Here is a 72089-nt window from a genome sequence, read left to right as displayed (position 1 = left end):
AAATGACTTGTAAGTATTTTCTCTGATTTTATAGGTAGTCTTTTCTCTTTCTTTATAATTGTCTCAGGGTTTCCATGCTGTGAAGAGATACCATGGCTACTGCACCTCTTATAAAGGAAAACATTGCACTGGGGATGGCTTACAGTTCTCAGTAGTTTAGTCCATTATTGTCATGGCAGGTAATACGGTGGCGTATAGGCTGACATGATGCTGGAGAAAGAGCTGATGGTTTTACATCTCCACCCACAGACAAAAGAAGGAGACTGTCCCACTAGGCTCAGCTTGAGTATATGGGATCTCAAAGCCCACCAACATAGCAGACACACTTCCTCTATCAAGGCCATACCTACTCCAACAAGGTAAACCTCCTAATAGTGCCACTCCCCGTGGGTCAAGCATTCAAACAGTTCCCATTCAAGCCACCACCATAGTGATCTTTGATGCAAACCCTTTACATTCAATGAAATACCCTTTCCTATTTATTTCCTTTTCTCTTAGCTACTTGAAATATTTTCATAAATATTTTGATTGATGATAGTCATTACAAGTATCTTCTTTAGTGAGATGACATCATTCAGTCTTTTGCACAGTATTTTCAATGGGTGACAGTGCTGACTTTTTGTCATATTTATCAATAATTCAGTTTGTGTTTTACATTTAATTTTTAGATGCTTACCTCATTAAAGGATAGAAAAGACATTGATATTTTTAGGTTAGTGTTGAGTTCCGATTTTGGATTTGGACCTTTTACTTGGTTGATCCCCTCTTGCTGTGTCTGGGCCTGGGCCATATTGGGTGCTACCAATCAAGCAGTTATCTCGGTCAGCTTTCCAGTGCTGTGAAGAGACGCCATGACCATGGCAATTCTCATAGAGGGAAAGCACTTAATTGGGGGATTTGCTTACATTTTCACACGTTTACTCCATTGTCATTCTGGTGAGAAGCTTGGGGGCACACAGGCAAGCAGACATGCTGGGGAAGCAGCTGAGAGTTCTACCTCTGGATCCACAGGCAGCAGGAAGAGGAAGACACCGGGCCTGGCTTGAGCTTTAGAGACCACAAAACCCCACCTTCCAAGAAGGCTACAGCTGTTCCAATAAGGAATAGCTAATGTTTCTAAAGTGGTGCCACTCCCTAATGACCAAATATTCAAATATGTGAGTCTACGGGGGGCATTCCTATCCAAACCACCATAACAGGCCTTTGCATCTGCTGGTCCTCTAAGGATATCCTTTCTGGCTTCTGCTTTTCCAGAAAGGATCACTAACTGACCATCTATATCCTCAGTGCAGGCTTGCTGGCATTCATCAGAATCCTGCTAAACCTTCTTCTCTTTCCCCAGGATAAATACAGGCTTTCCTACATTTTATTTTCAACAGAACTTCATTGGGAAGCTGGAAGGTAAGGAATTGGGCCTCTATTGGCCCATCTCAAAGACTTTCTTGAGTCCTTGGCCAGTTGTGTGGTCTAGAATGAAGGCAACTTAATGGTTGAGTGATGGCAACATCCTTGGATGAGTGAGAGACCACCACAATGCCTACCTACAGGAGTAGTCTTTAAAAATTCTCCTATATTATGTTGTTTTATCAATATACATATCTAGCCATAGTTAAAAGAAAACAAGCCATCACATCTGATGTTATAGGGGGAAGGCAAATGGGAAGTCCATCATGTGGATGAGAAAGGATAAAATGGGTCTTTGGTCCCTGTGACAATGGTAACAGGTGGGGAAAGGCTAACACCTGGCTTTATGTGTTTCTGTCAGTGGGGCAAGTTCTGCTCTGCATGACTCTGTGTAGATGTGGAATTGTAAAACTATTGTCATTCTTGGAAAATCTCCCCAGACATGGGAAGATGACCACAGAATATGCAACTATGTGGAGGGTTTTGATTCACCATCAATCCCGTTTCTACTCTAGGAATGTTTGGGGCATCAGTGGGTCCCAGTGCTCCCATCTAGATCTCTAGGTGCTGGTGTTTTCCGCTGTTAAATCAGTCTTAAGGGTATACCTTGCAATCGAAACTTTCCTACACACAGGTTCCCATGAATTTACTACTGAACAGCAAATCCTTTCAACTTCACTCATGCCAGTGGCCTCTATGACTGGAGAAGAAAGAGTATCAAATCAGGTTCAACAGCAGCAGCCTTGCATGACTCCCTGAGCCCTGTTTACATGGCGCCCATGCTCAGTTTGCTGAGAATCCATATCTTGTCCTGATTTTCATGCCATGTAAGCAGCAAGCTCTCTTTATGTCAGTGGCTGGGAAGCAAGAGTAAAACCCGTCTTATAGGTTTCCTGCCCTATGCTTCATTTTTTAAAACTTTGTAGCTCTCAAAGTATTTTCTTACACCTAGGCGAGGTAGACAGAGCAGGTGTTATTATCCATACTTTTTAGATTAAAAAAAAATCTACAGCTTAGCTAAGATTAGGGGATGTCAGATATAGTTCACTACACTACATTCAATAAGATTTTTAAGTGTTATTTTATGTTATCTATTTTTTGATTTCTAATATAGTATGGTTTAATCTTTGAACACCTCCGGTCAAACATTTCAAGATACAGACTTGTCCTTTGAACTGCTGGATACTACACCGAAGCGAGTAAACATTTTTAAAGTGATAAGAATGTGCTTGTCCAATTCCCTTTATGTTTTAGAACAGATACAGCCATGAGACATTGAGGAAGGCATGGCCGTTCCTTAATGCACAAGAAAGAACCAACCATACTCAAGGAGGCATGAGGGAGTGTCTGGTTTCTTAGGAGTGATCTGTGGAGACAGGTGACCTGTGCAAGCAGTGGTGTGTTGACAATGCTGATATCATTAGAAAGACTGTCATTTGGGCTTTTAGTTTTCAAAGATTTTATTTTATCTGGTTAGGGTGTGTGTGTGTGTGTGTGTGTGTGTGTGTGTGTGTGTGTGTGTGTGTTTATGTGTGTGTGTGTGTGTGTGTGCGTGTATGTGTGCATGTGTCCATGGGTAGCCAAGGAGAGAAGAATAGAGTGTCAGATCCCTAGGAGCTGGAGTTGCAGGTTGTAAATGCTGGGACCCACCCTTGGGTCCTCTGAAGAGCAGCAAGTGCTGTTTACCATGGGGCCATAACTCCTTCCTTTGTTTGACTTGTTTTCTTTTTCACTTTTTTTTTTTACTTACGCACTTTACATCCTGCTCATTGCACCTCCTTCCTGGCTACCATCTCCTACAATCCTTCCTCATCCCCCTCTCCTCATCCTCTGAGAGGCTGGGGGCTCCGCTGGGTATCCCTCCACCTGGCACATGACGTCTCTGTGAAGTTAGATGCATCCTCTCCCACTGAAGCCAGACTAGGCAGCCCAGCTAGAAGAACATATCCCATGGACAGGCAGCAGCTTTAGGAGCAGCACCAGCTCCAGTTTCTGAAGGATCAATATGAAGAGGCTGCACATCTACTACATATGTGCTGGAGGCGCAGGTCCAGCCCAGGTATGCTCTGGTTAATGGTTCAGTCTCTAAGACCCGTAAGGGTCCAGGTTAGTTGACTCTGCTGGTCTTCCTGTGGAGTTCCTATCCCCTTTGGCCCTGCAATCCTTCCCCCTACTCTTCTATAAGAGTCCCCAAGCTCCATCCATTCTTTGGCTGTAGGTGTCTGCATGTTTCTAAGTCACCTGCTGGGTGGAGCCTCTCAGACGACAGCCAAGGCTAGGCTCCTGTCTGCAAGTGTAACAGTATCATTAATAATGTCAGGGGTTGGTGCTTGTTCGTGAGACGGGGAGAGAAGACAGGGAGGGATTCAGGATCAGGTGTGGGGAGGGGCAGGAGAGATGGCCAGATGGCCATGAGAATGAATGGACATCTGCAACTGACAGGGGTAGGGAGGTAAGGGGACATCTCTAGGAAGTGACATAGACGTGGGATAAGGGGGGCACCCAAGAACCAATAGGGGTGGCCTTAGCTGTGACTCTCCTCACTGGGGATATAGAACCTGAAGAGGCCACCTCCTGTAGCCAGGCCAGAACCCCAGTGGATTGATAAGGAAACCAACCCACCTACAAAACCTTGCAACCCCAAATCTATCTTTTCTACAAGAAATGCAGGGATAGGGGATGGAGCAGAGTTTGACTATGTTTCAAGGATCTGTCTAGGACTTTTCTGTCTCCACATCAGAGTGGGTGTGGAGGACCCAAAAATATTTGTGGGCTCTGTTGGGAAAATGCAGCTAATAGACTGGGCTGGTACATATTTTCAGACAATTGAAACTGTCACTAATTCAGGGACCTGAGCAGTGGGAGCTAGAGAGCTACTATTGTAGCGTTACTGTCATATCCCATTGACCGTATACAGTTTTGCAGGTTGCTGTGAGGTGGACTGAGCTATGATTTTGTGTTCACTTGGGATAAAAAAAAAAGTGGGGCAGTGGGGCAGGGGTGAGCCGTTTAGCCAGAAATAGGTAATCCTGTTCGCGGAGATCCGTCACCATCTCAGCGTGGTGCAACCCACTGCAGCAGCAGCAAGCCCCACTCAGGAGCTTCTCAAAGATGTGACAGGGGATGTCACAAGTAAGACTTGACACTGTGTATCTTTTTCCAAATGAGACCTTAAAAATCTATCTAAACTTTGCTTTCAGTTATCCGCATTTCTCCCGCATTTGTTCAGTTACTGGGGGAGATAAAAATGTTCACTAGGGTAGTTTAGGTTCACGGAAGTAAATAGTTGGCTTTCAGGTGTCAGGATCTCAGCATGTAGGATGCCACTTGCTGCAGGAGGGGAGGGCATGTCTATTGTGTGGATGGACGGCAGGGCTGAAGAACTAGGCTAAGAGGTCAGAGTGCAGGACAGTCCCGCAACAACAGAAGAACAGCCTTTTCCTTCCTTGTGTTTGCTTTTGCTCTTGCTTGCCTAAGAATTTGGTTTTTAATATAATGGACGTCATCAGCAGAAGTGCCTTCCTCCAGGAGGCTGTCCTAAGCTCACAGTACAGGCCTCCAGGGACCCCTTGGTTTCTTGATTTAATTACCGCAAGACCTTTCGTAGTTGCCCATGGTGTTCCCAGGCTTTCTAGAAGTGGTGCTATTAATCTCCCACCACCCAAAACCTCTGTATACCCCTCAGCCAGAATAATTGGGAAGAAAATTATGTTCATGTTATTTCAGTTGGAGATCGTGCTAATAATTCAGGGACCTGTGCAGTGGGACTTAGAAATCTATTACTTTTAGGGTGAGTGCCACATCCCATTGACCTTGGGCAATTCCCCGAGTCACCGTGAAATGGATTGGGCCGTATGATTTTAAACGCTGCCCTGTAGATTTGTTTGATTTGCCTGTTCAGCTAAAACACAGGTGTCAAGTGCCTAATGCACGCTCTCCTCCTGCTGCTATGTGATGCTGCTATTATGTGGATAGAGAAATTGAGAGACAGTATCAGACTGAAGGCATGTTCCCTCCGAAACCACAGTAGAGACACCTGTCCCTTTCTGAGACCAGGCAGCTTGGCATGGTTGCATTTTTTTCACTTCTTAAATAGTACCAACAAGTTCCGAAACCAGCCTGGTGGCCAGAGCTCAGAACAGTAGGGAAGCAAAGGCCCCATGCAAACAAAGCTACTAAAAAGGGTCTTCATAATTGGGACAAAAATAAAAATAAGGTAACCAGCATCTTAGCATCCTAAATGAGTCCAGGTGAGCATCCTGGACCTTACATTAATTTCATTTCTGTTGGCTTTGAACTTTGGACTGTTTTCCACAAGAGATGCTTGCCTTCCTTGTCTAGGCACATTGCTATTACTTAGGACAATGTATCACAAGAGTCCTTCAAATGAGCAGAAATGAAGAGAGAATTCCAGGGCTGGGAGCTTTGGGTGAAGAAACGATGTCCCCAGAGATAAGCAGAATGCTAGTGATTTTATGCCTTAATTGTATACGTAAGGGCATTTTATACCCATTGCTCTGATGGATGTAAACATCGCTCTGAGGTAGTGAGATTCTCTAAATGAGAAACCACATCTGCCGAGCTTCAGTAGACTCAGTGTAAGGAGAATCGTAGCATTTCATGCTATTTCATGAGGAACTTAGAACTAGAAACAAACCCAATGTCTAACCATACAGTGTGTTTGTAAATCTGGTCTGCTATGCATATTTACATATTGCCTGGATTGCCACATTTTACTGCCGTGCCTGTCTGAAGATACCTCTGTTTCAGAGGCACACAGTCAGATGATTGCTGGAGGAGGAGGAGGAGCACACTCTTGTCTGTGAGTGTGCATATGCACGTGTGACCCACATACACACAAATACGCACACACAGGCATACATGCACACACACACATGTATGTATGCATACACACTGGAAGCCCAGACCCCAAACTCCTCAGTATTCTGACCATCCTTTTTCAGAATCTGCAATATAATAACTTCTCAAAGTAGAGCATACACATCTAAATATCATGAATACCTCGTGTGTGAGAGAGCAGCCCCTGAACCTCAAATGCTACATTTTCCAGTAGTGTCGTTAGGTTTTGTTTGTTTGTTTGTTTTCTTCTTCTCTCTCTCTTTTTTCCGGTAGAGGGGTCAGCATTTACATATGATGATTTGGATGGAGAAAGAGCAGTGTCTTTATTTACTTCCTGCAGTTGATGCTTCTCTGCTTTTGAGCTCTGTATCTGAAAATGGTAAAACTTGGGTTTGTAAAGACAATCGATTTCATATTTGCTGTAAATACTCAGTTGAAGTTCAAATCCCATCGGTGTTGCTTTACCTGTCCTGAAGGATCTTGTCTCATTTCTGAGATGGGCTCATCTGGAGTGGAAGGCCTTTGGCAGGGAGAGACTTTGTACCCCTTCTCTTAGGGGGTTATCTAGAACCCTTTGGGGCGCTGGTCATAGGCGTTTGAGTGAGACTTGCCCTGCATAGCCTTTCTGTGGGTTGCCCATGGGTGCGCATGGATGTCTCTACCATATGGGGCTTCCTGGCCAAGTCTTAAGGGTTCCCACATGGCCTCGGCAAACATTCAGCCAAGCACCAAGCTCTTCCGAGCACAGTTCGGTTGAATCCGTGTTCTAGAGTTGTTCCAGGGCTCCATGTTGGCAAAGCATGCTGGAAGTCCTCAGGATTCCAGGCATGGAGAAAAGCTGCATGTGACCAAGTAGATTTTCCCGCAAGATTCTCACCACACAGCTGAAACTGAGAAGGAGTATTGTCGTTGTCACCGGCTTTGTCCCCGGTTCTGGCTTGTTAGCCTTGTTAATGGTTGCTTCATCTCCCTATCTCAAAACCAGGCCTCTGTAATTTCCTTTCTCTTTCTGCAAAGGTCAGCATCCTCCTGTTTAGGTGCCTGCCGCCTCCATGTATGGTAACAAAAGCATTTTAAAGCTGCTTTATAGGAAAGTTTCCCACTTTTGCGTTCCAGTTGGAGAGGGCTGCTTCTTTTGTGTGCTACTAACCCTTTCATGTTAACAGTGAGACCGCCTCCCTCTACAGCCACAGCCATATCCCGTCCCCAGCGCTTACCACGGTGTCTCAAAGCATTAAGCTTTACTATTTCACTCTGGCTTTGTGCTCTTTCTTCAGAGCCGAGTGTGAGGCATTTCTTTGGGGTTGGAAATAATGATTTATTTGATGAAGGCCATTACGCTAAAGACAGTTTATGAAATATTCAGAATGCAAGTGAATGTTGATAGGTGGCCCTCAGCTTGCTTAAAAAAACAAAACAAAACACTTGTGATCTAAATCTACTATAACATATACAGTTTAGATTAGAAGCTAGAAGAATATTGTTATATTCTCCTTCTAGCGTCTTCTAACACACAATATAAAAGCTGAAAATGGAATTTAAGCATCTTGTTAGAAGACTGGCTTGCAAACCACATAGTTTGTTGCCTCTAAAAGCAGCTTGAGGGCTACTCACAAATTCCATTTGTCTAAGCTAGCAGTATGTTTCTAAAGGTCTAACATCCAGTGCTGAGGCTTTAGACTCAGGAGAAAAGGAATGGTTGCCTAACCGGACATCTTTCTTGTTCAGTGTGCATCTGCAAAGCCATGAAGCTCACCACGCCAGCTCTCACACCTGCACTGACACCCAAAGCACGGGATAAGTTATCCATCTACCCATCCCGTTTACCAGCAGACACAGACTCGACAGAGCTGGCTGGTTGTCACATCTCTGAGGGCCAACATGTTTCAGCCAATAGATGGATGTAGCTGAAGGAAGGCTGCGGCAAGAGTAGGGTTTGCAGATCTCAAAGTCTCTCATCAGAGTGCTGCATTGAAAGCATGGATGCGGATTTCCATATTCCCTCCCCCACACCCTGTGTCTCTGTTCTCTTTTCATCCAAGGGAATCCCTAGCACATTTGGCACACACTGCTCCGGTGTCCACACTTACTCACAATGCCCCTTAAACCTGAGCCTTTCTTAACTCTCTCCTGTTTCAGAAGGTTGCTTAGGATCTGGTCCTGTCAACACTCCACTGTGGATAGGACTGCTTACCCTCACATCTCTCGTATTCTTTTCTAACTTATCTCATGACCAGCTCCATCCTCATTTCCCTCAAACGACGTACAATTCTACTATGCTTATACTAAAATATCTTTCCACAGTGCCCTACATTCAGAGAATAAAATATACGCCCTGCATGCAGGCCGTGCACAGCTAGACCCTCTCGGCTTTTGCAGTCTGCTCTCTACTGTTTGATTTCAATACATGTGCTCCTCCCAAGTTTAGAAATTGGAATTTAATTCCCCAAGGTGGCAGTTTTAAGATGTCTGGCCCTTTAGGAACCAACAAGGCTGTAAGAGATGTTTGCACCTTCGTGAATGGCACCAGGAAATTGTTCATCCTGTCAGTCAGATGACAGCCTGGTTTGACCCCTCATTGGTTCTTTCTTACAAAAGACTACATTGAATACTGAGACAGGGTGCTGGAGGGAGGGGGGACTAACTTCGTTCACACAGTGTATCAATCAGAGTGGTATATACACTGGGAACTGAATAAATGTTAGCTGTTTAAAACTGGTCACAGGCATCATGGTCCTCAGAAAACTGTTTAACTTCCTTTGAAATAACATCAGTCAGATAATGGAGTGTGTTTGTGCATGTGTGTGTGCGCACACATAAACACAGACATATACATGAGTGCATGTGAAGAAACACTCATGCACACGAGTGTTCATATGCATTTGTGATTAAGGACATGAGATAAAAAGTGTTGGGGAAATTTGAGCCTGCCTTGTTCAAGTCTTGTTTACTAGTTCGAGTTAGGTGGTGCCAGGGCAGTGAGGGCACTGACCACAGCTACTCTCCTAGTTTCTACAGAGACGATGAAATAAGCCATCTCAGTACATATCATACTTATCCCTGGGTAGGACAAAAAAGAAGCATTCCCATACACTGTGGGAATACCCACAGAGGGCAGCACTGGTGATGGTCAGTGAAGGCTTCAGTTAAGCTCCTGGTGAGTGCAGCACCTGGGGAAAGAATGAGTTTGGCTCCTTTGAGTTCAGCGTACCTAGCCTGTGGGGTGTGGGCAGTAAAACCTAACTTCTTCAGTGTGAGTCAATATAAAATGTAAAATGTGGATCTTTCAAATGGGAGAAAATGGTCCCCTTTGTGTGTGTGTGTGTGTGTGTGTGTGTGTGTGTGTGTGTGTGTGCGCGCACGTGAATGTTTTTCCAGTTTCTTATCATAGCCTATTTCTTAAATTTTTTTTTAATGGTGTACTTCCCAGGACACAGACATGTACTTTGGAGACAATTGGTGTCCCTCATGGTGTTAGATGTTTTGTTCTGTAAAGTGGCCCACACAAGCTGTTCTTGTTTCCATTTGCTGCTGTGACAAGACATTCTGATCAACAGCATCTTGGGAGAGGAAAGGGTTTATTTCAATTTACAGGTCCTGGCCTACTATTGAGAGAAGTCAAGGTAGGAACTCAAGCAGGAGCCCAAAGTAGAAACCATAAACCATGGAGGAATGTTGCTTGTTGACTCACTGGCAGACCCATACTTAGAAACCCTTTTTAAAATTAATTAATTGATTAATTAATTGTTTTTCTTTACATCCTGATTGGAGCTTCCCTTTCCTTCTCTTCTCCCAGTCTCTCCCGCTCACCTCCCTTACCTATGCCCTCTCCCTTTTTCTTCAGAGAAGGGGAGACCTCCTATGCAGTCCTGTACTACCTGCCTAGGGATGGTGCCACCCACAGTGGGCTGAACCTCATACATCATTTGGTAATCAAGACAGTCCTCCACAGACATGCCCATAGGCCAATATGATCTGAGCAATCCCTTGAGACTTCCTTTTCAGGCAACCCTAGGCTGTGTTGAGTTGACCACTAGGGATAACTAGGACTCAGGCCCAATCTCAAACTTCTCTGCCCTAACTCAAGGCCCTGTTGTAGGGAGAAGGCGGTGCTGACCCTGAATGGTGACTCAGCAGAGTAGGTGAGTCTTCCTGGGAAGGCACGAGGCAGTACAAGCGTAGAGATGAATATCTAATGCTCTGGCGCATGCTTCATTGTCTGGTTAGCCTTTGTTTATAAACATATATTCAAGAATAAAATCGTGAAGAACGTCATGCTGGTGGTCTTCTGACTTTACTATTGGCATGTTATTCTTCTCTTATATGAATAAAGTATAGATATAGTCACAATATGGAGAGTGCCAAATCAGTGGGTCATTTTAGTCTCTTCGGGGAGTTGGTTGGTTCCTTTCTTTCCTTCTCTCCTTCACAATCAAAAAAGTTACACAAGGAAGAGGTGACTGCAAATACACGGGGGAGAAAGATTTGCAAGAACTGACATTTCTTCTGAATGGATGCACGAATGTGTAAGTTAGTGCTTTTTATTTACTCGTGCTTTCAAGTGGTTCTAAAACAGATTCATTTTATTATAAGAAAAGTATATTACAGTGATTTTTATTAAAAAATCCCTCTTTTCTCTGGTATTGTTCAGACAGAGGAAGACTCCTTAATCTGTGTTTCTAACAAGAATGGGTGTGATAACCATTCATACCTTTCTAGATAAATTCAACTTAGCTGTATGGTTTTAAGAACCTGGGCCTAGTTGGACTTGGTTTCCATGATGATTAATTTAATGTGTCAGCTTGACTGGGCCACAAGATGCCCATATTGCTGATTAAACATTATTTCTTGGTGTATCTGTGAGGATGTTTCTGGAAGAAATTAGCATTTGAACCGGTAGACTGAATAGAGCAGATGGTTCTTTTCAATGTAGAGGAATCATCCAAGCTGTGTCCCAAATAGGACCAAAAAAAAAAAAAAAAAAAAAAAAAAAGAAAAAAAAAGAAAGAAAAAGAAAAAAAAGAAAAAGAAAAAGAAAAGAAAAAAGTAGAAGGTTGAATTAGTTCCTTGCTAAACTGCTTGAGGTAAGATACTGATCTTTCCCGCCTTTAGCTCTCCTGTCTTAGTCCTTCAGACCCCTTCCCAGGAAGCTCCTTGGCTCTTAGTCCTCAGAATGACTGACTCTCCCAGTGATCCCAGGTCTCCAACTTACACACAACAGATGTATGCAAGTTTCCAGCATAGCTCATTCATATATATGCATACATACATAGAGCAAGAACTGGAAGAGAATGGAACGAAACAAGAATATGCCTCAACTCCCTAGATGATATCATTCTGTTTTTCTACTAAATCCTTTATGCTTGGGAAAGTGGGCTTCAGAAATCTCACTATGAAAGGCTGAAGGTCCAAAGCAGGCTCTGGCTTCTTGATTTCTATTAAAGATATCCTGGACTAAACCACTACCCAAAGACTATGCATGGACTGACCCATGGCTCCAGCTGTATATGTAGCAGAGGATGGCCTTGCTGGGCACCAACGGAAGGAGAAGCCCTTGGTCCTGCCAAGGCTGGATTCCCCTAGTGTAGGGGAAGGTCTGGAGTTGGGGAGAGGAAGGGGTCAGATGGGGAGGGGAACACCTCTATAGAAGAAGGGGAGGGAGAGGGGATAGGGTCTTATCTCTGGGAAATCGGAAAAGGGAATAACATTTGAAATGTAAATAAAACAATATCCAATGAGAGAGAGAGAGAGAGAGAGAGAGAGAGAGAGAGAGAGAGAGAGAGAGAGAGAGAGAGAGAGAATATCCTGGGCATTCTAGCCTTATGATGGCTGTGCTCTACGAGTTGAGATTTTGGTTCTCCAGAAGTCACCTGAAATTGGATTACACACTTCTTAAGCACTTGCTTCTAGTGTTCTGTAGAAACTTCTGGCTTTGTTACCCATGAGTAGACTCGAAACTAATAACTTTATACCCTTTGTGGTCACAGCTCTATTTAGTTATTGTATAACTAGGCAATTTTTGATGAGCTATAATTTCTAGGCATTTAATTTGCATAAAATTTCAGATTTGTTAACATGTTTTCTTTTCAAACTATTTCTGCCCAGTTTTCATCTCCAATATTTGACTGTACCCTCGCCAACATCGCCTGCTGAGAAGCTGCAGCTTTATATAGACATTTCATGGGGCCATCTTTTCTTTCTGCTAATTCTTTCTGATTGTATCTTTTTGTCTTCTATCTAGTTTATTCCTGCATTTCTCTTTTCTAAGTCCTTTGGATTGATGATGAGGAGGAGGATGAAGAGGAAGAAGAAGAAGAAGGAGAAGAAGAAGAAGAAGAAGAAGAAGAAGAAGAAGAAGAAGAAGAAGAAGAAGAAGAAGAAGAAGAAGCAGCAGCAGCAGCAGCAGCCTTTTCAGCCTTGTTACTTTCTAATAAAGTATTATACATTTGTTTCCAACTGCATTCATAACATTTGATAATTCAAGGCTAAGCATCTTCTAACTTCCATTCTTACTTAGTTTTGAAATCTAAATGCATGCGACTTTTGAAAGTTATTACTTGCCATTGATTATTCTTAAAATCAAGCTTATTGAAATATAATTTACATATGGTAGAATTTACCTATTGAAGTGTATGGTTTGATGAGTTTTGACAAGTCTATACAGTTATGACTCTACTAGCAAATTCAAATACATTTTCATCACCCTGGAAAAATTTCCTCATGCCCTTTTGAGATCAATCTCTGAATCTGCCCCCAGCCTCCAGCAACAACTCATTGGATTTCTGTCCCTTAGGTGTGGTCTTGTTGTTGATTTTAATTTAATTGCACAGTGGACAGGGACTGTGAACTTTATAATTATGACTTTTTTGGTATTTGATGATATTTGCTTTTGACTTATTGTGTGGCTAAGAAGACAAAGCATCTTTGATCCTGGATGGCTATACACACAATGTATATAATGTAAAATGATCCTTAATGAGCCATATTCTTCTAAGAATTAATTTTGCCAAAAACTCATATGTTCTCTACTCTCCTTTCTCTACTGTCTGGTCAGTTTATGGAAGAGATGTTGAAACTCTTACTGCTGTGGGGAACTGACCCTGGCAGTTTCAAGAGCTTTACTCATGTAGGTATGATGCTCATGAGTTTGAAGTGGACGACTCTTATCTTGCCTTTTGTTTTAAATATCCCCAAGTCTTTGGGGTTTCTGTGATAATTTTGGTAAAGACCTATAACTTTATTTTTCAGTCTCTTTTAATCATTTCTACCTTTAAACAAGACATTTCAGACCAATTGTTTTTGTTTCTGGAGCTTTCTACATTTTTCTTTCTGTTTCAAATGTTATTTTCTCTGTTTATCTTTGATCATTTGAGTATTTTGGTGCATTCATATCATTGCACACATACCCTGACCCTTTTATTTTGGAAATTCAAACACTATTATTATTCTGTGTGGTAATCCAAAATTGTAACATACCATTTAATTCAATGAAGTTTGAATTTAATACCAAGATCTCCGTTTTGGATCGTGAAAGTGACTTTAATTCTTCAAGCATGACTACACTTCTCTTGAATTAACTGTTACTTTTATCCAAGTCTTAAGTTTTAGCTTATTTTTAGGCCCTGTGTACTGTTTTATGTGCCTGGGTCACTGCACACATTTACTAGACAGTATTATATCTTCCTGTGTGTTTGTACTTATCTTAAAGTTTTTTCACTTTATGAATCAAGTGCTCATAAAATGACCGGTAATAGAATACTCGTTACAGCACACTGTCATAGCAATATCAGCATTGATAGTTTTGTCTGCTGAGTCCATTACTATAAAATAAGGATTATTTTGACATAAACTTTGCTTTCTTGAAGTAGCCAATCTCATGATCAAAATGGCCACAGCATACCTAATGACGGCTTAGAGTGTGAGGATATTTGACAGTGAGGTGGTTTAGTTCCCGGCTGGGGGCAGAGTGACAGGACTGGAGATTCCACCCTTTCATCAGAATACTGCATAATTTAACTAGAACTATGTATGTCTGGGATTCTCCACTTAATGTTTTTGAGCTGCTTCTTCAATGGATGCATGATGCAGTGCAGAGCAAAACCGTCAATGAAGATGCTGTTGCACACGGTTATAGGATATGATTAACGTCCTTGGGTGGACAACGCTATCAAATCACCACCTTTCAACTTCCGTGATAGCCATTAAGCCTCAGGATTTATTTTGCTACAAAATACAGCTCCATTTCCTTTCTTGCTGGGCTCCTCTAGAAGTCCAAATCAATAGAGAGCAGCCCACCTCACTTTACTTCTCTGTCTCTTAAATTTTCCTCCACAATTCCCATCTGTTTGTATTAACTATGGGGCAGTTTCCTTAGGGTTTTCTTTCGAATCGTGCCTAGCACTTTAACTTTGGAGCGCTTCAAATACCCAGACTTTATGATTGCGAGAGTTTTAGTTCACAGTTTGAAAGCCCATTCTTTAGGTGCTGTGCCCATAGGCTTGCAAAAACAACAAATTATAAGCTTAGGGGGAAAAAAGGGGAAGCCAGGCCTCATATTGGGCTACTGTTTTGGGTTTTTAGTTGTCCCCCATATTCCCCCTGACCCCATGTATAAAATATAATTATATAAAAATACAAAATTGTTTCAGCTATCCATCTTAAAATGGATTTGTTGTATTTGATAATTTCACTCAAAAGACTTTTTTTTTAAAAGTACATCTTTGTATCACGTTGCTATAATTAAGACTCAGACTTTATTCTAAACATGGGTCTCCTTTATATCAGGCTAGATTTTAATAATTATATGTGCTAGTTTCCTGTATCTCTGGTTTATATGCAAGGAATTCTATGACTGTTACCTGCTATTCACTCTTTAAGCTTTATTGTTTGTGAAAATCTTTTTTAAAATGTATTCATTTAAATTTTTCATACGATAAATTTTAATCATATTCTTTGCCACACTCCAACTCCTCCCACATACTTCCCTTCCTACTGACCCAACTTACGTTTTCTTCCTCTTTCTTGAAAAAAAGCAAAATAAAAATGCACAGGGATGTGTACACACACACACACACACACACACACACACACACACACACACACACACACACAGGGGAACAATTTACTTTGCATTGGCCAACTACTCCTGGGCATGAGGCCTGCCCTGCATTGTGGTTGATATATTCAATGCCACTCCACTGGAAGCAGATTTTCCTTCTCCCAACAACTATCAACTGCAAATGTTTCTTACTATAAGTTTTGATTTTTTGAACTTATCATATAATTATGTAATAGTGTCCTTTCAGCCTCTCCCATGTATTCCACACCTTCTCTTTCAAACTCATAGCCTCTTTCTCTTTAATTGTTGCTACACATATCATTAATATTATTATATGTGCTATATACTATCCAGTATTATTGTATTAATATATAAGGAATATAAGAATATTTCTAAATATTAAAATTTAACTGGTTGGTCCATATAGTCCTCGTATGTCTGTTTGCAGATCTGACCATTTGCATTGAACCACCAGTGGTGTGCTACTCCTTCAGGAAGACAGTTTCCATCATGCTCAGCATTCTTTATTTACTTAGAGTTCATTGTGAAGGGTTGAGGCCTCCTGAGCGCTTTCTTCCATTTTTACGAACTCTCTGTTGGTGACACCATTGTTCAGTCATGTTTAGACAGGCATGTTGGTGAAACTTCCTGAGGGAAGTTTCTCTGATATTTCAACAAGCTTACTGTTTCTCTGGCTTTTACAATTCTCCCAGCCTCTCTTCCACAAATTCCTATGCCTTAGGTGCAGGAGTTGTGTTGTAAATGTACCAGTTACACAACTTTGTGAAAATAACTTCTTCATTAGGAATTTGACTTTGAGCTTACTTCTCCCTTTCTATGCTGGGATTTTACATGGCTTGAACGTGTGTGGGTCTTATGTGTGCTGTCACTGTCTCTGTAAGTTCACATGCGCATAGGTCATGTTAAAACCAGGAACTGCTGTTTCCTTGGAGTTGTTCACTACCTTTGACTCTTACAGTCTTTCTGTTTTCTCATCTGCATTGCTCCCTGATCTTTAAAGGGAAGAGTATAGCAAAGGCTTCCCAGTAAGGGCCAAGTGTTCCAAAGTCCCTCAGATTGTCCTGGGTATGTGTTAATTATCATCGATTGCAGGAAGCTCCCTTGAAGAGGACTTAGGGAGGCAATAACGTATAGGTATAAAAATACATTCTGGGAGTCAATCTGTTGCTATGTTCATTCAGCAGAATAATAGTAGGTTTTCTCCTTAGTACTAGTGTCCACGGTCTCATTTAGAGTATTAGATACTGGTTCTGTCCCAAGAGAGTCACCCTTAAATCCAATCTTAAAGTTCTTTTGAACCACATTACTTCTTAGTTATTCATTTAAAGATTTCTCTAATTGTAGCCTGTACTAACTAGTTCACTGTGGTTTTTATATATCAGGTTGAGGACACTGAATCAGGGAAAGTTATTGTGGTGGCTTGAATATGTTTTGCTTAGGGGATGGCACTTGTGTGGCCTTGTTGGAGTAGGAAATGTATCACTGTGAGGGTGGGCTTTGAAACCCTTCTACCAGCTTCCTGAAAGCCAGTCTTCTCCTAGCTGCCTTTGGGACAAGTGGTAGAACTCCTAGATCCTCCACTGACATGCTTGCCTGGATGCTGCCATGCTTCCTGCTATGATGATACTGGACTGAACCTCTAAATCTTTAAGACAGCCTCAGTTGAATATTGTCCCTTATAAGAGTTGCCTTGGTCATGGTAACTTTTCTCAACAATGGAAACCCTAACTAAGACAGAAGTTGGTACCAGGGACTGGGATGTCACTGTGATAGGCCTGAACATGTTTTTGTTTGGAGGAATGTAGCTTTTTTAGGATTTTGGATTTGGAAAGCCATGGTTGCTTTAAGTGGGACTTAATGGGCCATACTAGTAGGAATATGGAAAACATTGGTGCTAAGGGTGATTTAAACTCTGGAGAACATTCTTATGATGTTTTGAAGAAGAAAGTTACTGCTTTTTGCTCTTGTCCAAAGAGTCTGCACGAGGCTAAGGTAAACTGATTTAGATTAATTGCTTTGACAAAGGAAGTCTCGAAATATCCTGGTATAAATTATGTTGTGTGGTTATTAAAGTTCACTCTTAAGAAGAATGTTTTGATGAAAAAGAGCAAGCTTAGAAAGGAAAATTACAAAATGTATGATCCAAAGAATAAAGGGGCACAAGGAAGTAGAATGGAGCTGAATCCTGTGTTCAAGGAGAAAAACAGATTAAGGAAATGAAGATCTCTAAGTTTGTTTTTTGTTTGTTTGTTTTGTTTTGTTTTGTTTTTTTAGTTTTTCAAATTTTTAAAAAAAATTTATTAGATTTATTTCTTTACTTACATTTCAAGTGTTATCCACTTCCTGGTTTCCTGTCCATAAGCCCCCTCCTCTCACCTCCCCCTCCCCCATACCGGTATTCCTCCTATACATCCCCCTTACTGCCCACCCCCAATATTTCCCTGCACTGGGGGTCCAACCTTGGCAGGATCAAGGGCTTCCTCTTCCACTGGTGCCCTAACAAGGCTATTCTCTGCTACATATGAAGTTGGAGCCCTGGGTCAGTCCATGTATAGTCTTTCGGTAGTGGTTTAGTCCTTGGAAGCTCTGGTTGGTTGGCATTGTTTTTCTTATGGGGTTGAAAGTTCCTTCAACTCTTTCAATCCTTCTTGTAATTCCCCCAAAAGGGATCCTGTTCTCAGTTCAGTGGTTTGCTGCTAGCATTGACCTCTGTATTGGACATGCTCCGGATGTGTCTCTCAGGAGAGATCTATATCTGGTCCATTTCAGCATGCAATTTTTAGCTTCATCAATCTTATCTAATTTTGATGGCTGTATATATACAGGCCAAATGTGGGGCAGGCTCTAAATGGCCATTCCTTGAGTTCCTGCTCTAAACTTTGCTTCCATAAAGAAGGAGTGGGAGCGTCTGCATTTTGTCATCCTTCTTCTTGAGCTTCCTGTGGTCTGTGGATTGCATCTTGGGTAATTTGAGCTTTTTGGTTAATATCCACTTATCAATGAGTGCAAACCAAGTGTGATTCAGTTACCTCACTCAGGATGATATTTTCTAGTTCTTTCCATTTGCCTATGAATTTCATGAGTCATTGTTTTTGATTGCAGAGTAGTACTCCATTGTGTAGATGTACCACATTCTTTGAATCCATTCCTCTGTTGAAGGGCATCTGGGTTCTTTCCAGCTTCTGGCTATTATAAATAAGGCTGCTATGAACATAGTGGAGCATGTGTCTTTGTTGTATGTTGGAACATCTTTTGGGTATATGCCCAAGAGAGGTATAGCTGGGTCCTCAGGTAGTTCAATATCCAATTCTCTGAGGAACCTCCAGACTGATTTCCAGAGTGGTTGTACCAGTTTGCAATCCCACCAACAGTGTTCCTCTTTCTCCACATCCTCGCCAGCATCTGCTGTCACCTGAGTTTTTGATCTTAGCCATTCTCACTGGTGTGAGGTGGAATATGACTAAGGATGTTGAACATTTGCTTGGAAAGTTGTTTTCCAGTCATTGATCCAGAATAAAGGGGCACCAGGAAGTAGAATGGAGCTGAATCCTGTGTTCAAGGAGATGAACAGATTAAGGGAATGATGACCTCTAAGTTTATTGTTTATGGTTTTTCAGTTGAAGGAGTGATTTGGTTATTATTTTGATTTGGACTTTTAATCTGAAATGAACTACGGTTCAGAAATGGAGAGCAAAACTGTGATCCAAATCTTGAGGCTGGAAGACACAGACCTTTAATCTGGACCTTGAGTAGTAGTGGCCATGAAAAGCTTAGGCCCAGGCATGGTGGTACAAACCTTTGATCCCAGGAGATGAGGACTAGCAGATCTCTGCATTCATGGTCAGTCTGATAAAGAGCAATTTCCAAGCAGAGAAAAGCTTAGGTTCAGGTACGGTGGTGTACACCTTTAATCACAGCTTTTAGGAGTCAGAGCCATGCAGATCTTTGAATTCAAGGTTAATCTACAGTGGAAATTCCAGGACAGCCAAGTTTAGGCAGTGAAGACTTTGGAAAACAGAAAGGTGATGTAATAATGTAATAGAACAAGGGGCTATGTTCCAGCTCCAGTAAGTGGCAGAACTTGGCAGCTTCAGCCATGCGTCTCTGACTTTGGAATCAAGAGTAGAAGGAGACCACTGGGACAATTAATGATGCTGGTTAGCTGGAGCTAAGAAATTAGCAGTGATTAAGAAGAGACCAGCATCACTGAGGCAAAATCTTTTGGGAAGTGTTTTCTGAGAGCACAAAGAAGCTGTGTTTCAGAGATAGCCAAGGTTGTATCTTGTGCTGCAGCTGAATTTGGTAATGTGTAAGAATCACCCAGGTGGTAAGGGTTTCTAAGGCATGTAGGGGCCATGAAGAGCAGCTGAAGCTGGACACTGTGAGAGGTCAGTGAAGGTCATTGGTGAAGGTGCAGCCTGTGTTGCAGTTTATGACCCAGAACTGAAGAGGTCATGTAAAGAATTTGAGGCTTGGCACCATACAGGAAGCCTATTAGAGGCTACTGGTGAAGCCTAGTTGCAATGAGAAACAGCATCATGTTAGAGATGCCAGGAACATGGATGGGATGCAAGCAAGAACAGCAGCAGCAGTGGAGTGGAGTCAACCAGACCCTGGAGTGGTACAGAGGGTAGAGCTAGAGATGTGACCCAAGCCCTTCGGAGGAGCCCAGACGGTCATATGTGGATCTTAGACATTGAAACAAGAAGCTGTGAAGTTGAAGTTGCCTTGGAGACCCTAAGATGATAGAGATGCCAGAGACATGGGATACCTGCTGAGGAGAGCTGCTAACAGGAAGTAGAACCAGCTCAAGAGAAAGAATTGTGCTGTAGTTAACAAAGCTGAAAGGAGTTGGAGATCTGAAGACTGCTTAGACATCAGCCATGGAGATGCAGAGTTTAATGTTTACCCAGCTGGGTTTTGGTCTTGCTTTTGTCCAGGATTTCATTACTATGTTGATTTGGAATGGGAATGTATTTCCTGAGATGTTGAAGGTATATGATTTTTGATTTTGATTTTGTAGGGGATTACAGTTAAGTGATCATATAAATCTCAGAGACTGTGATAGACTATGGGGACTTTGTAAGTTGGATTAAATATATTTTTATTGTGCTATGGCTAGGTATGGCCCCCATAGGCTCACATGTTTAAACAAGCCTATGGAGGCCAGGGAGTGGAATGTGGTGGTTTTTAATATGCTTGGCTCAGGGAGTAGCACTATTAGGAGGTGTGGCCTTGTTGGAGTAGTGTGGCCTTATTGGAGGAAGTGTGTCATTCTAGGGGTGGGCTTTGAGACCTTCCTCCTAGTTTCCTGGAAGTCATTCTCCTAGCTGCCTTTGGAACCAGTGGCAGAACTCCTAGGTCCTCCAGTGCCAAGCCTGCCTGAACACTGCCATGCTTCCTGCCATGATGATAATGAACTGAACCTCTGAACCTGCAAGTCAGCTCCAATGAAATGTCCCTTATAAGAATTGTCTTGGCCATGGTGTCTCTTCACAGCAATGCGAACCCTAACTAAGACACGTGTGCACTCACGACTGTCTTTCCAGCTGATGGGAATTCATACTCATTGTGACTCTAGATTACAAGTAGCAATGCCATGATGTTTGTGAATGTTTCCTTTTCAAATAGGGGAGTATATTTTTGTAGGGATTAAACCCCAGCACATAAGAAATAGGGTGTAGGACTCAGAAAGTAAGGCTCATAGAGGAGCAGCATTTGGGGAGGATAAGGGAACTGGGAAAGGGTGAGAAAACAGGCTGCGTCTGGTCTCTCTGTGTGGATGCCTCCTTTCAGGTAATATTCTATGTCCTTTATTCTTAAATATTTTTGGTCTGTTTTCACTAAGTTTAGCTCACTTTAGATAGTGTATTAACCACCTACTGATAATAGGCTTCTTTCCTGCCAATGTCCCCTCATTAGCAATATGGATTTATAATTATTATAACATCTGCTTTTATAAGACTTAACCTACATTGCAAGCTCCTAAAACATTGTATTTTCTTGTATCTTTCATAATTTGCATAGCACTGCTATGGAGAGCGTTCAATATATAACTTTTGAGTAACGAATGAACACTTTTTTTTTCAGTACATCTCAAGCGATCTATCATAGAAATTCATACCTCCAGAATATTTTGAAAGTGAATTTTATATACCTAAATGAAACTGTCTTAGCCCTAATGGCCTATCATTTCAAAGAGTTTTAGTACTTAGCAACCATTTAATTTATGGATTATTGACCCAGTCACTCATATCACAGATGCTCTGAGCTGTCCAAGCCTGCCAACAGAAGTCTGTTTTACAGACATCAGGATAAATGGCTTAGTAGTCATTAATGGTTGCTGTTATAGATGGCAGTGCCCTTAACTGATAGCTCAGCAGATTAACAGCTCACTGGATGGATTATTTCACTCCTCCGTGCATTTTGGAGAATGACCATATTTCTAAAATAGTTCAAGTCATACAGTATATTAGCTACTTTTCTCATTGTGAGAAAATAACTGAAAAGAGGTAACTAAAGGGAATATGGGTTTTGCCCCATGGTTTGAGAGTCTAGTTCATTCTGGTAGGGAGGCATGGTGATGGGAACGGTTTGATATGTAGCATAAGGAACAACAGGACTTTGCTTGCTTACATCTGGGGAGGGGGTGGTTCAGGAAACAGAGAAAGCAGACTGTCATTGCTCAGCTGGCTTAATCTTTCTTCCCTTTAGTTGAGTCTGAGAATCCTACCCCTCAGCATAAGTAATGTGGAAATGCCTTTCAAGATACACCCAAAGTTATGCTTCACTAGTGCCTAGGCATTTCTTAATCCTATAGGCTTGATGTACAGGCACTTGGTTGGTTGTTCTATAAAGGTCTGTTACTACATCTCAGATGTGGTGGCACCAACTTGAAATCTCAAGACTTGGAGGATTGTCACAAGTCTGATGGAAGCCTATACACAGTGAGTTCAAGACCAGCCTATGCATTAAAGTAAAACGGGAGTGTAAAAAACAATATTAGCAATGGGGGATTAGCATGGCCATTGTTAAAAAAAATAACCAAACAAAGAAAGTTTGTCAGATATTGTTCCCTGTATGTATACTGCCTGTCTAGTAATGCCAAGTCTAGTCCAAGTTTATCTTGGGAGAGAAGAGCCCCATCAACCATGGAAGTGTGCTGTGATGGCCGAGAATGTTTGTTATCAAGCACACTATATTTTGCATCAACGGAATTTCAGATATTGCCAGTGAGATGCAGGGTTAGGGAGTGAGTCTCCCGCAGTTATGTTCCTTATCAAAACAGTAAAATATATGCTTTGCCACAGTGTTATCTTATGGGTGACTCCATCTGTCTGGCATACAGCTGACACACACACCCAAAGTATAATAATGGTCAGTAAATAGCAGTATTATTCTCATTATATTTTTATTTGTCTGTCTGGCATGACTGTGAAAAACTAACAGCATTTGCTATTGGAAAGAAAACGTATAAAGTAAGGAAATATTTCTAAAAGTCAGTGTGAACTCTGCAGACTAAGTGGACTTGGGGATTTGGATTGAGAAAATAGAAAAGTTGTCTGTGGATAAGTCGGTGAAAATAGGAAATATGGATTCAACATGGGAACTTCGGAAAGAGGACTATTGTTGTGGTCCCATTTGAGCTAAGGATGTGGATTCTAGTTTAAGAGAGAAAACTCTTGCCAAAAAGCACAGAGCAGTTTGGTCTGGTGCAGTGAAGCTGAGAAGGAGAATAGATATGTCATATCTAAAAGCAACCCTTGGGAATGCTATGTCGGCCCTTAATATGACCATGTGACTCCTGTCCTCTTTGTATTTACATGGATAAAGTTTTCCCCTTCCCAATGAAGTTACTTTTCTGATTCCTTGGCCTTCCTGACTGTTACTGCTACTTACTGCAAGGTCAGAGGTCACCAAAGTTGACGAAGGTGAGGCAAAGAAAGCCTGTATTTTCTCACTGAAGCACTTTACTGACAGGAAATGAAAATGCTTGATAGATTTTAGTAACTCTTGAAGGAGAGATGACAGTGACAAAGCCAAGTGCTCTTCTGCTTGGTAGGGCTCCTTCTGAGTCACCAGAAGAGCCAGTCAGACTGTGGGACCTCTCTTAGCTGAGTCGGAGCTGGTCTAAGATTTTAAATCCAGTCCCCAGCTCAGCTCACATTCTGCATTTGACAGGCTGTCTTGTGATTCATTGCCAGTAGCAATGGAGGCATGGCTAATAAGGTTTGAAGTTTCATTTACATTTTCTTTTCCAAATGCTTTTCTTTCCGTGAAGATGAAAAGTTAAGGATTTCCCGATAAAGCTTAGCGGGAGCGCATTCCACTTCTCTGGTTCCAGAACAGCAGAAGCGAGGTGGGTGGAAATAGAGGGACGGACTTAACCATTGGACTGAACCAGCTCCCTGCTGGGCTGTTTCCTGGGCAGCTACCAATTTGCCTCAGGCATTTAGAGGACTGATTTCTTCAGGTGGGCTGGCCCATTATCTCCTCAGGGCACAAGTCTGCCCTCCATTAGTGCTAATGTGAAGGGCGTATTCACATGCAGAGGTGTGTGAAAGGCAGAGCTAGGGTAGGAGGAACTCTCTCCTAGAGTGACAGCAGACTTATTCCTGGGAGAAGTACAGACTTCCCGACATTTCTGTTCCTCTCCTTAGAAGTAGATAAAGGGGAGGGACTACAGAAAGAGTATGTCTTCGCCTGACACCCCCACTCCCCCAGGCATGGGTAGGGTTATGGAACATGCTTTACCACGACACTCGTTCCAGGGTTTCCAATACCATCTTTGGACCTGTGTGAACTCCTGCAAACACAGAGCACACATACCTATGCTCAGGCACACATACTCATAAATAAATTAATATTGAACAGAGGACCTTTATAAACAATCACAGCTGGAAATCACTGCTTTTGGTAATAACAATCTTCAATTCTATGTGGACGTTTGTACAGGAAATTTTTTTCCTCATAAATATGTGTGTGAAGTAAGTATATAGTAGCAACGAGCCTCAATTCACGTGATCGTCACAGAAGATGGAGCTACAAACCTTGGGCTGTCCCAGGAATCCAAACTGAAATTACAAATATTTTATATGTACAACAACATCAATAATAATAGCTACGATGATGATGATGATGATGATGGTAACAGAGCCCCTCCGAATTTGAAGCCTTTAAAGTTCACATGAATAGATTAATCACCTTTAACAATTCCTTATTTTTCCAAAAACTTTACATGCATACTACATTTACATAATTTTCCCCTTTCCCTATCCTCCCTCCAAGTCCTCCTGGGTGTCCCCCATTTTTGTCAAATTCATGACCTCTTTTTATTTAATTATTACTAACACACATGCGTATGTAGATACATACAATCAAATACATATATAAAGGCTACCTGCTGAGTTCATTTATTGTTGCTTATAAATAGATGTTTTTATGCCTTGTTTCTGAGACAGACTAAGTCCCCCTCTCTCCATAGTCACTGCTTGCCTGTAGCTCTTCATCTAGTGGTGAGGACCCATGAGATCTGTGCCCTCCACATCGACATGGTTGTGGCAGCTGATGATGTCATTACTCAGGTCTTGCTTTTGCAACCACGTTGCTGAAAGTTCATGGATGCAGAGACCCTGATGCATATCTCACAGCAGGTACACATCTGGCTTTCAAAATCTTTCTGTCCCCGCTTCTGTGATGTCCCTTAGGTGCAGGGGTTGTGTTGTAGGTGCGTTGATTGGTGAGAGATACCCCGTTGCCAGCTGCTCTCCGAATTTTGATTAGTTGCGGCAAACTGTAATGGTCTCTGTCTTCTGTAAAAAGATGTTTTTGTTTTTTTTTTTTTAGTCAGGGGGGTGGGGGGGTGAAAGCTACCCCTTTCTGGTGGGTACAAAGGTAAGTTTTAAGAATGCAGTTAGAGATTACACTGGTTTGGGAACAAAGCAGTAGAAGGTTCTTCTTTAGGTTCCATGGCCTTACCAGACAAGAGTGTGTCATGTGGTCATGTTCACAGACCAGAGTTCTGAGTCTCTTTGTCCCCTTTACATGGATCCAGAAATGATACCACCTCTGGGACAACTGCTATTCTAGCTAATGGTTTTCTATCTCCAGCAGGGACACTCTGTTAATTCTATTTAGACAACTGGAGATACTTGGGTTTTACATTTATTTTCAATGTGGTATTGCTATTTGAACCCAGAGTCTTACACATTTTATACATAGAAAGCAAATGCCCTACCACCTGCTTCCCCCTGGCCACTTAGGAGATGATAAAAATATTATATTGGTTATTTTTGTATTGCTATGACAAAACACCACGATCAAGGCTGCTTATAGAAAAAAGAGTTTAATTAGTCTAACATTCTGGTTCCACAGGGTTAGAATTTATGGCAGTGGAGGGAAGGCCCAGAGGTTAGGTGGCTGCACCAGCAGTCAAGAACTCACGTCCTGATTTGCAAGTGTCAAGCAGAGAATGAACTCAGCCTGGCTTGAGTCTTTCGAAACCTCAAAACGCATCCCCAGTAACATATTTCCTCAACCCAGGCTCCTAATCTGCCTCAAAGAACCACCAATTTGCGACCAAATATGTAAACATATGAGTCTATGGGGGGTGGTGGGTGTTCCCGTTCACACCGCCAAGGGATCACTGAAAAGCATTTTCTTTGCCTGGCTTTGCTTCAGGCTTCTCGGTGAAATATGTTTGCCACTCAGTCACTTCTCCCCACACACCCAGCAGGAAAAGGGAGAAGCAGTGTGGGAAATACCTTTAAGAAATGTGTCCACACTCCATCGCTCACTTGTCCCAGATAGGAAGAAAGTAATGTGAGTGCCTTCTTTCTGAGGAAATAAAAGAACAAGGTTGTATTCTATTGTCGGCCCAATGTACTTTAGAATGAAGATTTTTAACTCGTCTAAGGCTTTATTTATTGGGCCAATGCTACTACTACTCCGGACTAAACATCTCTGCCCTTGAATCATTTACTCCAAATCTCCTATTTGAATAAATCCCATTACTGTGCTCGGGTGAAAGTTATCTCCACATATACAATCACAGGTAACCTCGCAGAGCCCCTCAAAGGTCACCAAGGTGCCCCTTTTGGACAGCGTTTAGTTTTGATGTTACGTTTAACTTCTTATACTGCTATTTTACAAACACCCACTTTACAAAAGCATTTAACTCTTTAGAAATCATCTTGTGAGATTCCTGAGTTTTACTCTTAATACAGAATATATACCATTTCCACAAAAAATGTTATATAGATGACTAAATTAATATTTATACCTACTTATGCATTGCGCTGGCTGTATAGCTTGTGTTTCTTTTTAAAATTAAGTTTATTTTTATTGTATGTGGGCCACTTGTATACCAGGTGCCCACAGAGGCCAGAAAAGAGCTTTAGTCTCATTGGGACTGGAATTACAGATGGTTGCGAGCGGCCAGTGGATGCTGGGAATTGAAACCAGGCGCTTCAGAAGATCAGCCAGTGCTCTTAGCTGACGAGCTATCTCTCTACCCTCCAATTCGTGTTTCTTTTAAAGCTTAACTTTCTGGCAGAAAGATGTTGAGATTCCAGGCTGGGAGGTGCATCTCTCTGTAGCACATCAACTCTTTGCTGGTGCTTTCTAGTTCATATATTATTGGGAAAACCAGTTGACCTCGACCTGACGGGGCGTGGTAGTACCTTTCCTTACTGTTGGCTCCGGGTTGCTTGTGCATTAATGATTTATTTTCTTCAGTTTGAACTAAAATGGGACTTTTACAAATAAGATAAAATAAAATTGCCGTTTGTGAGTGTGAGGTCTGGTTGTCTGGGTGTGTGTGTTCATACCCCTGTGAATAGATTCATGTGCATGTGAAGGCCAGAAGCTGATTTTTTTCTTCCTCTAAATTGTTCTCCACCTTATAAATGGAGGCAGAGTCTCTCATCTGAACCCAATGCCTAGCATGTACACACGTGCTGGCAACTTAAACTCCTGTCATTTTGCTTCACAGCAAGCACTTTACCTATTAATCCATCCTTCCATCCCTGGCAATAGGATATTTTAAAATTAACAACATTTTCCTTGTTTTGTGTTTTCAAAAGAAAAACTGAATAAAACCCTGGCTCGGAGAAGGTGGGGATCGCAGTCTTTGTGTTCTCTTTGAATCTGAAGTTACAATGTGTGTCCTATTGGCTTTAAAATTAGCTTCACATTAACACTAAGAAATTAAAGATGTGGGGTCAAAGACACCAAAACCTTGAAGAAGTTCTGATTCTGATTCCAGTTTTGCATTGAGCTCTCTATTTTTATTTTATTTATTTGATTATTTATTTTACCAGCTGCTAGCTGTGTTGCAAGAGTCACACAGTATATGAGTTGGAGTGTGGGGCGGGATGTTCAAGAGAATATGTCTTAATGCCAAGGACCCTCAAAGCACATGAATTTCTACTGATTTAGGCTGGTTCCTTCTAACCCTGCTCTTGAGGTCAGCAATGAACTGGTAGAAATGTGAGATGCCCATGCCTTCTGGGAGCAGTAAGTTTGTCACTTATAACTTATGTTTGATGTACAGTGTGTGTATCTTAGCAACCCTTGAATGGTGTCAGCCTTGGTGTAGGAGTCTTGGTTTAGGGGTGGGGGAGGCACATCCAGAGAATGGCTGTCAATCAGCGGAGGAAGGAAGGAAAGAAACGAGAGATGTAAGTATTATCTGAGTGGAAAAATTTGAGTGAAGATTATTTAAAGGTTACTTGACTAAATACTAATGAATGCAGAAGTCTACAAAGGTACTTTTCACTAATAAATTTGATTATTACTCATTTTATCACGGTGCTACTTCTATCGAGAATTACAGGAGAATATCCTTGTGGAAATTCTGACTCTTCAAAAACGATCTTCAAAGCCCTCTTGGCTTCAGCTAGGTTCACTCTCTGTTTCTCTTTTGATTCTTGGTCTGGACTGTTTCCTTTATTTGTTCTGGAATTTGAAGGTCATGGTTTACATCTTTCAAGATCTTTGTCACCTCTGGATGACCTATAGCAGCCATATGAAGCTGGCTAGTTGTTTGTTAAAATTATTAAATTGCTTTGCTGTGAAAGACAAATCGAAAAACACCTCATCCTACCTAGACAGCTGGGCTGTGTCTTAATGAAGACTCCGGATTCCTGGCTCTGCCTGTGTGGTACCTCCTACATGGCTCAAACACAGGGACTGTCTCTGCTATTGTTGTGTCTCCATCTCAGTTCACACAGCAGTTGTTAAAGATTGAGAGGTTATGGAGGAGAAGTAGCATCGAGAGTTCCTGGACCATTTCCTTTGTTTCTTCTCAGTGTCCTCCCTCTTCTGTGGGTATTTCTGCTTAAAGGAGCTGCCAGCCTATGCCTGTAGCTCCACGGCTCCACAGCGTTTCATGTAGGTTTACTCCAGATGGTCAGACTGCTCTCTAGAGTCTACTGCTGTTGGCCTTATTTTATCTTACCCTGAGACAATGATGAATAACCTTGCTAGAGAGGAGAGCTGGGATTTGAATCCAGAGTGTGTTGCAACCATTCCAGGGCAAACTGTTTTTTCTAAAGTCCAGGAAACGTTACGCTGGCGACAGAGTGTCCTCTCAAGTGTTCTCGCCTCTAGTGGGAAAAATTCAATTTCTTGGAACGATATGTCATCACGTTCCTTCCCTGAGACTTTAATTTCTGCATCGCGGCGGAAGTGGAGCAGAGGATCAGAGAGCAGCACAAGTTCCTGGGGCACGTTGTGAACCCCACTTGTGTGGCCGTCCGTATTGAAGAGGAAGGGTTAGCTGGTGGCAGCCGGAGAGCCGTGGGAGTGTCGAGGGACGGCAGGGAAAGCTGGGGAAATGATCTGCACACAGAATGGTGATTTTGATACTGTGTTCAGTCACCAAGCACAGGTTATTAGCTGTGAAAAATCAATTTTCTTTGATAGTGTCTCTGTGTCCCCTACCTCTTCTCTGAATTTAGGTGATGACCAAAGCAACTTCAGACAGTATATTGCGTGGCGTATTATGTGTTTGTTGCATTTAGTTGCTCTGGACATTATAAAATCAATAGAGTACAAAGCTGAAACCAAACTTCAAATGGATCCCGTACTTTTCCTGTCTCCCCTGTAATTTCAATCAGATAAGGTGCCTTTTGTTTCTTGTCCAAAGCCTTGTGAAGAGCGTGTAGTTTCTTGCAAAAAAGGCTAGACAGAATATGTGGCCGTGCTTTAATCTGACCGCTATGTATTTATTTAGTTCATAAATGGAAAAGTACATGGAGATGCTAGGAAGTAACATTTGGATTAGTCACCACGCCTGCCCCATTCTCTTTCCTGTAATTTGCCTCTTTGTATTGCAATAGCCTTACTATTTGTTCAGGTTATGAGCTTATCTTCCTTTGATGAAATTAATATGACTCCATTACTCACAAATTGGGAACAAGAGAAAATGTACTGTGCATAAAGCTCACACTCTGAGAGCAGGACACGAGTATTCTGATGTTTCTTCCCAGTGCTTCCTCCCCCCCCCCATATCATGGATTTTCCTAGTTGGTTGTCACAGTGTGCACATGTGCTTATGGCTTCTTTCCACTTTGTGTCTCACTGTAAACATTGCTTATAGCACAGCCTTCGACACCGCACCATCGTGACTTATCCTCCTAAGAAGAGAAGAGAAATATGTGTGCAGCCCATTTCTAACATTCATGGCTGCTAGGGGGAAGGAGAGAGTGGGCTCTGCTGGGGTTGGGTCCCATACTATCCAATTCCTTTTTGTTTCGTGATCAAGGCAAGCTGTTCAGCTCTTCGAGTCTGAGTTTTCTTATCGGAAACGACTTCAGGGCATTCAGTAAATGTGGGAGCTGCAGGGACAGCTATTATCATTTCTGCTCTGTTTTTCATAAATAATGTAACAGAATATCTTGTCACATCTAGCAATCAAGATTTTCAGTAGTTTTCTTTTGATGGTTCTGCAAAGTGGAACTTCCAGTTCAAGCCAACTAAAGGGGTCTTGAGTTTTCTTTTTCTTTCTTTCTTTCTTCTTTTTTCCTGTTATGTTGACTTCCAAAATGATTTTTCAAGTGAAATCCTATTATCAAGATATGAGTAAATCTGGTTTCTTGCTTTCTTTTTTCTGTTTTTGGTGAATTGAGGGTCTTTTTATTGAGTTGAAAATTCAAAATTTTGCTTGTAGTATATCAAGTTCCCAACCAGAGGTGTTACATGTTTGCTGATTTATTAAAATCTCTTCTACTTAATGAATTTTTGTATTTTTTTCTTGAAACTCATCCTTCTTATCGTGGTGCCTGAGTGGTATGAGTGTTATTATTATCAATTATATAAAAATATACCAGTTACAAATTTGAGACTTATGGGTAGACTGTATACATGAAAAACAGTATCATTTATCTGCATTTTTGTTTTCTTCTGCTGTTCCTGTCTATTTTTTTTCCTGCGTTGTTATTCTTTCACCAGTCAAATATTTTAGCCTATTTAAGGATCGGTGAAGAGAACAAGCATCCTTGTTTAATGTGAACATGGAAAGGTCATATTTTATGGTGGCCCTTCTCAAATTCTTCTGATGGGTTTACTGCTTCGAAAAGCAGCAACAGCAAAAAGCTGTGTTTCGTCGCAACTTACAGTTCATGCTCTCATATGAATGTTTACAAGGAAACTCTACTATTAAAACACGTTTAGCTTTGTTTAATCCATCCTCTCCTCTGCCTGTCTTGGTGAGGAATTCCCACACTTCATGTTTTAAGAACTGCACCCAGTTCCATGAGATTACTCAGTAGGAGAGGGCACTCGCTACCAAGCCTGACACCTTGAGTTCAGTCTCTGGGATCCACGTAGTCAAAGGAGAGAATCTATCCACAGGAGATGTCCTTTGAGCCCCACATATATAATGTGCATGTCATCACAAAAAGCACTCATAAATAAATAACAAAAGTTTTGTTAAATAACAGTATCTATTAATATTTTAAAAGACACTACCATGGGAAACTCTTCTCTGAGAAAATCTATCAATTCCTTTAGAATAAAATGCTAGTATTTATTTGCAAAATAAATGTTAAAGAAATAGTCATTTATTATATCATTCAATTGTTTTTGATTAAATTTGCATATGTGTGCAAATATTTTCTAGTACTTGGGATATGGCTATGTGTGCTCACAGTGAAGTTAGTGATAATGTTCTCTTCACATGACTTTGGTATGGGATGTGCATCTCCTCGCTGTGCATCTTCTGTCTTCAATACAGTGACTGCTTATGTCTGACTCAGGACGTCTCTGCTCTGTGGGAACATGGAAGGCTTCCCCGACTGGACGACTGGAGGCTACTGCGGGAAACATTCCTTAGAGTCCTGTTTATAATTTCCCCAGTGCTGTCCTTGACTCTGTTTGTTGTCAGTTTTGGTAATTAAATATTTTTTCCAGGCATTCCTTTTAATTTTGAGACTAATTCATTTTCTTATAATCGTCTGTGGTAAACATTATAAAAATTTTCAGACTCTGTTTTTCTTATTGGTTGCTCCTTCCTGTTTTAGTCACAGACTCTGCTTGAATTTATTTCTAAGTATTATTTTCCTAAAATATTAATTTACTTATTTTTCTGTCTTGCTTTTTAAGCAGTAATAATATTTGGCCACAAAATTTCCCAAGTATATCTGTGTATTCTGCTAAGTTTGATTTGTGTAATTCTTGTACATGAAGCATCTCATTATACTCCGGTGGTATTATAGCCAGCTTATGATGCCAGAGACAGACTCCTGAAGGGCTTGCCACTCACGGTCCTGTCAGGCACTACCTTTCTTTCCTCTTAAAAACAATGCTATTTAAAATTATTAAAAATATTTTAGCTGAAAATATAATTTCCCCCCTTCTTCTTCTAACCCCCTTGCACGTAACGCCCTTATTCTCTTTCAAAATCATGGTCCTTTTTTCTTTAGTCCTTATTGATGTATTTAAATACCTATATATACATACATACATGCACACACACCCACATGCTTGTAAGGTTCAATGAGATTACCCTCCCTCCATGTAAGCATGTCTATCACGGTTGAACTTGAGAACTTGTTCCGGCGGCCATATTGTTCAGGCCTGGTGGATGAAGCTTCTGTCTCCTTTCTAAGAGATACAATCTCACAGCTGGTTTCCTGGCCCTCTGGGTCGTACAGTCTTCCCAGCATCTCTTCTGTGATATCCCCTAAGCCGTAGGTATAGCAGTTGCATTGCAGGTGTATCAACTGGGGGTTGAGCACTCCACAATCGCTTGCTCTCTGCATTTTGACGGGTGGTGGCTTTCTGTAATGCTTTCCTTCCATTGCCAAGACAAGTTTCTTTAATGAGGGCTGAGAGCTGCACTTACCTGCGGTCATAAGGTTTAGCGAAGTGATGGTAGTGAGTTCTTCTTTAAGATCTGTGACCTTATTAGCCCTGGGTGGTTACCTTTCTAGTACACGGCATGATTTCCCTCCAGTTAAATGGGCCCTATCTCCAATTTAGAGAGCTCTTGGTGACCACCATAATGAGTGCCATTTATTGTACCTTAGGGTTATTGTGCCATGCTTGTCATGGTGATTACATCTGGGTAGGACGGTTGGTTGCTTCCTTCCCTTGGAATCTGGAATAGTGACTTCCAGTACTATGAAAGCTAGCTCTCAAAAGGTGGAGCTTTTAGGTAAGATCCAACTTATGTCCTCTGGGTGTCATGTCTGAAGTGCATGGTGTTTTCAGCAGGAAGGACTTACCTTTGACCCCTGGGAGGCTAGCAAGGGCAATAGTAATAGCCTACTTGTTTTGAGACTCTCCTGGACTCCTCTGACTAACAGCTTGAAAGGGGGTTTCTCATGCCTGATATTGGAGTCTTTTAGGGAGTCCACAGCTCTTAGAAGCAATAGTACAGCCCAAATGGGATAGCTTCATTGGAACTATGTATGTAGTGGATATACAAAGACTTACATGTATTGTATGGCGTTTAGGTAAACATATAGTTTTTTTTTCAGTTCAATACTAAGATAGTCTTTTGGGGGAAGGCCACTATGTTAGAATCACTGAGGCCTTTGTAAAATCATGGCTGCTTGTCTGATCAGAGAAAAGGAAATAGATAGACATAAGCTTTAAACTACCCACTTAAAGCCACTTTACTGTGTGAGGTAGCTTTTATTTCTTCTTTTCCACATGGAAACCAAGGAAGAAGAGGCCACAGAGACTGCCGTTTCAACCATTACATTGTGAACCTTCCGGCTCTTAAATTTTGCTTGCTGGTGGCTTTGATACAGATGTCTTTTTAAATACGCAGGAGCGGTTTTCTCAATCTGCAGTTCAGTCTAGACTTTATCCCCAGCTACTGTGGGCCTTCCTACACAATTGGATACCAGTTCGAGCAAAGAATGTGAGAGGTTCACGAACAGCCTTCTTGTCTCCCACTTTCCTTGGACCTGCTTTCGCTCCTTTCTCGGTGAGTACTCTGGAGGGGAAGTCCATTTGCGTCCATTCCAATCACCGAGCCCATCTTTCCAGCTGCAGATTCCAGAATGCTCACATCATCCAGAATCTGCCGGCTTTGACCAGGAGTTGTGAGAAAGATAAGTGGCACCCAGAAGGCCTTGCTGTGTAAGGGGAGAAGCATGCCTGCACCTCTGTTCCTCAGAATGACTAAGTAAGTCAAAGGAAGGTGTGGCAAAAGAAGAGGCAGCTGAAGAATGGAGGTCTCAGGAAAGGAGCACCCAAGTAAAGGCTGAGGAGAAACAGAGCTCTGGATGCTGGGCTGCTCTACAGTGTCTTTGTGTGCACTTTTCCCCCATTGAATGAGCATTTGCATCTCAGAGGCTCCTCTCTCATCTGTGGGATTATTTGGGAGTTTATATATGGACGATTGTTTGTTTTCTCTAATCAGGGAAACAAATTACACTTGCAACCTGCCTCTCACCTGACCACGTTATTCTCTGGGTTCAGCTCCCTCTAGGGAACGGCTAGTTTGAGTTTTAGCAGGTTCCCAAATAGGCTTATATATAGATCAAATATTCTTATACACAGATCGAATATTCTTATATATAGGCTGATAGTCTTATATAAAGATTTAATAGACTTAATACAAAAATTGAAATCAGAACTGATCCAGAAATTAAGGCTATTCAAATGTCAACATGATACCATAAGTGGAAAAATCCCACACTGAGCCTTACATAACAGGTCACAGGCCAAACATAAGTGCACTAAAATACCAGTTAAATGGCCTTGGTGCTATATGTACACAGCACATGTGAACTATAAAAAAGGTTAGTTTTTATACTTGAGGTCCATTTCATTAAGCATGTATAAAACTTCCCAAGTCTAAACCCTGAACATTTCTGGTCCCAAGTATTTGAGATAAAGAACATTCAATTTATCAATCCTGTGGTATATATTTTATTTCAAATTATGTTCTTTATAAACTTGAAATTCTGCAATGACTATAATAAAATGAAAATAATTTTTGCTTTTTATGGATTGATGTTATTATTAGTCCAATTGTTGAAGATGATTCTATGTTTTTGAGTGACATTTGTTCATTTTAAACATTATTTTTAATTTTAGTATATTATTTTAAAGTCTGTGTCCTATCTATTTTCCTTTGTGTGTGTGTGTGTGTATATATATATATACATATATACATATATACATATATACATATATACATATACATATATATAGTATATACATGTATACACACATACACACACATACATATATATATATATACTATATATGTTATACTTCTAGTGTTAGTATTTGATTTAGGCACCTCATTTTTATAGTGAGTGACACATTGATACTAATATCACTCACACTCAGCAGTAGCAGCTAATGTCCATAGAATTCTGTCTTGTATCTAGCTAAAAATATTGCCTGCTTGATATAAACACGAGGCTGAGAATAGCATAGCTTTATCCAAAATAGCTTGAGTTTTTGTAGGTCACTTATTTAATGTTACGATTAGTTATCATCAATGATATTTAGGTCCATTCCAGCAGCAGCATATTCGAAGTTCAAATTTCATAAGGTAAATGTCATAGTCATCTATTAACTGTAAATCATTTCACAATTTTTGTATTTTCTTAATTATCTTATGTCATAGACAGCCGTTCTTTAGTTTTTAACTACTTGGCTATTTTGCTTGCACCCCGACCTGATTTCTGAGCTAGGATATTTTGCTGGGCCAGAGCAGAATGGCTAAGGATCAGTTCAGAGAGAGTTCCAGTCACACTTGATCACTGCTGACCTGGAGCAGAAGTTCTTACCCATCAGCCAGCAATAGAGCTGCTTGCAGGCTGGGACAATGCCATTAGCCCCCTGAGTCTCTGAGTTCAAGGTCCAGGCAGCCAGGGCAGAAGCATTTCTACACTTTCCCTTGTGATTCTGATCTGTTGTTCTCAGGCCACACTTGGAGGAAGCAGAGAGACTATTCACTCAGATCCGTCATCAAAGGGTGTCACTCAACCCAGAGGGTCTTAATTCACTGATTATCACCAGCAAGCTTTTAGCCCTTTATTCATTGATCACGGGGTCTACTCAGGGTCTGTGTTCCTGTCTTTCTGACTCTTGTTAGTCTTAAGCTGAAGTTAGCATCCTCAGAGAACTAGGGCCATGGCTATGTGGTGGCCTGCTCTATTCTGCAGTGGGAAACATTTAAATACACACCCTTGCTCTCACCAGCACCCCAGAAGAACCCTCATTCACTCTGATTTGGGTTCTTGCTTGCTCGGGCAGGGCAGGTGAGAAGGCAGATGCTCCTGGAGGCTACCAGGGACAAGCAAGCTCAAGTTAGGACTGCCTAGGTTGTGGACCATCCGTTGAGATTCAGATTTTGCTTTCGTTTTGTTTCCTGAGATAAGGGAGAAAAATTCAGTTCATTCTGACACTCTTCTAGTTTCATTACCTGTCTAAATTTTCTAAATGTCTTGTAGATTAGGCTTTCCCACCCTAGACCATTCTGTGTCATGAATAATATCTCAGAGACTCCCGGACAAGGAAGGTCTTTATACTTACAACAAGCCAGTCTTCTAATCACCAGCAACTGGCTACACACATGCATTAGTGGAGTTCTCTATTTTATTTTGTACAAATTCCTGATGTTTAGGCACCTATTTTTCTGGTACCATTTTTCTGTGTCAGTGGAGAGTATGTCTAGTACCTCCTTATGGTGATCAAGCTGTCACTGAATCATGTTTTATAGGAAAATAGAGATTTTTTTAAAAAAAAATATTTTTAGTTTTCTGTTGTGATAACACATTTCTTTTTTCCTTTTTTCCTTTCTTTGTTTTCTTCCTTCCTTCCTTCCTTTCTTCTTTCTTCCCTCCCCCCTCCCTCCCTCCTCCCCTCCTTCCTTCTTTCCTTCCTTCTTCCTTCCTTCCTTTTTGCCTTCATGGACTTAAATACTTTTCAGCTTTGTTTTGTTCTTTTCAAACTTCTCCTTTAATGTATTTGCTGCTTGCTTGCCACGTGCCAGGGAGTATTCTAAGAACGTCATATGCCATTATATGTTGCATAAATGAGTAGATATGTGCTACTGACCTGACAGGTTTCCAAATATTCATCACTTTGTACGAGGATTCAGACATACCTCTCAAACAAACAGAAACCAGTTTTTCCAGTCATTGTTTTCTGTTTCCATGTCTTGTAAGGGTTCTCTGGAAATTGATTTTTGATTTGCACCAGTTGTTTTAATATTCCAGTATTTTCCGGTCCTGTCAGTATTAGTAGCTTCAGTGAATACTGTAATTTACCCCGACAATCACAGAGGCTCAATATGCTAATTAAAAGATGCTGATCAGAAGATGTTAAATTTCTTTCAGGATCTCAGTTAAATATAACACACAAATTCTGACAGAAAAGGAATGGTTGATAACAAATATAGAAGCAGGTGGCAGAAACTATTCAAGAGATCACAAGATGTCACTATAGAAGATTAAGCAAAATGATAGTCTCCTGAACAGACATGTTCAACCCATGGTGTCCAGGTAGAGATATGTGCATTCTTCATTTTGGCACTCAAGTAAGAGTTGCACCTGTTTCTGTGGCCCTGTCTGAAGCCGAGTCAGTGGGGAAGACATACTTTCCTAGATATACAGAAGACACAAGGTATAGTCAGCAATCACTTTACCCCTGCACTTTCTAGGTTCTGAGAAGACTTGCAGTTTTTGCCAACTTATAATGCATGGGCACTTTCATTTAGAATGTGGGTGAGGAAGGAAAGTATTTTAGGTAAGACATTTTTCCTTGTGGGTGTTAGGGATGGGATGAGATGAGGTTGGTGACCCAGTGTGATGGAAGGCTAAGAAAAGTGCTGAAGTAGGTCTGAAAAGTGGAACCGAATCCATCCGAGTAGCCTTAGACCCTGGGGCCATCTGGTATCTGACTTCTGAGTTGAGTGAGGGTGATGTTCTCTGTGGGTTGATGTTTCTACACTTATTATCTATGCAAACAAGAAAACAGGAATCAGGGCTGGGGGAGCTGAAGCCGTTTAAAAGAAACTTGTTCTACAAGGTGTTCAATGAGAGACTGAATCAGGCTGGGTGACAGCTTCGTCCACTCTGAAGAAAAGTGATTCTGGGTCTGCCTCAGACTATGATAATAAGAACACTGAAAATATTTAGAAAATTACCAAGGACAATGCCACTAAACCATAAGCTGAAATTCTGTAATTTGAGTATTTTTGTTCTTTACAACTTGACACAATTCAAGGTAATACGTTGTCTTGGTTACCTTTCTGTTGGTGGGAAGAGATACCATGATCAAATTAACTTATAGAAGAAAGAGCCAATGGGGGATTATAGTTTCAGGGTCTGAGTCCATGACCACCATGGTGGAGAGCACGGCAGCAGGAAACAGGCATGGCGATAGAGCAATAACTGAGAGCCTAGATCTTTATCCACAACCAAGAGGCAGGGAGCAAGCCTGGTGGGGAACAGTGTGGGCTTCTGAAACCCCATACCCACTCCTCAGCGACACAACTCCCCTGTAAAAAGGCCATAACTCCTATCTTCCCCAAGCAGCTTCATCCACTGAGAACCAAGCATTCAAGTGTATGAGCCTATGGGGGAATTTCTCATTCAAACCACCACAGTTTACTCCCCGGCACCTACAGACTTGTAGCCGTGTCATAACGCAAAATTCAGTCCAGTTTCTAAACTCTATGGTCTTTCAGTCTCAACAGTTTCAAAGTTCAGAAGTCTCTTATCACCCCCTATTAAACAAAAGGCATATTCTATGCTCCCACCATATAATGGTTATATATATATCCATTCCTAAGGGGAGGAATAGGACTATGGGAATGAAATACTTGGTCAAAGAAAAAACTAACACCCCACAAGGCAAACTCCAAATCCTTTAGTTCTATACCTGAAGTCAATGGACTTAGTTAGCTCTTCTCTCCCAGCTTTGCTGACTCCAGCATACTTCTTTCCCTTAGGCTGGTGGCCGTCTCTGTATGACTCTCTCCTTGGCAGGTATTCCATGGATTCAGGATCTGCCACATCTGCAGTCTCCAATAAAATCCAGGCTACACATTTGCAGCTTTATACAATGACCTCTCTGAGCCACCATGGAGGGGGTCCTCTGCCACATGTCAAGCCTCTGTGGCTTTACTTAACTTTAGGGAGAGACTTCACAACCCAGTTACTTCTGTATTCTTCATGAGTCTAAAACCAGACCCATGGGGCCAATACAACCAAGTTTCATTGGGTGTTTGGAATGGAACCTGCCCTCCTTAAATTATATTTGTATAAGCTTTGGTTTTTTGTTGCTCTTTAGAAACCAGTAATACCATAGGCCTTTTTCTTTCACAAGTTGCAGGATTATCTGGGTTGAGACTTACTCTGTGGACTCTATTTCCTTAATTTGATTTCTCTTTATCTCTTTCAGCACAAACTAGGGCTCCAGTATTAAGTATTCTGGTGTTCTTTTTCTGTCCCAACTCTACATTTTGATTATTTTTAGCCTTGCTTGGTTTTTCTCATTGTATACCTACAGAAGAGTGGCCTTATAGTCTCCCTTGTCAAAGAAATGAAGAGTTCAAAACTCTTCATTTTAGTCTCAGGCAGATTCTTAGGACAGGGGCACAAAGCAGCCATATTCATTGACAAAATACTACAAGAATCATCTCTAGCACAACTGCTAATATTATTTCCGTCTGAAACCATTCAGCTGGGCCTCTATAACTCACACGGCTCTCAGTACTACTGTCTTTCAAGCTCCTACTGGGATGACCCATGAAGCTCTGCTTGCAGCGAAACTGCTTTTCTAGTCCAAAGACTGAAAAATCACATTTCTCAAAAAAAAAAAAATCAAGGTCTGTTACAGCAATAACCTACTGCCTGGTTCCAACTTCTGTCTTAATTACTTTTTTATCGTTATGAAGAGACACAATGACCAAGGTAACTGATGGAAGAAAGCTTATTTGGTCCTTAGAGTTTCAGAGGGTGAATGTGTGCGTGTCATGGCAGGAAGCATGGCGCTAGAGCAATAGCTGAGAGAGTTCATCCCTATAGGAACTAGGAGGGAGGGAGGGAAGAGAGAGAGAGTGAGAGAGAGAGAGAGAGTGAGAGAGAGAGAGAGAGAGAAAGAGAGAAAGAGAGAGAAAACTGTAAATGCAGCAACCTTTTGAAATCTCAATGACCACTCCCTAGTAACACACTTCCCTCCAAAAGCCATACCCTGAATCCTTCCCAAACAGTTCCATGAACTTGGGACCAAGCATTTAAATCTATGAGCCCACAGTGGCCATCCTCATTCAGATACCACATATACCACATACCATATACCATATACCATAATATCCCTTTTAAGCTCTTGCTAAAGAATTTGTGCAGGTGTAATTAAAAGAAAAATAACTATTTTGTCAAACATACCAATGGATAAAGCTGATTATATACTTTTGTCTCAGGTAACATATATTCTCTCATATATTAGTTACCTTTCTGTAGCTATGATTACATACCCTGAGAAAAGCAAATTAAAAAAGGCAGGTTTTATTTTGCCTTACGATGCTAGAGGGATAGAGTCACTCATGGTGGAGAACGCATGGCAACAAGCAGGCATGGCAGCAGGGGCAGAAAGCTAGCTGTCCATAATTCATCTCTGTGCAGGAAGCAGAGAGGTAGAAACAGAGGCCTGGCAAGGCTGTGAGCCTTCAAAGTCAGCCCCAAACTACATATGCACCAGCAAGGTTCCACATTTAAGGGTCCATAACCTCTCCAAACAGTGCCAATAACTGGTACCAAGTGTTCAAACGCATGAACCTATTACATGTGTGCCAGGGCTTAGGGATGGGTAGTGATGGAGGGGGGACAGGGAATTTCTCATTCAAATCTCACCATGTCTTCTGCTCTCTAAATCCCTTTTCTGACTGCATTTGACCAAATGCCATTTGTAATGTTAGGAGTGATACCTGATATGTGCCTCCTATGTGCTGGACATTCTCTACGCTATTGACTGTATACACACAATGTGGACCACAGAAAGATTTATTATCTCCTGTACAGTGCTGTTGAGACCATTTCAAGATTCATTTGAGGACTAGAATGAAGATCCAAGCCAAGGCCCAACAAATGTAACAGCCCCTCTGGGGCCATCTCTTCAGAGGCAGACTTCTGTGAAATGTTTGCACTGCATCTCCTTTTGGTCATGGTAAGTGATGGGATTTTAGATAAAGAACTAAAAGAGCAATGACAGCTCTTACAGGGGAAATGCTATTATTAAAAATGATCATTTTTTTCCAAGTGTAGCAATTTAAGCAGACACTCCTCCTGTCCTGTAGGGTTTAAGATGGTGTTCGGGAACTAGAAATGCTGAGAATTTCATCTGATTTGGACTTTGGAACTGGTGTGTATTCAGTACAGCTCCTTTGCCCAATCAGATCATACCGACAAGCCTAAAGACAGTTGGCCTGCTGTCAGTCGAATTTGCTCAGAGTGCATGGTCTGGGGGATTGAATATTACCCAACTCAGTGGCTCAGCATTTCATGTCTCCAACTTCTTAGCGTCACCAGCTTTTGGCTGCTAGCCGCATTCTCCTGTGTTGAGTCAGAGGGGTCAGGGAAGTCATTTGCTATGCCTCATTCCAAATTCCTGCTGTGGTTACTAAGCAGAGGCATAAAAACAGAAAGGCTGTGAAGGAGGGCTAGCCTCAATGCTGGCACAATGGCGGATAAAACATGTGGGACAATGCCAAGAACAGTTGGCTATAGGACTTGTTCTTAGAGACCTGGGATAAGTGTTCTTATCCTGTTCTCCTGTTCATCTCTGTGCCAAGGTGCCCTGGGGTGAGCATCCTCTAAGCACAGTTGAACAAGCACACCAATGTCCGTGACCCTGTGCCTGCACCATTTTCCCAGGATAACAGTCTTCACGAAGTCAAATCAGTTCCTTTAGCTCTTTTGCTTCATAAATGATTTATTAGACCTTGAAATAGGACTCTCTCTCTCTCTCTCTCTCTCTCTCTCTCTCTCTCTCTCTCTCTCTCTGGTGTTTTGTGTGTGTGTGTGTGTGTGTGTGTGTGTAGAAGCGGTATGTGTTGGGCTAATGGAACAAGGACGGAAGATGTTTTGGGCTGTAGTATGTACACATCACACAAGGTGGCAGAATATGCACGAAGCGATCCTGCCGATGGAGGCTAATACTGCATGGTTTGCAGCAGAACCAGGCTCTCCCTCCCACCTCCTCGGCTGCAGCTGCAGCTGCTCCTTCTCTGTGTGTGCTCATGCGTTTGTGCTGGAACCGAATACGCCATCTATTTAATAACCACCAGCACCCCGATCCTTTGCTTTCCATTCTGAAGCATCGTAAATGATTAGCCCTCGCTGGTTTCTTGAAAATGTGAACCGAGTCTTGATTCCAGTTTATATGCGTTCTCTTTGAAAACACAAGCTTATTCCATACCGGCTTTCCCGTTCGACTCAAGGACACCATAAAAGCAGAGTATCAGACTGTTTGGTAGCAAATAATAATCAAATTTTAACTTTTTGTCTTCTCCATATAGGGTGTTGTGTATTTAAATATTTATCAAATATTTGTCAAGCTTATTAACTCTGTTTATTTTCCTACATGAGGAGAATTAAAGGTCTATGGATTTATTTTAAAATTAAATCGAATGGTTAATACTTAATTCTAATCATTATTAATTCAATTTTTAACGTAGACATTTTATAGCTGAATTTAATATTTTACCAGACTCGAGCTTGTGAACAAGGCTATTAGCAATGGACTGCGTAGGGCTGTCACACCATGTATCAGAAACAGCACAGAATAAATTTATTTGTACTATTAGCCTACTCAGTACAAAGAAAGGAGACATCTCTCAAAGTCACAGGAAAAGCATTTGATCTCTGGACTGAAAAATGAAAGCTATCCATGTGCCTCATTTCTCATCTAAAATTCACGTCTTAGCTTCAGAAGTCTGAACAGATACAATTTATTTTCCCAGGCACTATATAGAAAATATTAGGATCAACTATGGGAGAGCAAAACGTTTATCCTCCTTAAAGTAGGTCAGGCGGTTTACCGTGCTGGTCTGTCAGGTAGATGGCTGCTTGTGGCTTGTCACTGGGGGCCTCTTCCTTCCTTTTCTCCCTCTGAGGATCACTGTTTTCCAGGGGTTTTCTGTACTCCCGACAAGTGTCGTGTCTCTCCCTCCGGTGACTTAAATTATAACGCCTATTTCCAGGTCCTTCTCAGTCACCACCTCTCATTCTTCTCCACCCACCAACACTGCAGTAGCTAACGCCCACTGGCTTAGGAAAATCAGTTTTTGACAATTTTTCCTAAGGCCCCGGGCAATGACAAGAGGTGGGTAGTTGGTCATGGGGTGAGTATTTACACCGCATAAGTCAGCAGACACCAGGAAATAGTCAGGCCTCTGTCCAGCCTCCCTTCAAGCCAGAACATCTGCACAACTCAGAGCAATAACAGGGATTCAAAATGAAAAACATACTCCCCAGTTGATTCTGCTATCCCAAACTTGCTATTTTGTAGTTAACAGCACATTATATGGACTTATTTAAAATATTCTATTTAATACGTATACATACATATAATGTGTTTGGAGTCAATCCTTCCCTTTCAACTCCTCTCCAATTCACCACATTTCCCCATTCACCTTTATGCCTGCTATCTCTGTGTGTTGTAAATGTGATGTTCACTGAGTAGGTTAGTGACACCATATGTAGGACACGACAGATCAACTCCCAGTGTTGGTATAGCACCCGTAAACACAGGGTCGAGGCAGCTGAAATCCCAGAAGAGATGAAGCGGTGGGTGGGGCTTATGAAGTTCTACCCCTGTCTAATAGTTGACACACCATGTTCCTCGTGTATATGGTAACAAACATACACGATTTCTGGCATGCCTCTCAAGAAGTTCAATGTATAACCATTTCATGCCGGAACTTTAGAAATAATTTTGAACGTATGATTTAAGGCCGGGTAGTAAAGAAAGCAGCTGTTCTACAAGCATGTGAGTAATTGGAGCTTTAAGCCGAGTAAACCTTGCAGGAGGCTGAAGGCATTATCCATTACAGTGGAAGAAGATAAAAGAGCAGAGGAGGAAATGCAGACAATGCCCAACCGGGTTGTCCCTAAGGATGTAATTTCTAGAGTGGCATATGAGAAATGCTCAACCATGGATATGTGCTCCGTGCATGGGAGTCTATTAAGATTCCTGTATCGTCTGGTCCCTCCCACCTTCCTTCCTTCTGCCTGCCTCATAGTGCTTACAACAGCTTCAATAACTGACATCATTCATTCAAATGCTTTAGGAAAACTCCGACTGCAGGTAGGCAAAGGGAGAAGTTATTACAGTGCAGTAATGTGAATATTCATGGCTTTACTACTTTGGGCCTTGATTAGCATACAAACAAAGCTAGGCTCCAGTGAGCAAATGAAACATCATTACATCAGTCAGGGTTGACAACCCACATCCTATGCCTCCTTCTCATCCAGGATAAGTCATGGAGAAAACATTTGAGAATAATCCCTGTTATTTGGTTTTCGTGGCTGTAACAAAATACTGAACATAATCAACTTTGAAAGGGGGGAATTGGATTCATAAGCTCATGGGTTCCCATCCAGGATGACTTCACTCTGCTGCTCTGGGCGTGTGCCGGGGTATCATGCTGTCCTGTAAGCCCAGGATCACCTTGCAGTGGTCAGGAAGTGATGGACATCCTAACATCCCCTCCACGGGCGCACACAGACTTCCTATAAAGTTCTACGTCTTAAAGGCTCTGATCCTCTCTATCACTCAGTCTGGGCACCAAACCTATAGTGTTGGCCTTTAGGGGTCATTCCATATCCAAGTTCTATCAGAGTCTCACCGGAGATGAGACTTGGCCAATCATTGGCTTTGCCAAGTCCGTGTGGGGGATAAGTCAGTCCAGTTCAGAAGAACTGAGTTACTCTTTTCACCTTTAACCCTGAACACCTGTACCATGGTTGTTTGGACTTGGGACACTTTCATGAGGACAACAGGACTTTGGGAACTATCCAGAAATACAGCATTGGCTCTGAACAAAACAAAACAAAACAAAACAAAACAAAATGTAACATGTAGTCTGCATTGGAAGAGTGTGATGTACAGTGAACGTGGCAGCTCTTGAAACAAACTGGCATTGTGTCTGTCTGTACTTTAGCATCTGATTGTGACAAGAGACCTGATTTTCAGCTTTGCCTGTGCTGTTGCTTGTTGAATGTTAGTGCTTCCAAGAAAATGGAGCCAGCGATGTCACCTCGTAGGCTACAGGGAGGATCAAATGCTATTACCACGGGACAGCTCCCGGAAGGAACCATGCTTGCATGGCTTGCAGTGGGTTCCCAGTCAGCACTGGCTGAGTTTGAAGAGGTAGCTGTACCGTTGGCAGGAATCATGATGTTCTGTGTTGGTGGTCAGGGTTGTTGTCATAGTCTAGCAGGCCAAAGAGCACACACTGCAAGGGAAGCTCTAGAGATTTTTTTCTTGTCTTTGGAGATGGTAGTGAGCAGTGAAGCTAGTGGCCCAGAATGAGGTTCAGAGAGAACAAGTCTGGAGTATGACCTCGGGGCCTATGAAACACAGGGATATTCATCTCCTGGAGATTAAAGCCCCATTGATCTCCAGCTATCACTGTTCTGGTTTTTTCTCCTCTGCCTATCAGGTCCGCATTGCCAAAATGTCACCATCCGTAGCTAAGCCATGCTTGGCTATGACAGAGCTCAGGCAGCCATAAATCCCACGCCCTGTGTCCATCTCACAGGGTGAGATTCACAACGGATTCTCCGTTCGCACTTGGCCCTGTAACTTTCCATTACAGTGTCTTCCTGCCTAAGTTATGCTGTGCCCCTCCTTCAAATACAGTCTTTCCGATTAGCTATAACATTAGAAATCAGGTTCCCACCCTTCAGGGCAATGTGGAAAATATGTGTAAACGGTTGAGGATGAATCCTTGAGGGTGGTCTTCAGGTGAGTCAAGGGTCTCAGCTTTAGAGCCTGGGGTTATTAGATATTTTGGTTGTTCAGAAACCTTGTTATGTTTTTTTTTTCTCTGTAGCTTAAAAGTGTGTTTTGGAAAGGTGATACTACACACTGCTGAGCTCTAGATGGAATACTATTGTGCTGTCCTTAATCCCCTCCAGAGAATAAACGGTGATATTAGCCATTCACTGGGCTCCTGCCATTAAGTCCATAAGCTGCCTTTTTTTTTTTTTTTTTTTTTTGAAGGGCTCCTGATGTTGAAAAGAGGCATTCATAGGAGAGCATGGTGGATGGAGACACTCACTTATCTAGCCACCTTGCCAATTGCTGGTGGATGAATAGACAAGTCTAGTCCTTGCAAAGAAAGGTTGGCTTGAAGGTTAACAAATATATTTTTGAGGTGAGAGACATGAATAAGCAGAAACAGTCCGAGGTTCAAAGGGAGAAGAAAGAGGAAAAGAGAAATTCAGGATCATTTCAAACAGGGGAGGAGAAAGAAATCAGACAAAGGAGAGCTTAGGGGAGGAAGGGAAGGAATTAATGAATGCTGGCATTCTGACCCTCTGCTGCAGCAGGCTCAGTAGGTCCAGGCAAGCATCCCCTGACTAAGACTGATCGCTGCGCAAAGACACAGAAAATAAGGGCCAGCTCCAGCAAAGCCCATGGAGAGAAGTGCACTATGATTAAGATGCAGTTGCTGCTAAGCCCAGATCTGGGGAAAAGAAGAAAAAGCTAACAGGGGCATCGCAAGCCCTGGTTACTGAGGAAAAAAACCGTTATGGAGTCAGAAGGTGGGACAGTTGCTTCAAACAAGCTGTGTGGCTTAGCATTCGGGGGCAGAGGGAAGCAGAGGCAGTGACAGACAGAAAATGAGGACCTGCAGTGTCACCCGGTAAGGTCCGCAAAGCCAGATACCTGGGGTTTTAGGCTGACTCTAGACATTCCCACGATATCCAAAGGAGCACAGAAGACAGCTCCAGCAGGGACGGAGGGTCTGCAGGGTGAGAATGCAGGTAACGGGCACGGTCAATGTTACAAAGCAATATTCTCCCAAGTATTGTCCCAAGACTTGGGACTAAAACCGCCTCCAGTCTGAGCCACCATCCTTCCTAATTTCCTGGATTGCTTACTAGCTTCCTGATTGGATTTCTTGCTCTACCCATAACCGCTAAAGTCTATTTTTAATAAAGCAAGTCAGAACGACCCACTTAAAACTGCATGCCGTTTCTGTTTTCTTCCGTGTAAAACCTTGTGAAGACTTTCTCTAGTATACAGCGAAGTTGACACAGGGATTTGCAAAGCCTTCCGTGACTTGTGCCCTTCTGACTCTGCTCTCACTGTGATTCTGCCTCCCATGGAATCATGGAGGCCTGAAATGAATCTCTCGTTCACTTTACTCCACTCAAAGGCTTCTGTGGCTACTGGTTACATGTGTAACCGGCGTAATTTCTCCTCTGCATTTCTTCACGGGCTGTTCCTATGGCCTGGAATGTTCTTCCCCCATGCTGGCTTCCTCTGCCATTTTATGATCAGTGGGCACAGGAGATTTATCTGAAGTCTTGATTTGTTTCCTTGCTTTTTATTCTACAGGCATCCTACTGTGTGCACTATAACACAAGAAGCTTGTCATGGGGCAGTGTCTGCAGAGGAAGATGGCAACTTTGGCCCTATTTGCTGCTAGCCAAGTGATGTCCATGGCTTGCTTGCTTGCTTGCAAACAGCCAGGCCCACTCTTGCATTTCCAGGGGCTCTTTAGCCTGATTTGTCCTAACTGTTGATGGCTTTCTGGTCTGAATGACAGATTGGGGAGCATTTTATCATTGTCAATCTGACATAAAACCCAGGAACTATAGTTATACATGAACCACAGCAATTTTAGCTCAAAGAGGAAGAAACACAAGCTCCATTCCTCCAAACGTATTCTTGATTGGCGTCTCCTTTAATTATGGCGCAGAGGACTGTGGACATTTTATCCCCTTTCTTAGGCTTTCCTTCATTGCAAAGATCAATTTGATGCACTTTTTTTTGTATCCCTCCTAGAAACTTCTATCCATCCCTTCCTCTCTACAATTTCCAGTTCTTTCATGGGTGGAACATTGAGCAAGCCTGAAGGCTGGAAAACAGACATCTCGTTACTCCGTGCTTCAGTGACTGTTAAATTGATAGTTTCAGAGTGGATATCAAACCATCCACTCTATCAGTGTTTTTTCTTTTCTTTTCCTTTTTTTTTAGGAGGGGGAAAAAGATTACAGTCTGTCTAAATAGATGTGACACCTCTGTGACATCTGTGTCTTGATCGCTTTTTCTCCCAACATATCCATTCCTTTTGACTATCTCCGTTTCCCAGTGGCGATCTAAGCCAGATGGGGCTCGCCAGTTCACAGAAACGGTTCCTCGTTTTGCTTGTTTTCTCTTCATTTCATGGCCTGCTGGATTTATTCCTACAGCTCATATACCCAACCAACACGGGTTAGGATTTTGGGACAGAGGCTCCTCTATAGAATTTCTCTTTGTGGCACCTGCATTCACCCGCTTCGCCCAGCTCCCAGGCACAGGTCTTGATGCAGCTGCTTCCAGCCGCTTTGTATTTTTTTTGTTCATTCGTTCTGCATGTAAAATCAAATCCATTCTGTCTTGAAAGGCCCTCAGCTGCTACTGGCCAGGGAAGGCGGATCATATCACAGGGCAGCAGAGTTGCAGTGCACGATTCTTTGAACTTGTAAAAATTCTTTTCAAAAGTCCACATCTTTAAAGGAAGAAACAGAAGCCTCTGGTTCCTTTAGACAATATGGGAACAGAAATGACCTGCATTTCAAGATCAGGGCTAATGCCCTGATGCCAGCATCTGGGCATGTCTTTCTAGAATGTCAAGCTTTCTGAACTTTCAAACATCTTTCTGGTTAATTAATTTTTGTGAGTCTTGAAAAAAATGTGTGGAAAAAGGAACACCAGACATTGTGAGTCTTTCAGTATGTCATCAAAAATCGTGAAGGCATGCTGTTTGTTGTGCCGCAAAGGCTCCTCCTAACAAAGTAAGCATCACGCTGCCACCATCTACCACCCTGCCAGTGTCAACAACGCCCCAGGAAAACGAAAGCCAAGGAGCTGTTCACTGGGCTCCACTTCAGTAGAGTGGTCCTTGCTGAGATGCACAGGCTGTTGCCACTAATAGCAATGACTTCCTGACACCTAGTCCAGCCATGGCTACCTTGATCACGTGATCGTGTCCCGACTGCATGAGACTGAAGAACCAGGGACTAGAACATGCTGATACAGCAAAGACTGGCAGTGTGGCAGATAGAAAACTTTTCTAAGTGTAAAATGAGATAAGAATCCAGACAATGGAGCTTCTTGAGAAGCACATTCTGTGTGTGCCGACTTGGTTCTGGAAGTCGTATGGGGCTGATTCATTTTTCTCCTGTCCTTTCTTATTACTGCACTGGGTGTTCCTGAACCTTACTTGCCCAGCACCCTGCCTCTCTGCCATCCATCTTCTCTGTCCCTCAACTTCTCCCAGTTACGTACTAGGAGAAAACATCTGATGAAACACAAGCACTGTGGCTGCATTTCTTAACCACACAGGTAGGATTCTGATTGGGGACCTATATCCCAATATTCTATAGAATGATTTAAAATTGTAGAAAAGATCTTTTAACTTTCACCTGATTCTCAAAGTAATCCTAGGATCCCTGAATGGTTAAGAACATTGCAAAAAAAATCTTTCATTCAAAAGGTTTGTTAACTTAAGGTCACACATTATTAAGTGGTTTTGTTTCAGGACTGTCAAGGAAGATCATGTGAGATCCAAGGGGGAGGGGAAGAAACCGCAGAATTTCTTCTGTTAGTCACACCTTATTCTGTTGACCCACCATGCTTTAGCATTCGTGGCCTGCTCCAGTAAGGATACTTATATACATTTATTTTGTACTTTTCAATCTGAGTACTGGAGATCCCACAGGCTTCATCTGTGTGCTGAGCAAATGCTCTACCACTGCTGGATGCATTCTCAGCCCTACCAATAGCATGTGTACATGCCATGAAAAACTGTACTGGTTCTTACATGCCCAATTCCTTTTGTGATGTCAATGGAAAAAACATTTGCTCCTGAGTTGGTGCTGCAGTTTTGAGAAAGGTATGGAACTTTTAGAAAGTTCTTGTGGAACAAGAAACAAACTTGTGGAAGTTTGGGTAAGAAGGGAAACCATGGTCTCATATTTAAATGTTTCATCCCCCGTTGGTAGAACTCCTTGGGGATAATTATGTGTGGCCTTTGTAGAAGAGGTTGGCACTGGGAATGGGCTGTAAGATTTCAAAGCCCATACCATGAATTGTGTCTCTATCCCTCTCTCTGCTTTGTAGTTATTGTCTTAACATGTACGTCCTTAGCTACTACTCCAGCACCTTACCTGCCTGCCTGCCTGCCTGCCTGCCTGCTGCCGTACTCCCCATCATGATGGTCAAGGACTTACCCTCTGAAACTGTAAGCTCAATGAACTCTTCTTCTATAAATTGTCTTGGTCATGGTATCTTTTCACAGCCATAGAAAAGTAAGTAAGACAGGACAGGCACAGTAAAGGCTGTTGGAGGAGGGCTTAACCTGGAGGGTTCAATTCCACTTTGTTTATGGCCTAAGCTCTCTCTGGTTTTTTGTTTCAAGGAGCTATAATGACTTACCAGGTCCCAGTGTCATGGATGGAGCTATAGTCACCATTCTTTCCCTGTGCCGTATCTTCTGAACAGTGAGCCAAAATAAAATCTTCTGCCTACAAATTTCTTCTATCGGATGCCTTTTCAAGGTGATCTGAAGCTATTAAGACAATCTGTCGGTGGTGGGACGCTGTTCCAGGATACCGGTGTTCTGAAAATTTCAGGTTATTTAAAAAGTAGAATTTCGGGAAGAAGCAGGAATAAAACCCATTCCACTAACTTCTTAATTTGAGGGAAAGATATTTTGCCTGAATTACAAGAATGCTGAGAAATCAGCATGTAGTGTTGGAACAGCTAAAAATTAGTCATAAAAATTGTGGATCTTAAAGTGAATAAGGCCAAAAATATTTTCTTTCTACTGAGACCAGACTTGGAAAATCTTTGCCTTCAGGGAATTGGTGATGTGTAGGTCCAAATTAAGGTTCAGAAGCCCCACACCTGAAAACTGCCACACAGATGCAGCTGTGGAGGTCTGTGTGAGGACAACAGCTTCCCGCGTGGCACTGGTAGGATGAGGCTTTGTTGGAAGAACATTTAGATAAAATGTTGGCCTCAGCCGGAATCCGTGGCAGTGGAGTTCTGCTGCTCTATCTGTGTAGCCGGAAGGAGTCACTCCTCGAAGCGGAAGTACTTAGGTCTGACGAAAGAGCTGCCTGCCAGTACCCAATTCCTTACATGTGGGAGGGTAGCTTGTTAAGGAACTCGTCCTCTGGCAAATTAATCTGAAGTAAAAATGAAGTTGGAGAGGATTGAATTTTGAGCCAACGATTTGAAGTAATTTTTTTCCCACTGAGGTAATTAGCATACTTCTTTCAGGAAAAGCAAAGTATCGAGAGCAGTGTTCCGCAGCTATCAGCGTGTGTCTGGTGACACGAATGTTCTCCAAGTAATGACTGCTTGTCAGGCAGACAGTCTTTCCTACCTCACTCTCTTACTTACTCTCAGTTTATAGACAGGTCTCATAAAAGCTTTTTTTTCTGTGTGATTTATTTTACTTTAAAAAAAAATGCTTGTATCCTCATAACTGACCAAAAATAGGAGGTGGGAATTCAGGGGAGATAGTGAATTGTGTCATGTTTTATAGACATCCCAGACAAGCCTTGAACAACAGCCCATTTAAATAACCACTCTACAGATCCATCAAACCGAGCTGAGATATTCTTCCGCCGCCCTCCCTACAACCATGTTCTTGGATGCCATCCTGGAAGTGAAAGGTCTATAGTCAGCATCTCCCTGAGACCTTTTCTGAAAACAGACTTTTCTGAAAAGGGAGCTGGGAAGAGCAGGCTGTGACAAAGGAGTGGAATTTTATTTCTGCTGTTACACAAAAGCATATGGTTTCCGCCCACAGGAAAATCTGCTTCTCCACCACACTGATACATGCATGAAGGAGAAAGACGTCGCTGTGGACTGCATCTCTAGAGTGAGCACCCCTGATTAAGCCTTCCTGCTGGTCCTTCAGCACTCTTCAGCCGAGCTGAAAGAAATTGTCCAAAGCTGTAGCTGTTTTGCACGGAGAGTTTAACAGTTTGTCACATAGCTAGTGTTTGGGTCACTGTCCCAACACCATTCTTCTTTTACTTCCACCTTTAAACTACTGCAATGTTTCCAGGACATCCTGAGAACTTGGAGATTAATCAGACATTCTCTTGTGCCTGTTCCTGGTGGCAAACCATCTGCTTAGCTGACAATGGATGCAGAGATTCTTAGCTTGCAATGAGGTTTCCTGTGCAGTGGGGATGCTGGGAGCAATGGCTACTTTTCTATACTTCTTCCTGCATTTTACTGATGGAGAAGAGGGAGGGTGTATCACCCGGGTGCACGCAAGAGGACACAGATTGGCTTAGCATTTTCGGTGGTAATGTGGTGGGAGAAGAAATGCAGAGAGTAGATTCTTAGTTGGTGGCCAGATAGAATTTTCTGGAAAGGCTTATGTAGGATCTCTTGCTACTACACAGTCACAACAGGGATTGGCATTGATGGCAGAATCATTTTCTACTGAACCACTGAGGGTCCTGACGGTCATACTTGGCTTCTTAGCATCTGCACATAGCTCTTCTTTACCACAACACAAATAGCTCAGGTTTTACATTGTATATTTTCCTGTTATATTGTATATTTTCCTGTTATATCATGGATTGGACATACGGACACACACACATAGACACACACGTGCGCACACACACATGGCGGGGGAGAGGGCTTCTCCTATCACTAGTATCAACACAAGGACATTGATACTTGTCAGAAGCCATAGATAAGGCAGTAGTATAATGAAATGTTTTCAGAAGGATAGCAAGCAGCACCCCCTACCCCCCCAACTAGAAACCCACAACAAAGAGCAGTGAGCAACTTTTCATGCCCTGTGATTGGTTACTTTGTTAGAGAACTCACTGCTGCCCACCGAGAAAGGTAAGCAGGCATTGCTGGAATTATCCCAGGGTTAGGATTTGAAAGGTACTTACTATCTATTTTGTCAATGTAGAAAATCTGCATGACTCATCCCAGAAGTCTGTCAGTTGACTCCTGTGGCTGCCGTGTATAGATCTCAGGTTAATGATATGTTCTTAAGAGGAAGCCCCTGCCACACGTGGCCCTCACACTTAAAAGCTGTGTATAGTGGTCGGAGCCCACACAGGAGGGCCCAAGACCTACCGAGCCTGAACTGATGATGATCTTGCAGTGCTAAGCGAAGAGTCAGCACTTATTCCATTTGCTGGAATGTTCCAGAAAGTCAGATTTCCACCATTGCTCCTGTTGCTGCCATCGACAGCCTGTAAACACTTCTCGCTGCCTCAAACCCTATCCCACTGAGGCCACAGTGATCTCACTAATTTCTTTGTGTGGCACAAACTGCTCTTCACTGCCTGGCTCCTGCTGTCATTTCCAGGCACATCTCCCTCTGGTCTCTAACCTGGCACTCGATGGCCCATCAATCCTATATACTTGGAATTTTCTCAGCGTTCCCTGCTGTGCCTTGTCCCTTTGCAGATGCTTCTCTCTCTGCCTGGAATCCTTCCCTGTATCCTCGTGGTACCTGGCAAGTGCCTGTTTGATCTTGAAGCCACAACTGGAGCCATCTTTCCCTCTGTAGGCCTTTCAGGCCCACGCAGCTGTTGAGTGGATGTTTGCTGAGGGAACAAGTAAATGAAGAAGTGCATGAATGGCCACAAACAGACAAACGATATGGCCATTGCTGCTCCCTATGTATTAAGATTCTAGAAAATTCTCAGAGTCAGCTTCCCTGGGTAAATACTAAGATAAACTTATAATTTTTTGAATTGAACCCTCTGAGGGTTGGAGGAAATTCGACACCTCACTAGGCCACCTTTGACAAACCGTGTTTCTCATTCAGCTTCTCGATGACTAAAAGATTGATTTCTTCATCCCCTCTAATATTGCTATCAGCATCTAACATCTAACCTTTACGAAATCAAAAATGATGGAAACTAAATAATTCAACGCAGAGACAGCTAGCTGGAAGACAAATGGATTGCACAGTATGTTTGGTTGTGGGGATGTTGTCTGTCTCAGTAATTAAGTACCTGTGCTCATGAGTAAGCTCTAGTCTCAGAAGACCAGGACTTTGGAGATAAAGTCAAAGGTGTCGCTTTTTACTTTCTATGCAAGCATCTCTCAGCCAGATTTTCTGCTTTCATTAAGATAGTCTCTCAATGAAGCTTTTGCATTTTGGCCATAGAGGTAAATGGGTCACAGAATACATTAAAATGCTGATGAAATGCCAGACACACAGAAGAGACGCTGGGGAAGGAGCGAAAGAAGTGGGGAGAACCTGTGTTGAGAAAATACAGGGGTGCATGGTGCTGGGCTGATGACTCAAGGGGTGATAGAGCTTCCTGCATGAACACGAGGACATGAGTTCAATACCCCGGCACCTCTATAAAAACCAGGCGTGACCGAAGGTGCTGAGGCAGGACAGAAGGTTGCTGGAACCTGCCTGCCTCCTGTATAACCCCAGACTGAGTGAGAGACCAGGATCTGAGGGAATAACGCAGAGAGATCCTCAACGATACTCTGCTCACCCTCACGCAGATGACACATATACCCTACACATAAACCACGGACATATACACGTGTGCTCATGAACACACGGAAACGGCTGCAGAGGCTGAGTTCCCTCTCTCACCCTTTTTACCATACCTGCCCCTAGAATGGAGTGAATGCAAGAAAAATGCATGGCATTCTTTGGGACATCGGATACACATGAAATTTGGCATAGCCTTAAGTGACAGCACTGAAGGATGGGGTCTAGATACCCAGTGTCTCGGTGGACGACTTTCAGAGGACAAGCACTCTTCCACTAGGAAAGACTTGTGGGCTTTAGACCTTTCCTTTAGGGATAAGGGAGGTGTGAGCAGGAGGTGCCTCTGCTTGGGTTGCATAAGACAGAGACCAAGACAAGCCTAGCGCACAGGAAGCGAGATCTACTGTGGGCAGCGCTGGGCACAGTGCTCACGTGCAGCCATTTAGCATACGTGAAGGGAAGACCCAGAGCAGGCTTTGCTTCCTAGCCTAGGACAGGGTGATGCTGTCTCTAGGGAAGGGTGCGCAGTTTGTAGATGACTACTGTGTACTCTTAGGGCTTGTGACACTCAAACATGTGTCCTCTGGAGGCCTTTTACTGATCTGTCCCAGTTTTGCCCATATGATTCCTTAGAGCAAAAATAGTTTGGTTTTGACACCAAACTTTTTTTCTAACTCAGGTGGCAATGCTCACCTGTCTCCCAGACCCTGTGTCATCTCTCGCCTGGCTTGAGACCCTTGGAAACCAAATGATAAACATCCCTCCCCTAAGACTGGAGAACGGAATCAAAGAAGCTATCTAAACAGGCAACTTGATGGAAGAAAAAAGTAATCAGCTTATACTCCATAATTATTATTCTGTATTTTGAGATTGTGACTCTAATTCTGATTTAAATGTGTTTCGGAGCGTTTAGCTCAACACAATTGGCAGAGACAAAGATGGTCAAGCTTTCTGCTTTGTTTTGGATGAGAGGCTCCTGTGTCTGTAACTCATTAGGTGGTGTTTAACGAAAGAAAAATCTTATTATATTATGAGCATGTTATGACATATTTCCACTTTCGCTGTTAAGCAAGACCAAGGGAAACATGGGTTCACAGTCTTCAACTACATCATGATGTAGGAAATCTGCCTTACAGCATCAAGGGCAATTTTAATTGGTAGACTAAACAGACCCCATTTCAAATAAGTCAGACATTTGAGTCCCACAGATTTATGTGTCTGAGAAATTCTGGCATCCACTAGTCAGCCTGGAGATGTGTGTTGAGTAAGGGGGAGGTTTTCTATGTGATGAGATTGAGTTATGTATTTTCTGTAGAGGGAAAATATGTAGTTGCTTATAAGAAGAAAATAAATCCATGAATACATTTAATGAAGGTACGTTTCCCTACCTGTGAAATAAATCATGCTCTTTAGTAAAGTACCACCAAATACATTACAATATGTTAAAAATAAAAAGAAAATTAATGACTATTCATGAAAGCTGAAAGGAAAATATTTTGAGTGAAAAATCTGTATGGGCTTCTGGAGATGGAGTGGGTCTCATGCATATGTCACACTTATCAAACTTGTAAAACAATAGGCTTATGGGCCACTCTTTCCTGACAGGCCTGGTCAGGTAGGCTGTGGATTTTCTTTCCTTTAGATCTCGACTATTTAGACAATTGTGCTTCACTTGTCCTACTGGCCACGGGGAAAAGTTAGAGTGCCTTGGAATCATGAGAACACTATGCCTTTAAAAAGAACTTTAAAGAACCCATTCTTCAAGAGTCCAAGTAAAATACAGAGGCCAGAATTTATGTTTCCCTCGTGATGGTGAAGTAGCTAATTTTAAACTTTTGCTCTAGAAGCTCTGTAATCAAAGCAAGAGTCTTTAGTCATACTACTTGAATGTGGCCATAAAAAAGTTCTACACAAAACGATGGCATCAAAGTTGCTTTGTTAAAATTAGAAAAGAAAAGGACAGTCATGCCCTGGAAGGATGTTCTAGAAGCCAGGTCTGTGTTTGAGAAAGGAGGTGCAGTGTCTGAGGTGACATGGAGTGAGGAATCCATTTACCACCTTAATCGCTGCATTCAAGCTAAAGAAGAGAGAAGCAGAGTGTTATGCCTGTTGTTGATGAAACAGCTCTCACTTACTGAGACTGGGTTTCTCCTAGGTTTCATTCCAGGCTTGGAAAGTACCTACAGCCTCAAAGGCAGTTTTGCTGACCCTGCAGGGAAGGCAGAATGTTGCAACAATATAATATTGATTTTTTTTTTTGAGATCCCATGAGTAACCTTGAAGTGGTTTCATTTAGCTAGAAAAGATGTAAATATTTCATTCTCCCTCAGCATGTAAACACCCTTCCCCATCGTCAGAGTAACCTTTGCTCCCTTGCTCGGATCCAATCTTTTCCTGTAATTTGGAATATTTTATAGAGCTCATTATTTTCCTTACTAGTTGGGAGAGGCTGTTCTATTTCTTATCAGCTTCAGCCCTTCCCAGGACGATCTTCATTTGCATATCTGGGAAAAACGAATTAGTCTTTTCAAGTTTTCTTTTAAAGGAACCAGAGCCATCAGCATATAGTGTGCCTTCCTTCCCTGTCCTGGTTTTATTCCTAGAGGTACTCTCATGGACCAAGCCATTGGTGGGTATTAGTGTCCCTTGTCAACCTGACAATAACTTTCCCTGGGAGAAAGGTAAGCTTCAGTTGAGGAACTGCCTCTATTGGATTGTTCTTTAGTATGTTTGTAGGGCACACTCTTAACTGCTGATTGATAGAGGAGAGCCTAGCCCACCATACCAATGCAAACCCTGTCCATGTGGTCCAGCGTTGTATAAGGAAGGCAGCTGACCGTGAACCTAGAAGCGAGTCAGTAAGCATCTTCTGGTATCTGTTTTAGTATCTGTCTCAAGGTCCCTGCCTTCATCTTCCTTTGAGGATATGGTGGTTTGAATAAGAATACCCCGACTAGGGGAGTGGAACTGTTTGAAAGGATTATAGGGTGAGTAGGCATGGCCTTGTTGGAGGAAGTGTGTCTGCTGGCTGGAGGTTTCAAAAGCTCACCCCAGAGTTTCTTTCTCTTCCTAGAATCTCTCAACTACTTTTCCGGCACCATGTCTGCCTGCATGCAGCTGTGTTTCCCACCACAGTGAGAGGAGTCTAACTTCTGAAACTGTAAGCACGTCCCCAGTTAAATGCTGTCTTCTACAAGAGTTGCAGTGGTCGCGTGTCTCTTCGCCGCAACAGAACAGTCAGACTGTAAGCTGTGAATCAAAATAAGCCCTTCCCTCCCAAGTTGCCTCTTGACTACCCTGTTTACCACAGCACCAGAAAGAAAACGAGGGCAGTGGTTGTGTTCTTAACCTCCAGCGCACTGTCTTTTAGTGTGAAGGGTGAGACTAGTGGCCTCTGAGTGAACCAATTTGCCAGCCTTTCTTCATGTGTATTTGACTCTCCATAGGGTGCTGCTGGAGAAGTGGGATGGGCCTGGATCTGGAGATCATGCTTCTGGAGATCGTGCTTCCCTCTAGATTTTGACTGAGATTTTTTTTTTTTTTTTCTGTTCTTGGTGGTTTCAAAATTGTAGCAGAGAGAAGTTTGATGGTAGGGAGCAGGAAAAAGTATAGTAGCTACAGAATATATGAATTATACTTAAAAGCACTGGCAGTTTTAAAAATCATAACTCATCAGATGTCATTTTTAAATTGAGGAAATCTCTGGATATTTATGACTCATTCAGTACACACAGGTAGCTCCTTCTTTACCTTTTTCTGTGTTTGGTGCTATGCATTGCTCTTAGGGCCTCACACGTGCTAGGTAAGCACTCTTTCACGGAGCACTATTCCCAGCCCAGTGTGGGGGTAGGGATGAGCGATAATTAGTTGGACTTAGGACTTTTCAGCTTCATTTGAGGTGAAACAAATTGCACTCAGTAGACACTGCAGGTTGAGTTTTACAGGTCTCAATAAAATACTTTCTCAAGATGCTGGACATTTGGAATCAGCGGAAGTCCCTGCTCAGCCATCCACTCACAGGAGTAAACAGTCCCTGGTCTATGTGGACTGTGTGAATAGCGATGGGATTTGGTAAGACAGGGTCATCAGAATGGAAGGAGTAAGTGTGTTTTCAGTACTGAGCATTGTGCTACCGGCCTGGCCCATGACACAGAGCATTGATTCTGTGACAAAGGTGACATTCCAATGCCCTGGATCCGAGAACAGTTACTTCACTTAAGGATAGTCCTAGGATGCTTTTGCTCAGAAGTTGTAACATAGTTTGAAACTCTTTCTCTTTTCTATTCCCTAGAAGTGCATAAAATCTATCTAATTAATCATCTCACACCATCTCCCTTATTATAAAATGAACATGATAAATGATAATAATTGCTCATAGTCTTATACTAATTCTTAGATTCAGTCAGTTCTGGAAAGCTTAGAAATCTATCTGCAGGCTCAGACTTATTTCACTTCTTTCTTGCCTTGGGAGAGAATGACCAACAGTGGTTTTCGTCAGATGCAGATAAATCTGAACCCGTGCTTACGTGGATCAAGTAATAAGTTCTGGCTACCATATAGTTTGTGTTACAGTTCATTATCTTAAAAAGTCGCAATTACTACGAGTAAAGATTGAATTCTTCAATACCTACTTAAAGTAAATTAGTTATAGAATTAGTTTTAAAATAGATTATTTGGTGCCTCGGGCTTTAATTAAATGGCATACAGGGCCTGGTTCAACAGTGAAATAAAATGTGAGCATTGCAGTGGGAGTGAGTGGGAAGGAAGTAGGTCTCCATGACAGATGGGGCCTCCAGCAGGGCTAGGCCTGTGTCATGGCGGTTCCATGGCTGTGTGAAAGAGTAACACTTAAAACGTCTGCAAGTGTTATGCTATGTCCTGTGACTTAAGACTTGTCAGAACTTCAGTTAAGATTTTCAGATGAAGGAGAAGCCAAAGGGATGAGGTCCCAGTCTGCACAGGCTTTTCGAAGCACGGGGCTGGGAGGTAGAGACGTTGCAGTCTGAGTGGGGAGTGCAGAGTTCTGATCGCCCTTTGCTGTGGCTTTTTACTGTTCTCTGTGGCAGCTTTCACTGTTTCCAAAGGTTTCTCTCTCATGGCCAAGGTCAATGCTCATTTATTAACTTACAATGCAACTGGAAAGTGGTCCGTCTACCTGAAATGTAACGGGAGGTACCTAAAGATATCAAGAGCTTCAAGCCCAGGACTTTGACATATTTCATGTTGGCCCCAGAAACTGTCAAGGAAAGCGACATCAGGAAAACAAAGTCTCTTCTGCAGTGATGTCGACCTTGACCTCCACGGTGGGTGGGGTGATCTCCATGGTGGTGGGGTCTTTTCTTATTCTTAGGTGTTTTTTTGTTTGTTTGTTTTTGATACATGCAAACCTTGATATGGTATTACAGTGGTGGGACAGATAGGTGAGCTAGTCCTTGCTTTCAGGTCACATCTCATTTTGCTATTTTAACTCTTATGTATCATTAGTGAGTCAGCAGCTTGTCTCAGTGGATTTGGACCCTGGTCTTTAACTTGTATGTGCAGCCTGGGCATGTTTATCTAATTAGAAGTATTTCAGCATCTCTGAAAGAGGATTTTGGGTTTCTTTTTTTAACATAAGCTATCTAGTTATTAGGACAAACTCTAGTTCTCCAGTGGCTTATTCTGGGATCCCTGGTGTAGGCAGAGAAGTGAGGGGAAACTGAGTTGAGATGAAGTGGTCTGACTCTGTCATCAGATTTCCTGCAACGCAGCCTGAAGTTTCTAGATCTCTTGAGTTGTTTTGGAGAATTCATGGCTTTAAACAATTTTTGTAAGTTACCAAATGTCTCCAATTCATCCAGGACCATAAAGGTCAAACGATGGTACGAAAACCTCCTACATAGATCAGCAATAAATTATACGTGCGCACGCGCGCACACACACACACACACACACACACACACACACACACACACACACACACACACACCTCTCCTGAGGATTTTTTTGGATGACACAGGTCTGGGGGTTGGGGGGTGGGGTGGGGTAAGTCAGAGCCCTGTAGCAGTCACTTCTCACCGCCCTTCCTCTGAACAGCAGCTGAGGGTGATGTGCAGATGGTTCTGAGCCAAGGACAATCGTTGGTGAAAGCCACAGATTCTGATGGCTTGTCCTGAAGCAGGAGCTGATCAGGGGACTTTGCTGTTATTGACTCGTTCTGTTGTAGAAAGCCCAGGAGTTATTAGGTGCACAGTGAGTTTTTTAAAAGGCCCCTTGAGCCAGGTGATGTCTCTAAATGGTGCTGAGTCCCTATCTCTACTTCCCATACTCAGAAGCCCTGGGACTCCCAGAGCTCCGGCAGCTGACAAAGCAGTTCCCCAGGCTGCCTCCTTCAGTCTGGAGTTCTCGCAGTCAGCTCTAGTCCCCACGGGGGCTGCTTTCTTTCAGTTCCAAGGATCTTGAAAATGTAGTGAGGAACAACAGCAAACTGAAGGAAATGTACTTCTAGGCTAATGTGTGCCCACTCTCTTAAGTGTTTCTTCTAAATTACAAGCCTGCTGTGGTGGATGGTTTTGGTCTGTGTTGAGGCATTACATTCTTGTAACCTTTTCCAGCATATAGCTGGATTTCTTTATGGTCTTCCTTCTTGCTTAAGTACAGTGGCCAAATGATGCCATCACTGACTTCCTGTCATGGAGTAGGAGGGGACTAATGAGACAGTGTTTGCAAAGCTCCGTGAGGCTCTCGCAGCAGGCATATCAATGTGGGTATCTGGAGTTGGCACTCATTTGTCCCTGCGTATCTGGTTCACGTAGTTTGGAATCTTTGAGGCAATCATTAGTAAGGCACAGCCCCATGCCCTTCCCTGAGTCAAGTAGAGCATTTTGCTTGGAGCTGAGTTATTTTTCCACCCTTTTGGCCTTGCTGAGCATTTTAACGATCGGTTCCATGCTGCTTGTCTCTAATCTGTGGAGAGATGCTGTCGGTACAAACTGCACTGTGAGGCCGTGAGAAAATTACACCCCAGCCCACGCGGAAGGGCTGTTTTTGGTTCCAGGATGTCTGCTGGGACCGCTGTTAAGAATGTGTGTCTGAAGGAGGAACTCATTCTAATTCTTGGTGCACAGGTGACTTAATAAGTGTGTGCATTGAGACCAGGAGCTGATGTATCAGAGATGTGGCTCTCTGTCACCTCAGGGTGTTCTTAATAGCAGCACCACGCTTTTTTTCCCTCCCTTTCATTTTTGTCAAAATGTATCAAGGGCTGTCATCCCTTCTCAAAGAAAGCACTTATTAATATGTATAAGGTAAGACTGTTCTTTCTAAGAATTAACTTTACTTACAACCATTACCTCTAACAGCGAGACTTCGGAGAAAGAAGGCAACAGTCACATTGGCTCACCTAGTGTGTGCTCACACACACACACACACACACACACACACAGATACACACACACATGCTCATAGGAAACAAACAAACAAATAAACAAACAAACATTTTACTTTCCTGAGGAAGAAAATGACATGTATTAGTGCTATATAAAGTACAGTCCCTTGTTTTTTATGGTGGCATTTGATAGAAGATAATTATAGATAACATACCTATATATAATTTGTATAGATAATTATATGGTTTTTGAGTTCAAGTGTGCTTCATTTTATGTTATATTTAAGTAGTTATCAGCAGATAAATAATGGCACACAAGTTACTAATGTTATGGTTGGATTTGGTTTGCACTCACTTTAAAAGCTCACCGATCATTGAGTCCAAGCATCTGTTTTGCAGGGCCCCGCTGAACTTACTCTTCTCTCATGACTATTCTGTCTTCATTTCTCCTTTGTTAAAACTGTTAATCCTAGGAATGTTTAGCCAGTTATTTACTGGGGCTTTGCGCAGTGTAGGTGCCTTGAGAAGTCACAGAGAGGTGAAGGCTCAGTCTTTCTTCTGCACTGTAATTGTAGCAGACGGTCCTTGAGTGTGTGCTAAGTGGGTAGTTCTTTATAGTCATTATCTCGACTAATTCTCATAAGAACACTTCGGGAAGAGTATTAATTATTATTATCCTATTTTGCAGATGAAAGAGTAGGGACATAGAAAAGCTAAGCCACTTTCTAAGAGTCTTCTTTACAGCTTGTGTGGGGGGAAAGACTTGGCTCTTTTCTTTGAGGATTATAACAGTTCATTAGAATGGCCACGGTCGAGTGCCACTGATGGAGGAGCTTCGTCTGCTGAAGCCTTTTGCTCATAATTCCAAAGCCTACAAGGCTGAGACCACGATTGGCAGGCTTGTTTTCTTCTGAGTCCTCTCTCCTTGGCTCGTAGATAGCTGCTCTCTGGCTGTGTCTTTATCCGGTCTTCTCTCGGCAATTGTCTGTGTCACGTTTGCTCCTCATTCATAAACCCCAGATGTGTTGGGCTGAAGCTCATATGGCCTGATCACTAGGCTATTTAAGGTGTTATCTTCAATTACAGCCACACTGGAAGGTACTGGGGTTAGGACTCCAGTTAATACAAAGAGTTCGGCTCACTACTGTCCAAAAGAGAAAACAACCATTCTTTTTGATTGTCCCTACTCTTTCAGACTAAGAAATGTAAAAGTCCCAGTGTTGGGACAACCAAAACCAAGCCTAGAAAAGACTTGGAACCTAATTTTTCCTTCTTTTTTTTTTAAAAATGTTTTATTAGAAATAGATTTATATAATTCTCCCACCTCCCTGCTCTCTCCATCCTCTCCCAGCTACCTGCCCTCAAACTTCTCCCATGCTTCTTATTCTCAAGTTGACAGCCTTTTGTAATGTTGTTACGTACATGTGTATGTGTATATACAAGTATATAAAACTACAACACACCGAGTCTCGCTATATTGTGTGGACACAGAGTTTTCAAAGCTGATCCCTCTGATTTGGACAAAGGCAAAAGGGGTCATGGGGTGCAAACATCAACAGACCATGGGGAGCCAAGTCCCAATGGGTAAATCCATATCACAGTTTCCACATTTATGGTTCAGGTAACATAAAGGAAGAATAAACAGAGTAGAGAACAAGAGACAGAATGCCCGGAAGTCTGCTGAGAAACAGTCTTTCCTGTGTAAACACGACCATGGGCCCGCTAACACAGAAGTGGGCAAATTTCACAGAACCCTAACCCTGAACAAAGAAGTATATGAACACCTTTCTTTCCCCCACTGAAATCCCATCAACAACACCTATGGCTCTTAATGAGGGAGGTTTCAGAGAGACTACAGAGTGGCTGAGTTCCTTTACCAAGCAACAAAAGAGCATAGAGTAGCTTTACTATCAGAGAAAGAGAAAGGAGAAAATTGTCTGTGTGTGACAGAGGAAGCAGTATTGACAGCCAAATGACGAGGCAGAGTCAACAAACCATACAATAACTGTCAGCAAGTGCATCCAGCAATGCTACCATTGTAGGGATTTCCCACAGCATCTTCCTTTTGTCCCATAGAGTGAGCGCTCATGAACCGGCTGAGATTTTCAGATCCTTGTACAGGGAAGACTTAACTTAAATCGCCTTGGTAAAAGTCAAATATAATTTGGTTTCCTTCCCCCTTTTAAAGGTAGTATTTGGGTTTCAGTCTGGAGAGATGGCTTAGATGTTAAGAGCACTGGATACAGTTCCGGACAACCTGGGTTGGACTGGAAGCTTCCACATGGTCACGCCACTGTCTGCAGTTCCACTGTCTTCTTCTGGTCTCCATAGGAACACAGAACACATGGTATACAGAGACATAAATAAAGGCAAATTATTTATACACATAAAAAATACATACACGAGAACAATAAAAATAGAAACAGTACTTTAGTTTTTGAGTAAAAGAAAAAAAATTAGAATTACAAGGAGATCAGCATTTAATGAGTTCATTAGCTCCCATTGTCCATGGGAGTCCTGGAGGTTTTGCTGGATTGCTAATGTACTGGAAGATGGGGGCTAAGCCAGACCTTGGTGGGGCCAGTTCTGATGCCATCACTGTCCCTAAATAGGGTTGTCCTAGACAGATCAGTTAATTTTCAGAGTGAAGACATGAGACTTGTAATCTCAACCCCAAGACAGGAAGTGAGTCTTTGAGAATTCTGGTGGGTGTTAAATGAGGCAACACACACAGTGACCTGGAACACTCTTCTTTCAAGATTGAACTTCAAATACAAGCGCCCTCCTGTGCAGGATGCATGGAACCTTGTTCCAGCCATTATATCCCTTCTCACATATCTGAGTCTGTTTTGGTTCTTCCCCAGGCTGTGCATTTGAACAATACATTTCTATGTGGAAACACAGATTGATTTTTGTGTCAGTGTCTTTGAGGACAAATCCTCACCTCAGCTTATTTCTTTTTCTAGTCACCTCTAGGCTGGAGAGTAGGGGACAGGTTACAGGAATGCACTATTTCCCAGTCACTTCGTCTGTTCATTCATCCCCAGGCAGTGTTAACATTCCTCTGCAGGTTTCATCGGTTTACTAAGTGGCCAGGAGCCTTCAAGACAGAGTAGGTTTCACAATTAGCCTCTGGCAGTGTCAAGTACCCATCTTTGTAAAAGACCCTCTCTGACCCCTTCTCCAACCAGACAGAGCCTCTTTGGACCCTGGGCAACCCCTGAGAATGTACTTGTGACTAGAGCGGACTGGGATCCCAGTCACTGTCAGTGTAATAGTAACTCGTGAACCATGCTGGGGTGGTGATGGTGGAGCTGGGTCTTGGCTCTGTTCCTGGGCTGTACTGGGAACTCCAGGCCCAGTCAGCTAATTATCTGCTGCACCTTGAGTTAACTGTTCCAGACACCACACTTACCACAGGCAGACCAAATCCCTCTCTTTCCAGGGATTCTCTTGTTTGAGTACGAGCTCAGGCCTTCCCAAATGCTAAGGCCGGGCAAGCACCCTACCAATCTTGCCTTGTCTTGCACTTGCTTCAGAAATATGAAAGAACATTAGAAATTTCTGGAGGTTGGGATGATGCAGCAGTCGCTCCATTCTGTTGAAGTCATATATGGTGACACAGGCAGTTTCAGATCACTTACATGCTCCCTTCTAGCTAGTGGCATGTCCCCGCCCCCCCCAAGCACTTTAAGGCTGAGCCGGAGCGTGAGACGCATAGCCATTTGCTGTTTTGCTCGACGTCTGTCAAACTTAGTTGGGTTAGAATTTCTCAGTGCCTGAAGACCCGTAAATTTGTCCACCTGTGTAACTGAAGCCACCAGAGAGTACCAGTGGTAGTTTGTAAATTCAACACTCCTGCGATGATCAGTAATTCATTCATGACTTCTCTTTTTGGGCACACTACAACAAAGAAGTGATTACTCCTTGGGTGAGATATTAATATTCCCCAGTCTCGGTGTCTGCTGCGCTGCGTTGTCTGTGGCCTCTTGTTCCAAGCTTCTCCATCTAGTTGAAAGGAAAGCCTACACACCTACTACTGAGCTCACCGTGGGAGCCCTCCCCAGGCTTCAGCCCTTCTCCCTGAATCAGTCAGAGAGATATTATACCCTCTGATGGAAAAGGCTTTGAAATAAGTGGTGAAGGTACCCAAAGACCAAGATTTGCTTTTCATGCTTTTCAGAAACTTTTTTTTTGGTGGGTATTTATTTCAAAGACTTAAGTGTTCTTTGGGGGGCCCCTAATCATCCTAAGCCCTGGGAATTTACTTCTCTGCAGTTACTCTCCCTCCCCAAGCAGCCCTGCACGGAGCAAAATAATTGTCTGTTTCTGCAAGCAGCCTCCTGTGCATGGAGCCTGATTAGCGTGTGTGCATGCAGCAGGCCACCGCTCCAGCCACATTTGGAAATCCAGCCACCGAGAGATGTGGGCTTGACATTCATTAACATTCTTGGGCTCCCTGGGAAATACACATAATAGGGTAAAATTGCCATTAAGGAGAGCAACACTTGAGGGAAATATCCACTCAATGAAGACAGGGATTCTTCTCATCAACAGCTGAGGAAAAATCCAGTTGCCATAAAGGGTAAAAGAGACATCCTCTTAATATGAGTAGAGATGGCCAGAGTTCAGCAGGTTTGCTGTTCTAATGAGTCCCATCGTCCTGTGCTGGATGGCAACTGGCTTATTGGTATGCAGATGTTTCTCAGGCATATTTTGGTCTCAGCAGATCCCAGTAGCAGCTTAATGATTTCTTTCCCCAGGGTTGTGTGTATTAACCTTAAGAAAAGGCAAACACTAAAGGAGCTGGTCTTAACAGTGACATAGCCTTTAAGTCAAAACTTTTTTATTTTTTTTTTTCTGGCTGGGTTAGAGGAATTCGATCTTGATGTTTCCTTTGCTTTGTATGGAGGCTTCTCAGTGGGATGGATACCCAGTAACCTGAGCTATGGATAATTCCTACCTACCCCTCTGCATTTCTAGGCTCTATTGTTTTGCCTGTTTCCTATTGTGCTTTGTATTGAATGTCATAGGATTGTGTGTTATGTGTGCTAAACTGATATGGGTTCTTACAAACTTTGGGAAGTCAGCCAAAAGTAGCACTAAAGGTTGTTTAAACAACACAACCATCTACACATTAAAAAAACAAAACAAAAACAAAACAACAACAACAAAAAAAAAACCCAAAAACACCCTTTGAAGGGACTTGAACCCAGTCAACTCCTTATATTGGCTTGAATATATGGTATGGGTCTATGACACAGAGTGTCAAAATCTGTTTCATCTGACTAATTGAAACACTACATTTGGTAGTCTTGTAACTACTGTCCTTGACAAGTCACAGGGAGGAGCAAAGCTCCTTACTGAGTCTGCGCCTTAAATAAATTTATTGCTCTTTTGAATAAGCTACCCCCATCGGCAGCCTCTCGACTGGTTGTGCAGTTTTTGTGTCCTTTCAGGGGTGTCCCACAAATTTGTGCACACACTATTTTGATTCAGTTGTCTCCAAGTGGTCTTGATTTGACGTCAGGCAAACGTACTGTATTTCCATTAAATCACAAGCAGCACCCACGCATCTCGGTGAGGACAACCTTGCTGTGTTTGTATCCATTTTATAATTCATCATATATCTTCACCTGTTTCCTAACTTGATGTTCACAGTGTGCCTTATGACAGGTGGTTTCTGCAGTCTGTAGATAGGGAAACTGAGGCTCATGAATTTTATCACTGGAAAGCAGCAGAATTTGGACTTGCAGCTATAATGACCTTATTTTTAATGAGCTTCTTCTCTTAATTGGATTCCTTTTATTAAAAAACATTTGTTTATTAGGACAAAAATCCAAGATCTTGTCTCAAATATCTAGAGCTAAGTGACTGCAGTGAGTTCTCCATGTTTGTTGAACATGCAAATATTTTGTCTTTGCAGAATGAAATGTGTATATTTCTCTCTCTCTCTCTCTCTCTCTCTCTCTCTCTCTCTCTCTCTCTCTGTGTGTGTGTGTGTGTGTGTGTGTGTGTATGTGTGTGTGCATGTATTATGTGTTCATGTGCACATGAGAGAGTACACCCAAGAGCGCACATTAGAGGTCAGAGGAAGATATCAGGTATTCTGTTCTATCACTCTTGCCTTGGTTTCTTGAGACTCACTGAACCTGGAAGTAGGCTAGCAAGCATCAAGCCCTAATGATCCCCCTGTCTTCAGTCCTCACAGCTCTGGGTATAAACCCACGTGGCCACAATCAGCATTTTATGGGAGTATGCTAGGTAGGTGTTCAAACTCAGGTCATATTTGCATAGCATGTGCTGTTGTTACCCACAGAGCCATCTGCAGTCCTAACAAGTTTTCAAAAGGTAAAATTATTGGGCCAGTGGAACGGCTCTGTGAATGAACGAACATATTTGCTGCCACTCATGATGACTTAAAATTGATCCTAGAGTCCCCACATGGAAAAAGGACCAACTACTGCAAGTTGTTCAATCCCCACACACGCAGGACAGAAGATAAACAAGTGTACTAAAACTAAAAGTTGCCTCTCATCAGGAAGCCTGCATTCTCACAGACTATCAAGCTATTACTTTCTGTAGATGAAGCCAGGTCAGCTGGTGGTTCTTACATTTTCCTGCTTCCACTGGTCTCGTCCCTAGGTCATCCTTCAGTTTGGGTATGGTGACCTGACTTGATCTTATTCATAATATCCTAAGTGTCGTGGGCACTGTATATACATTTTACAATGAATCTGTAGATAGCACTCTGAACATTAGTTACAGGTCCCAGAAAGAGTGTGACTACTACAAACTTAGGACGTGGTGGCTGAGGTAAAAGCTGTCTTGAGGTAGGGATGATTCACAATCTCTTCATATAACATGATGGGATGTATGATACAATTAAGTGTTCATGGAACCATGCATGGGGGGTTACTGTTAGAAGCCATGATGTCCAGGAGAGGAATTAAAGCAGTATAGCCAATAATAATGATGAGAAGGGAGATGGAAGAAAATATAAATGAAGTGATATTCTTACCTTCCATATTGCTGAATCAAAAATTAACGTCTACAATTGAGGAATCAGAAAAAAGATGTTGAACATTTTTATGACCACCAATGACCAAGCTCTAACCTCAGAGGATAGTGAAGTTCAGACTGTAGAGAAGGGTTGGAAGCTTTCTATTTTCTTTCTATTCTACATAATCTGATTTTAAACGTTAAATACTTTCCAAGAGTCAATGGAAACATGGCTATTACATTTCTTCCTTCCTTCCTCCCTCCCTCCCTCCCTCCCTCCCTCCCTCCCTCCCTCCCTCCCTTCCTTCCTTCCTTTCCTCCTCCTCCTCTTCCTCCTCCTCTTCCTCCTCCTCCTCCTTCTCCTCCTCCTTCTGGCTTAATCAAATATATATATATATACATATATATATATACACACACACACACATATATTTCTTTACTTACATTTCAAATGTTATTCCCTTTCTTGGTTTCCTGTCCATAAGCCCCCATCTCCTCTCCCTCCCCTATATGGGTATTCCCCCCATCCATCCCCCTTACTGCCCCCCCATATTCCTCTGCACTGGGGGTCCGACCTTGGCAGGATTCCCCTTCCAATGGTGCCCCAACAAGGAAATTCTCTGCTGCATAAGCAGTTGGAGCCCTGGGTCAGTCCATGTATAATCTTTTGGTAGTGGTTTAGTCCCTGGAAGCTCTGGTTGGTTGGTATTATTGTTCTTATGGGGTTGCAAGCTCCTTCAACTCTTTCAATCCTTCCTCTAATTCCCCCCAAGGAGGTCCTGTTCTCAGTTCACTGGTTTGCTGCTAGCATTGACCTCTGTATTGGACATGCTCTGGATGTGTATCTCAAGAGAAATCTATATGGCCTTTTCAGCATGCATTTTTAGCTTCATCAATCTTATCTAGTTTTGGTGGCTGTATATATATGGGCCATATGTGGGGCAGGCTCTGAATGGCCATTCCTTGAGTCACTGCTCTAAACTTTACTTCCATATCCCCTCCTATTGATATTTTTCCCCCTTTAAGAAGGAGTGGGAACATCCACATTTTGGTCATCCTTCTTTTTGACCTTCCTGTAGTCTGTGGATTGCATCTTGGGTAAGTCGAGCTTTTGGGCTAATATCCACTTATCAATGAGTGCATAACAAGTGTGTTTTTCTGTGATTGGGTTACGTCACTCAGGATGATATTTTCTAGTTCATTCCATTTGCCCATGAAATTCATGAAGTCATTGTTTTTGATAGCCGAATAGTACTCCATTGTGTAGATGTGCCACACTTTTTGAATACATTCCTCTGTTGAAGGGCATCTGGGTTCTTTCCAGCTTCTAGCTATTATAAATAAGGCTGCTATGTACATAGTGGAGCATGTGAACACTCCTCCATTGTTGGTGGGATTGCAAACTGGTACGACCGCTCTGGAAATCAGTCTGGAGGTTCCTCAGAAAACTGGACATTCCACTACCTGAGGACCTAGCTATACCTCTCCTGGGCATATACCCAAAAGATGCTCCAACATACAACAAAGGCTATAACATTTTCTACTCTGGGTTGGTTGATGCTTTTGGGTGGAAACTAGAGTGACTTCACCTATAATTGCATGTGCTACAGTCGAGGCCCTACTCTTTTTCTCTGTAACAAATAGGGGTTAAATTCTAGACTCAGTTTTAACGTTGATTTTTTACAAGGTTTTGATTCTGTTTCTATAATTATTTCTATCTTATTTTTATTAGTAAAATATACTTAATTATAAATGTTTTTAACCTGCCATCACAGTCTTTTCTGGATAACCTAAGAGTATACTTTCTAGGAAAAGTCTATTGGCTATTCAATAGACATCATGGATTATAATCTAACCATCAATCATATCTGTGGTTTGGTATGGTCCAAAATTTGTTATTTCATTGCTAACAGGGTTCTTTTTAAATTACTGATCTGATTCAAAAGGCTTCAGCTTTGGGGAACTAGTTCTAAAAAAAACAAAACATTTTCTCTTCCACTGAGCTTTACAGTTTGAACTACTTAATACTAGTTTAAGGTAGTTTTTGAATACTCTGTCAGATTTTCTGCAAAGAGAAGTTAAGCAAAGAGTACCCAGCTGCCTAGCCTCTTCCAAGCAGCTTGGCTGTATCATGCACTGGCCTTCATCCAGCCATCCTTTCAGACATCCTTTACTGTCAGACCTTCAGAATTGGTTTAACATGCAAGAAACTAAAAAAATAAACCAAGTTACCATCTTTCCCCATGCTCTTTTTGTGCTTCTAGCTTCAGTTTTAGCTTGGTCCTAGTAAGTCTGGATTAAGGTGAGGGGCAAATGGGACCTCATAAAATCGCAAAGCTTCTGTAAGGTAAAGGACACTATCATTAGGACAAAATGGCAACCAACAGATTGGGAAAAGATCTTTACCAATCCTACATCCAATAGAGGGCTAATATCCAATATATATATATATATATATATATATATATATATATATATATATATATCACAAACCTAGACTCCAGACAATCAAATAACTCTATTAAAAACAGGGTATAGAGCTAAATAAAGAATTCTCAGCTAAGGAATATCAAATGGCTGAGAACATCCTTAATCATCAGGGAAATGCAAATCAAAACAACCCTGAGATTCCACCTCACACTAGTCAGAATAGTTAAGATAAAAACCTCAGGTGACAACAGATGTTGGTGAGGATGTGAAGAAAGAGGAACACTCCTCCATTGTTGGTGGGATTACAAGCTGGTACAACCACTATGGAAATCAGTCTGGAGGTTCCTCAGAAAGTTAGATACCTGAGGACCCAGATATACCTCTCTTGGGCATATACCCAAAAGATGCTCCAACACATAACAAGGACACATCCTCCACTATGTTCATAGCAGGCTTATTTATAATAGAAGCTGGAAAGAACTCAGATGTTCTTCAACAGAAGAATGGATATAGAAAATGTGGTACATCTGCACAATGGAGAACTACTCAGCTATTAAAAGCAATGACTTCATAAAACTCATAGACAAATGGAATGAACTAGAAAATATAAGTGAGGTAACCAAATCACAAAAGCCACACAGGGTATGCACTCAATAATAAGCCCCAAAGCTCGAATTACCCAATGTTAAAATCCACAGACCACATGAAGCTCAAGAAGAAAGATGACTAAAGTG

The 72089-nt window shown here is 42.2% G+C and overlaps 1 long non-coding RNA gene across 1 annotated transcript; it reads right to left on the bottom strand.

Moving 5' to 3' along the window:
• Positions 1-24203: 24203 nt before the first annotated feature.
• On the bottom strand, positions 24204-43608 carry LOC120102848 (uncharacterized). The gene is made up of 3 exons (XR_005504683.2): positions 42864-43608; positions 26107-26179; positions 24204-25155 (listed from the first exon to the last, which is right to left on the bottom strand). It is a non-coding gene; the product is annotated as an uncharacterized LOC120102848 (long non-coding RNA).
• Positions 43609-72089: the final 28481 nt, after the last annotated feature.

This window comes from Rattus norvegicus, chromosome 5, assembly GCF_036323735.1.
Source record: "Rattus norvegicus strain BN/NHsdMcwi chromosome 5, GRCr8, whole genome shotgun sequence".
Classification (NCBI taxonomy): Eukaryota; Metazoa; Chordata; class Mammalia; order Rodentia; family Muridae; genus Rattus; species Rattus norvegicus.
The sequence above is the reverse complement of the archived record's forward strand: the minus strand, read 5'-3'. Positions and strand labels throughout refer to the sequence as shown.